Source organism: Henckelia pumila, chromosome 1 (genome assembly GCF_033568475.1).
Source record: "Henckelia pumila isolate YLH828 chromosome 1, ASM3356847v2, whole genome shotgun sequence".
Classification (NCBI taxonomy): domain Eukaryota; kingdom Viridiplantae; phylum Streptophyta; class Magnoliopsida; order Lamiales; family Gesneriaceae; genus Henckelia; species Henckelia pumila.
Genome location: NC_133120.1, coordinates 154047432 through 154119520, shown reverse-complemented (window position 1 = coordinate 154119520; position 72089 = coordinate 154047432). Strand labels below are relative to the sequence as shown.

Sequence of the window (72089 nt, the reverse complement as noted above, 5' to 3'; positions counted from 1 at the left end):
TTATTCTCAATCTCATAACCTTGGTGTTCAAAGCTCTGCTCTGAGTACTCATGAATCTCAATGATATACGAGAACAGATAATAGTATAAGGACAAATATATATCACGTAATTCATGCTTTATAAATTAAATCACTACTCATGTAATTCAATTAATTCAAGAATCAATAAAGCATTCTCGCACATATTTAAAAATAATCATTTAAATAAATCAATCACATGCGAGAGTTCAATTCATGCGGACTCGATCTACCCCGCTCACTCTAGTTCAAATCCAAGAATCTTATCGCTTTGATACCACTTAATGTGAGACCCCGTTTCTAATCTTCTAAACTCGAATAATTAATCATAATCGAACACAATAAGCCGCGGAAAACGAATCAAATTTTTTTTTTTTAAAAGAAGCCTCGCGCCCGCGCGAGGTCATCATCTCGCGCGCGCGCAGGCTACGCGAGCAGAGACTCGCGGAGATGCTCGCGCCCGCGCGAGAAGGGAGATCGTGCGCTCGCGGGCAAAATATCCCGAGCCTCTTCAAACTCCTCGCGCGCGCGAGGAAATGCCTCGCCCGCGCGCAGGCAAAATGGGCAAAGGGGTCGAGGAGCCTGCAAAAACAACCAACAAGGCAATTCTAAACATTCCAAGTTCAAACATAATACAAATCAATATTTAGAACATGCCAAATCTAGGTTCTGCCCAAAATACAATAACCAGTCGAGTTTTATAAATGAGTTCCATCGGCTCAACAAAACTAATACAATTCCAAATAGACTCGACCCTACGACACGGAGTCTCACTTCTATCAATCTCACCCCAAGCTAACCAGGACAACTCGGTCCAGCTCCTGATCCTCCTGTAGCCAAGTTACACATACAAAACAAAGACAACAGTCGGAATAATCCGGTTAGAAATATAATTTCTAAGTAAAAGAGACATGCACTCAATATCAAATAAACACTTCAATCGAAATGTGTCAACATAAATCATAACATCGAAATGATATTGAATGAATGCATGAATTTAAAAGTCGAGATTATCAAGTCAGATAATCATAAAATCGATCGGTACTCGGTTGGGATCCCGGGGTCAAGTCTTCACGACAACTCACCGACGCATCCTTTCGGGGTGGAAGTCGATCAACTCGATCCCCTAGACTTCAGAGCAACTATAAGAAGTATTCTGGCAATTGGAAAAACTCGAAATCCAAAGCCACTTCAATATAGCTCCCTAAAATGTCTAATTTCAAAACGTATCGAAAGTCGGCTCAATATGAATGCAAGTGCATCAATAACTAAATCAAATTCACGCAAGCAAATAAACAAGCGGTATGTGATTTTTGGGAACTCGAGAATAAGTCGATCTCGAGTATTCGTTCCCATTCATTTCAATGTCGACTTTTACCTTTTTCTCGAAGCTTCAATCAATCCTGTCAAACAAGAGACAACTCGATTCAAACTCTAAACAATTCGAAACTCAAAGTCGATAAATCAAACAATCTATACTGTCTTCCAACTCTTCGATTGGTAACCGATCTCCAAGTCCTCCAATTCCAATCTCTAATCAACTGTCAAAACATCGAGACACGGATTCGATATCAACTCGGAGTTCAAACTCAATCAAATTCGATATACAAATCAAACCGAACCAAAACCGATAACTCAAACTCGATTTCGACGGCATAACGGCTATAAACTGACTATCCGGAAATACAAACCATCAAACAACAATCACAATAACTCAATCATCACCACAATCCATCAAAACAACTCAAATCCAACCTCAATCAAAATCATCATTTTCGAATTTCACCTCTAAAATCATATAAAATCCAAACTTCGTTCTTTTTCCAAACCGACGTCGAATGCACGATCTATACTAGCTCAAGAACGACATACTCCAATATTATCAAATTCTGACAAATCAACAAAATCGAAGTTCAAGAGATCGTAGCAAAACTTACGTCTAAATGAAGCCCTCGTTGCGGTGATCGTGAATCTCAACTCGAAATGAAAATCTAACGGTCGGATCGAGCAAATCGGACGGATGAAAAGCTCAAAATGGCGTCTCCCATGGCTTCCTGTTCGGTACGTGAAGGGGGAGGGAAGGAGAGAGTGAGGGTGATGGATTGAAGTGACTTGAAAGTCAACTTGCCAAAGATAATATATAAAATCCCACTTTTTGCATTTCAGTCCTTTATTTCTCCAAGTTGCAAAGTGACCCCCTGTTAAATATCAAACGATCCTCAATCACTAACAATTCTGATTATCTCAATTAAACTCAATTATAATAAAATCGGGGCATTACATAAGTCAAATCAAATATACCAAAGAACTCATCAAGAAGTTTAGCATGGAAAACTGCACAGCCGCAAATACTCCTATGAGCTCATCAACTAAGCTTGATAAAGATGAATGGGGAATATCGGTTGAGGCAACCATGCATCGAGGTCTAATAGGATCGTTGCTTTATCTAACAGCTAGTAGACCTGACATTGTATTTGCAGTTTGTCTATGTGCTAGATTTCAATCTCATCCAAAGCAATCACATTATATAGTAGCCAAACGGATACTGAAATATCTCAAACAAACTTAGAATGTTGGGTCTGTTGGAGAACGCGGCGATCAGATCAATCAGAATTGATACCCGGTGCAGCGGAAGTTTAAAAATTTTATATGGAACGATTCCATAATGGGTATCAAAACTTAACGATTAAATTGTGTGTGTAAAAATTAAATAACAATTATAAATTTTTACCTCCAATCTCGAAGCGAGATTATGGACACCAACAGATTGCTCTGCTCTTGTTGTATATCTCTGGAACTGATGGATGAACTGTTCTTCAATCAGGTCCATGAACGAATATTTAATTCCTCTGATAGATTGCACTAGAAAATCTATCAGAAGTTTCTACGAAGAGATTAATGAATTTGATCCGTTAAACCAGACTGCAATTCAAAATTCACAGACTGGATTTTCAGAGCAGAGGGGAGAAGGGGGGGGGGGCCACTACTGAGAGAAAAATAGGGTTTTTTTGAAAATTGTGACCTGTTGTGTGTAATTTCTGTACTGCAATAACTTATTTATAATGTAGGCCGCTAACAGCTTAGGGCCCATTAGTCATAAGTTCAAGCCCGACAAGCAAAGCCCGCATGTTCAGAAATTAATATAAAATTCATCATGACTCCGATTGATAAACCGATTTCACCAACGTGCACAGAAACCATTTCTGCACCTTTTAAAGTCAAGATAAATTTTTCTGAATCCGAATTCAGTGATTTCCAAAAATGTCCATCCCTATGTCATTTTAGGAAATCTTACTCCTCTACTCTTAAATAAGAAGTCCAACTTCTTTGTTCATTAAATTTAACTCTTTAAATTTAACTATCTCAACGGGGATTAAAAATCCATTACTCTGTGTGACCCTCAATGGTTCAGGGATACAGCTAGTCGTGGGCTCACAACTCCTTGTGACTCGAAACAACAATTTCCGACTTGCCCATCGAATCATGGTAAGAGCGCCTAGCAACATCGCCCCATGATTCCCTAGGTATCACTGATAGTGCCTGCAAGAACCAATAGATTTTGGTTAGCGTACAATACGGTCCCTTCATCCATATATCCCGATCGAATCAACAACCATTGGTAAATCGAGAGTCGTTCGAGATTCGATAACTATGCAATACATCTTGAAGATCAAATAGTGACATCGCATGTGCTACTAAGAAACCATTTCTTAAAACACATCATGTACTCTGGCCAGAGATTCGTCACACTAATATCTCCTCAGATCGCATAGGATATCCACACTCGCAAGTATGTGGTGAATCCTTGACAACAAAGCATCGACTCCTATATGTGTTGTAACTGTACCCAATCCCGACACATGATGACCCCAATAGAGTCGGTAAACGAGTCAAAGCACAGTACTAGCATATAGAGTCTCAATGATGTTTCAAGTAGTAAGGACTAATGGTGTACAACCAAAACCGCGGACTTTATCCACTCGATAAATGATAACCACTTGGAAAGTCCGAATAGGGTAGTTCGATCATTCATCGTATGAATATCCATTTGCATGCTTCGAACATCTCTATGTTCCCTACCAATGAAACGTGGTACTCTGCATCGCAAATGCTTGTCTCAAACTCGAGCGATCCTTATCCTTATTGTCGGACGGCTCAATCGACTAGGAACAGTTTAGAATATACAGTGACTATAAGATGTGTTTCATGATAGACATCCCCATGTACTACCACATCTTACATACACTATAGTATATTCAAGGTCTTTATCAAAACAACAATAGTATATCACAATATAACAATATGAAGAAAGATAAAGTCATTGCCATTAATAAAAGTGTAAATTAAATTAAACAAAAGATTGTTTATACAAAGAGTCATCAAAGCCCTTAGCCACAAGTTGGCTCACCGGGCACCCACTCTTTCAATCTCCCACTTGCCCTAAAGCCAACTAGTCATACTACGTAGACCCATTGCTTCGCGATGTTTGTCAAATAATGGTCCTGGCAAGGGCTTAGTAAGTGGATCAGCGATATTGTCTGCAGAGGCCACTCTTTCGACAGTGATGTCTCCTCTTTCCACAATCTCCCGGATGATGTGGTATTTCCTCAGTACGTGTTTGGATCTTTGATGAGACCTTGGTTCCTTTGCCTGAGCAACGACACCCGTGTTGTCGCAGTACACCGGGACTGGACCAACAACTTCAGGAATAACGCCCAACTCTTGGACGAAATTCCTCATCCAAACGGCCTCTTTAGCAGCAGCTGATGCTGCAATGTATTCTGCCTCAGTGGTGGAATCCGCTGTGGTGTCCTGCTTGGAACTCTTCCAAGAGACAGCACCGCCATTGAGCATGAACACAAATCCAGAGGTTGACTTTGAGTCATCCACGTCACTTTGGAAGCTAGAGTCGGTATAGCCTTCCAATTTTAGTTCTCTTCCTCCATATACCATGAACATATTCTTAGTCCTTCGTAAGTACTTAAGAATGTCCTTCACGGCTTTCCAATGCATTTGACCGGGATTAGCTTGATATCTGCTCGTGACACTCAGAGCAAATGCTACATCCGATCTGGTAGATATCATCCCATACATGATACTACCTATGGCTGACGCATATGGTACATATGTCATTTTCTCTATCTCTTCATCAGTCTTGGGACACATAGACTTGGATAGAGAAACTCCATGACACATGGGTAGATGTCCTCTCTTGGACCCATCCATTGAAAACCGTTTCAATATGGTGTCGATGTAGGTTGCTTGAGTGAGTCCTATCATTCTCTTAGATCTATCTCTATAGATCTGTATCCCTAGAATATAGGATGCCTCACCCAAATCCTTCATCGAAAATCTACCTGATAACCATATCTTTGTTGACTGCAACATCCCTACGTCATTCCCAATGAGTAGGATGTCATCAACATAAAGTACTAAGAATGTCACAGCATCCTTAACTACTTTCTTGTACACGCATGGTTCCTCCGGGTTCTTGATGAAACCAAAATCCTTTATTGTTTCATCAAATTTCTGGTTCCAACTTCTTGATGCTTGTTTTAGACCATAGATTGATCTCTGAAGCTTGCATACCTTATGCTCGCTTCCCATGGATGTGTATCCCTCAGGCTGCGTCATATAGATTTCTTCCTTAATGTCTCCATTAAGAAAAGCAGTCTTCACATCCATTTGCCATATCTCATAGTCATACCAAGCAGCTATGGCAATAAGATTCTTATGGACTTGAACATTGCAACTGGTGAAAAGGTTTCATCATAGTCAACTCCTTGTCTTTGAGTATAACCTTTCGCCACCAATCGCGCCTTGTAGGTCAATACCTTACCATCAGGCCCAAGCTTTCTCTTGTAGATCCATTTACACCCTATTGGAACAATTCCATTGGGAGGATCTACTAAAGACCAAACTTGGTTTGTATGCATCGAATCTATTTCCGACTGCATAGCTTCAAGCCATAAATTTGAATCCGCATCAGAAATTGCTTCTTTGAAGTTTCTTGGATCACATCCAACGTCGGGTTCATCTTGATCCCCTTCAGTAAGAAGACCATATCGAATAGGAGGTCTAGAAGTCCTCTCGGATCTTCTAGGTATAGGCGTGTCTATCAATGGTTCCTGAGGTATAGGATCATTATTTTGTATTTCGGGTTCTTCTCGAATTTCTTCGAGTTCCATCATCTCGCCTTTCTTATCCAATAAGAACTCCTTCTCCAAGAAGGTGGCATTTCTTGAAACAAACACCTTTGTTTCAGCAGGATAATAGAAATAATATCCGATTGAATTCTTCGGATACCCTACAAAATAACATAAGGTGGATCGACTATCCAACTTATCTCCCACTTTCTGCTTCACGTAAGCAGGACATCCCCAAATCCTCAAGTACGAATACTTAGGAGCTTTGCCATTCCATAACTCGTATGGTGTTTTTTCCACTGCTTTAGTGTGGACGTTGTTCAACAACATTACCGCCGTTTCAAGCGCATAGCCTCAAAACGAAGGTGGAAGCTCAGTGAAGCTCATCATGGATCGAACCATGTCCAACAAAGTTCGATTACGACGCTCCGATACACCATTCAGCTGAGGTGTCATAGGAGGAGTCCACTGAGAGAGAATCCCATTCTCTTTCAGATAGTCCAAAAACTCGGTACTCAAGTATTCTCCACCTCGATCCGATCGAAGTGCTTTAATACTTTTACCTAGCTTGTTTTCTACTTCAGCCTTGAATTCTTTGAACTTTTCAAATGCTTCAGACTTATATTTCATTAAATATAAATACCCATACCTTGAATAATCATCAGTAAAGGTAATGAAGTAGGTGTGGCCATATTGAGTACCAATTCTAAATGGACCACAAACATCTGTATGGATCAAATCCAACAGATTTTGACTACGCTCAGGTTTCCCCTTAAAAGGAGATTTAGTCATTTTTCTTTTTAGGCAGGACTCACAAGTAGGTAGAGAGTTAATATCAGACATATCAAACATGCCCTCTCCCACTAGCTAGTTCATCCTCCTTGAGGAAATATGACCTAGCCTAGCATGCCATAGGTTTGCCGGGTTTTGACTATCGATTTTCCTTTTGTTTGTTGTTACCGGTTTATCAACATAATTTATTGGAACGTCTTTTAATTTTAAGTTATATAAATCATTTTTAAATTGTCCACTTCAAATCAAACATTCATTCTTGTAAATATTGCAAATCTCATTCACAAAATTACAAGAAAACTCATTTCTATCAAGCATAGAAATAATGTTTTAATGAAATCTTTGGCACAAATAAAAATATCTCTCTCATAATACAACTTAAAATTGGTTTGCAAAATTAAACAAATATTTCCCATAGCTATGGATTTAACTCTGGAACCATTCCCGAGACTTGAATGGGTCTCACCCATCCTTAGCCTATTACTTCTTGTCATCATTTGCAACTCATTGCAAATATGAGATCTACATCTGGTATCCAATACCCAAGAATTAGTATTAAGAAAAACATTTATTTCAATGTAAAACATACCCTTTGCAGTTCGCAACTGCTCGAGGTATTCCTTGCAGTTACGTTTCCAATGACCGGGCTTCTTGCAGTAATGGCAAACATTCTTGGATTTTTCCATGTTTGAAGCCTTTGTCTTGTACTTCTTCTCGGGTTTGATTTTCTTGGGTGGGGCAGAACGTTTCTTACCCTTTGTACTTGGCCCCTTCTTAGCAGAAGAAGAGGAGCCCACCAAGAAAGCCGGTTTATCCTTCTTTAATGTGGATTCATATGTCACAAGCATATTGACCATCTCTTCAAGGGAGGCCTCTATCTTGTTCATATTGAAATTCACCACAAATCCGTCAAACGAAGAAGGAAGAGACAGAAGTAGTAAGTCCACGTTGAGTTCATGCTCCAACACCAAATCAAGGGTTACCAACTTCTGTATGAGCCAAATCACTCGTACCCCATGATCACGGACCGAAGTCCCTTCACGCATGCGACACGTCATTAGCTCCTTTACAGTAGCGAACCTTTCAGCCCTCGATTGAGCCCCAAAAAGTTCCTTGAGTTGTACGTGAATGTCAGCAGCATTCACGGTGTCCTCAAATCGCCTCTGGAGTTCATCAGACATCGAGGCTTGCATATAGCATTTGGCCTTGATATCATGGTCCCACCATGTATCAAGTTTGGCTAACTCTTCCGGACTTATATCAGCTGGTGCTTCCTTCGGAGGAGATTTTTCTAACACGTAGAGCATCTTCTCCGAAGTCAAGACAATCTTCAACTTACGGAACCATTCCGTATAGTTTGCGCCAGTCAACTTATTTTGTTCGAGGATCGAGAAAAGTGGATTACGCGAATTCATCTTTATGAAATACTGAAAAGAAACAGACAAATATCAGTGATTGTTTAAGCAATTTACTAAGACATAAAATAGGCGAAATTTATTTTATGAATCTCACTCCCACTATTTTAACGATTTCATTACCCTCTAGTGAAAACGGGAAACTATTTTTCTTAGTGAGAACATGGAGTCCAATTGACAAACTATGGTCCCGAATAATATCAGCCAACCATAATTTTCAAAAGGTAGAGCCCAATTGCTTCCAAAGCAACCTCCACGTTTTTACCTCATGTCCAATAAGGGCCCAATAATATGACGCCGTTTATTGTGACATGTCAAGATGACCCATCAATATTAAGTTGTGATGGACGGTCGTCATGTGGATCCCCCAATAATATGAGCCGATCCCATGGGAGTTCCACCCAACTTACAACATGTGTCGATCCAATGTACAGCTTTCCGACGAACGGGCCCCCCCAATAATATGAGCCGGACCGTATCCGCGGGTAGCATCTCATACACTGATCGTTGATGGAAGGTAGGAACATTTAAACAAATTTAAATTTCCTTTATTTATCTTGATATCAATTTTAAATCATATTTAAAATGAGGGATTTTAATTTTGAAAATTTGTCTCATCATTTTTAAAATTTTGTATGCTTGCCGGATTCACACAATTTTGTTTAAAACATGCATACAACAATAATATCACATATTATATAGGATGATCGATTCCATTTCTAATCGACCTGTGGTTGCCAATCACGAGTCTTAGTCCAATCCTAGGTAATATGCAGTATGCAATGCAATCCTATTACATTTTGCTTCCAATTTACATTTTTTCTGTCTTTATTGTCTGCTGGGCCCACCTCCGTCTTCAAATCTTCATCTCCCACTAAATCTAATGTATTTACAATAAATAACAATGACAAGTAGGGGATACATTTTCAAGGGGTGGGAACGGGCCATAAACCAAGCCCACTTTTATTACATATGACAATTCATATTGGGCCATAAACCAGGCCCATTAATAAATCCAACAACAATAAAAACAAATGTAAATTCCTAACATACACCTAAAAAATTGGTCATGGCAATCGATCATCCTTATCCAATAACATTTAATTCAAAATTAATTTATTGGATAACATGCAATGGCAATTTAAATTTAAAAGGATAAAATCATATTTCATACATAAAATCTTATTTTACATACAAAATCATATTTTATCTTTTTATCAAATAAAATCATATTTTATCTATAAAATCCAATTTTATACATAAAATCATATTTTACTCAATATATCCATAAGATCATATCTTATCATCAATTGTACCAAAAATAATTAATTTCAAAATTCAATTTAACGGATAAAATATTTAAATTTTCCAAAAATTCAAATTTATCCAAAAATCAATTTTAAAATTTTCGGACTCGAACAATTCGATCCGACGCCTCGTGGACCAATCAAAAACAATTTTTGATCGGACCAAAAATAGAATTTTAACATATTAAAATTTAATTTAAAAATTAAAAATTAATTTTTCCCGCGGGCCGCCCGGGACATTCCCGGGCTGCCCGCGCCCTAATGGGGTCGGGCCGGGCAGCGACACATCGCTGCCCATGCGCAGCGCCGTGCGCTGCCCCCCCCCCCCCCCCGGGCAGCGATCCAATCGCTGCCCGGGTTTTTGCCCGAAAAATTTTTTTTTATTTTATTTTTAAAATATTTATTTTGTTTCAAAAACCGAGGCTTAAAAATTTTTGTACAATCGATTAATTTAATCGATTGATCTGAGCAACCTGGCTTTAATACCACTGTTGGAGAACGCGGCGATCAGATCAATCAGAATTGATACCCGGTGCAGCGGAAGTTTAAAAATTTTATATGGAACGATTCCATAATGGGTATCAAAACTTAACGATTAAATTGTGTGTTTAAAAATTAAATAACAATTATAAATTTTTACCTCCAATCTCGAAGCGAGATTATGGACACCAACAGATTGCTCTGCTCTTGTTGTATATCCCTGGAACTGATGGACGAACTGTTCTTCAATCAGGTCCACGAACGGATATTTAATTCCTCTGATAGATTGCACTAGAAAATCTATCAGAAGTTTCTACGAAGAGATTAACGAATTTGATCCGTTAAACCAGACTGCAATTCAAAATTCACAGACTGGATTTTCCGAGCAGAGGGGAGAAGGGGGGGGGGGCGGCCACTACTGAGAGAAAAATAGGGTTTTTCGAAAATTGTGACCTGTTGTGTGTAATTTCTGTACTGCAATAACTTATTTATAATGTAGGCCGCTAACAGCTTAGGGCCCATTAGTCATAAGTTCAAGCCCGACAAGCAAAGCCCGCATGTTCAGAAATTAATATAAAATTCATCATGACTCCGACTGATAAACCGATTTCACCAACGTGCACAGAAACCATTTCTGCACCTTTTAAAGTCAAGATAAATTTTTTTGAATCCGAATTCAGTGATTTCCAAAAATGTCCATCCCTATGTCATTTTAGGAAATCTTACTCCTCTACTCTTAAATAAGTAGTCCAACTTCTTTGTTCATTAAATTTAACTCTTTAAATTTAACTATCTCAACGGGGATTAAAAATCCATTACTCTGTGTGACCCTCAATGGTTCAGGGATACAGCTAGCCGTGGGCTCACAACTCCTTGTGACTCGGAACAACAATTTCCGACTTGCCCATCGAATCATGGTAAGAGCGCCTAGCAACATCGCCCCATGATTCCCTAGGTATCACTGATAGTGCCTGCAAGAACCAATAGATTTTGGTTAGCGTACAGTACGGTCCCTTCATCCATATATCCCGATCGAATCAACAACCATTGGTAAATCGAGAGTCGTTCGAGATTCGATAACTATGCAATACATCTTGAAGATCAAATAGTGACATCGCATGTGCTACTAAGAAACCATTTCTTAAAACACATCATGTACTCTGGCCAGAGATTCGTCACACTAATATCTCCTCAGATCGCATAGGATATCCACACTCGCAAGTATGTGATGAATCCTTGACAAAAAAGCATCGACTCATATATGTGTTGTAACTGTACTCAATCCCGACACCTGATGACCCCAATAGAGTCGGTAAACGAGTCAAAGCACAGTACTAGCATATAGAGTCTCAATGATGTTTCAAGTAGTAAGGACTAATGGTGTACAACCAAAACCGCGGACTTTATCCACTCGATAAATGATAACCACTTGGAAAGTCCGAATAGGGTAGTTCGATCATTCATCGTATGAATATCCATTTGCATGCTTCGAACATCTCTATGTTCCCTACCAATGAAACGTGGTACTCTGCATCGCAAATGCTAGTCTCAAACTCGAGCGATCCTTATCCTTATTGTCGGACGGCTCAATCGACTAGGAACATTTTAGAATATACAGTGACTATAAGATGTGTTTCATGATAGACATCCCCATGTACTACCACATCTTACATACACTATAGTATATTCAAGGTCTTTATCAAAACAACAATAGTATAATATAACAATATGAAGAAAGATAAAGTCATTGCCATTAATAAAAGTGTAAATTAAATTAAACAAAAGATTGTTTATACAAAGAGTCATCAAAGCCCTTAGCCACAAGTTGGCTCACTGGGCACCCATTCTTTCAGGGTCGTGGTATGCCAAATATAATTCTTTCAACCTAATTGGCTACTCAAATGCAGACTATGCAGGTTGCAGATTGGACAGAAAAAGCACAAGTGGATCATGTCAATTTTTAGGTGATAGACTGATCTCTTGGTGTATCAAGAAACAGACATCAATTGCTACTTCCACAACTGAAGCAGAATATCTAGCAGCAGGCAGTTGTTATGCTCAACTGCTCTGGATGCATGCGATCAAAGCAAAAAATCACCAATATTTTGCGATAACACTAGCACAATCGCGATCTCCTACAACCCTATTCTTCATTCAAGGACTAAAAACATTGATGTCAGACATCATTTTATTCGAGATCATGCACTCAAGAATAATATCCGACTAAAACATATTTCCACATATCAACAAGCGGCGGACATCTTCACCAAACCACTTCCTGAGACTAAGTTTTCTTACTTTAGAAATATCTTAGGACTTATTGAGTTGCCTTAGAAAAATCTCCGTTATAATTTTAGCACTTTGATAGATTCTTCTTCAGCCTAACTTGAGATAAACTGAATTTTTGTCCAAATCTTAGATTGTCCAGTTTATAAGCAGTTTACTATTTTCTCAAACTGAAGTAACAAAACTATTGAGTCATTTAAATTAGTTTAGCCTCAAAAGCATTTTTTAGAGCATGATTTAAGGAGGAATTTATTTATGTAATTTGTTACATCGTTGATATTTTCTTGTTAGAGTCTTTTTGAAATAGTAGAAACAATTTTTTTGCCAAAACAATTCGAAGTTTTATTCAAAAGCGCTTGAGTACAATGTCTATTTCTATCTTTAATGTTATTTTCCAGAGGTTCATCCACTCCACGAGCTCACCCCCGTCGATTTCTTTGAACGCAGCAAAGAGTGTCACCATATCCAGCTCTTTCTTGAGCAACATAAGTTGGACGCTTTAAGGCCCAAAAAATATTAAGTTATTAATTTATGGGATTAGAGATTTAAGTTTCGGTCGCAAATATTTAATTTGAGGATTTTAGGATTTTAAGATTTAAATATCCGAAGTTCTTAAATTATAAGAAGAGAATATTTGAATTGATTATTTTTGGGATTTAATATTTTAATTATGAGTTTAAATATTAAAAGGATTTAATTATAAGCAAATAATTTAAGAAGGACCGATTTGCAAATATTGAGAAGTTCAAGGACTAAAATGCGATAAGGTGCGAAATGATTTAATTTTAATTTAAGAATATTTAACTTGAGAATATGTAGAGTTTAGAATTAAATTCTACTATTTTTAAATTATTTAGGATTGAAATTAAATTAAATCGCTTGTCAGGGGTCTGATTTGCAATTATCCCAAAGTTGGAGGACCAAAGTGCAATTCTCATGCAAGTGGGAATCATACGTGGGATTTATATATTAATTGTGAATATTTCATTCAGAATGTTGGTCAAGAAGCCGAGAGAAAGGTTGGAAGAAATTGTCTTAAGAAAATTTCACATTTCAAGCTTCCATATCTTTCGATCCGTCCGGTAAAATTTTCGATTGATCGTATATTTGCAATCACATATCCGAGTGCTACGTTTTGACGTAATTTTTATGAAGTTCTACCATGTTTGAAATTTAAGATGTTGTTAGAATTAAGATTTGATTGTATAAACATGTTTTATTATATACGACGATAGCATATCTAAGACGGATCGAGAAAAGATCGGCTTTAAACATGTTTTCGATTTTTGAAAGATTTTTCATAATTCTGAATGTTTGGGGGTTGTGTTGAACGTGTATTGCTGCTGAACTGGTGATGATATAATGTTTAAATGATGGTATGAATGATGTTTGCGCTTTCGGAATTATCGACTTTGAACCGTTACGCCGTCGATTTGCATTTTACTCCGATTTCAGCTATAGACTGAACTTAGCAATACATATCAGATTGATAATGATATTGAGCATGGTTTACACTTAATTTCAATTGAGAATGGAAGTTATCGAAGTCAAATCGACGAGTTCGAGTCGTTTGAACAATCAAAGTTGAATCAAGAATTTGATCAACTATCAACTTCGACAAGCAAGCGTAGAAAGTACAGAATTTTAGATATGTCATTAGATTTGAAGCTATAAAGCTTGAATTTGTCAACACTATGATTGAAAGGTATGAATAGACATTAAATAATATGGGAAGAACAACTCGAGATCGTTTTGATTATCGAGTTTCCTAAAATCACATATTTATATGTTTAAGTGATCATATGTGATTTACTTGTTATTGTTGCTTTGAATGATTATTGAATTGTGTGTTCAAGATGTTATCAGTATTTGTATGATTTAATGCATCAAGATTATGTTGCATTCATCTGGAACCCTACCTAAAAAACATAGAGGGCAGATTGGCCTAGATTGTGAAATGACGTTTGGTGAACTATTGTTGAGTGACATGGATTTTAGATTCGCTTACAGAGCTAGATGACTCACTATAGTTGCACCAAATTCAGGGGAATTAAGATATTTGACGCCACCTCGATTGGGAGAGTCGGTGGTGAGTTAAAGATTTTATTCCCCGGGATCCCAAGAACCGAGATTTGATTGTTATCAGACTTGATAGCTTATTCCTTGAAACATGCATTGCATTTATGCATTACCCTAAAGATTTATATGGTTTAAAATATGCGTTTATAAATGCTAGCATGTTATTATATGTCATTCAAGATGTGAATGTGTTTATATGCTTGGTATGAGATTGCTAAAGATGAACAGATATGTAATAAGAATTTAAGATGCTTGGATGATTTACATGTTCTTACATGTTTGTGAAATAATATTGTTATGGCATATATATTAATTATGCTTAAATGATGTATATGCATGTCGTTCATACTGAGATTTATTCTCACAGGAGTTATCGGTTGTTGCTTTGTTTGTATGTGTGCATTGCATCAGGTTGAGCAGGAGGTTGTCAGACTTGACAGAGATAGCTCGAGAATGAAAGATTAGATGTGGTAACTCGGGTTAAAAAGTAGATTTTGCTGTCAAATACATGTTTAGAAGATGTTAGATTAGTTGAGATTTGAAACGATTCTTGCACTTCTTGTTATAGTGTACTTTGAAAACATGTATAAAATTCAGATATTTGAGCTTCATGTTTTACCTTGAATCATGTGTTTAGATCATCTTAGATTTGATTTGAGATTATTAATGTTGGTACACATCAGAAATGCATGGGACAGCTCTATTTAACATGCTAGTAACTTTGAACTTTGTTGTAGTCTTTGGTAACTTTTGTATACTTGTGCACATTATTATTAAAGGTGTTTAATAATAGAGATTAGCACTCGAGGTCCCCACAGACGCCTTCTCGGCTAAGAACATAATCGGGATTGCTGTTTTCGAGTCTTTGCTTGTACTTATCCAAACGACGAACATCTTTGGGATTAAGAACCTCTATTCCATGAGCTTGGACCTCCATGGCCTTGGATCGAAGACTTGCAACTTTTTGATCAATCACATTTTCATAAGCTCTTTTCAATGCTTCCATTATTTCTGTGATATAATACTTTTGTCTAAAAGTTTCATTCTTATAGTGTTATAACTCAGAAAACAAAGAGTCAGTTTCAGAATTTGAAAATTCACCTATATGTTAAGAGTGAAATGATTACGGCTATGTGGCCTTTATCTTATTTTATCAGTCTATATGAGATAGAGGAATATGAATCATTCAACACCAAAGTAATATGATGAAAATAAAAAAATTTCATTCAACTTAGGATAATATTTTTTTATTACATCTTGTTAAGCAACAACTGATTGAAAATCCTCTGAGTCCCATTGCGCGCCCACTGAAGAACGGGCGCCAAAGTAGGCTCCATTAACTCTTCAGCACTAAAGTACTCTAGGAAGACTCTATACTCCTTAAGAAGCATCAAATGGAGTACTTTGTCATCCCTGAAAATAAGATTGATGTCGTCCACTCCAAGTCTGCACATATACTTCTCTTGACGAGTGGCTAAGGCCTTTGCATCTTTTCCCTTCCGTGGCGAAATTGAGGAATTTTGATACATAAGAATTTCCACAATTTTATTTCATACAGACATTGTCTTTTTTCATATATAGTCTTCTATTCGTTGCTTCACTAATTCATGATACTTGTTTCGGCAAGCATCACAATAAGTAGCAGACATAGTAACTGAACCAATCACTGCACTAATATTTTTCATTGTTCTATTCGTATCTGTAGAAATGATTTACTGTTCCACTGCCAACTTATTTATTTACAGTATTAGTTTATGTTGGTGGGAAAATATCGTACCTTTTCCCGCTCTGAACAGTACTATCTCTTTACGATAAATTTGAAATTTGAATTATCTTGCCACATCGGATAAACTCACCGACTTATGCAAACATATATATATATATGTATATATATTATATATTATTTTTAAATTTCCTTATCAGTTTACCATCTTTAAACCCTAGGAACAATATCTCACAACAATTTCTTCATCTCTTGCCTCTATTCTACAGACTGGTCTATCCAAACATGACAACTTCATCATCAGTGTATGTTCTAAACGCTCTCATTGTGGACTTCGAGTCTCTGTATGGAATGCATGATGATGAAATCACAACTGTTTGTCACACATTGGAAACCACTGGTCTTCGCTCGTTTCTAGAATCACCATCTCTGAGGTTCTATCAGCAAGATATGATCTCCTTATATCACCACTGCACTACAACAGATGCTGGTATACTACAAATCTCAGTGGTAGGTCATGTCGTAACTATATATGAAGCTTAATTTGCTAAGATCTTCAGTTTACCAACAACGGGAATTACTGATTTTAACACGGTTACTGCGACTGATTTTACAAAGATGCAGACCAAGTTTTAACTCTCTGGTCAATCCATCTCTCTATCAGCATTCAAGCGAGAAGTCAAAGTGGAATTTCAACTCCTGGATGACATCGTGGCAAAAAGTATTCTAGCTAAAGGCGGATCTTTTGCTAAACTGACCATTGAAAAATTCTGAGTCATGACAGCTATCTCTAAAGACATCAAAATTAATTAGGGAAGTGTTCTGTTCAAAATATTTATCAATATGATGATTGATTCAAAACAATCTCCTGGATATGTCATTCAGATTAGCAGACTTCTGGACAGCTTGGGTGTCACACTAAAAGAATCCACTTCTCTTCATAAGTTCAGAGTCATGAACGCTGAATATTTGAACTATTTTCATCCTAAGGAATCAATTGTTTCAAATACTCCCAAGATAACCAAAGCCTAAGTCCAACAAATTTTGAAGAAATCTAGAAATCTCATTGATCACCACCCCGATGATAGCGAATCAGAAGAAGTGATCAAGCACCCACTCAAACGAGCAAGAATGATGTGAATCTTATGTATGAAAGGCAACACGATTACAATGAATCGCACCTCAATTCGATAACAAAAGAAACAACGATTTTTCCCTATCTTTGAAACAAGTAAGTTTGCAAAATCCACCTCTAGTTGAACTCGTAACTAGCAACAGATAATTGCGAAATAAACAATCGATCACAACGGGACCTTCAAAGGAACCTGTCTTTGACAACCCACAAAGATAATCAATCGACAAATGCCACAAAGTTATGAACTTTGATAAGTTTGATTTTGGGTAAAGCAAAAGCTTTGATAAAATTCTAAAGAGAATTTTTGTATTGAATAATCAATAATCTGAAAATTTTAATTGTATATCCTCAATAATGAAAGTTTTGTGGTATTTATAATATAACTACAAAATAATAAAAGATATCGCAAAATAATTTAAAATATAGCTAAAGATATCAAAGATATCTTCTAAAAATTTCCTAGTAGGAATAAAACTCTCAAAAATAGAAAAGAATATCATAAATACTCAAAAATCCAAAAACACACACTACACGCCGTACTATGTGTAAGTGCGTTAGCGCTGGAGCGCTGGAAACATAGTGCTGGAGCTCTCCGTACAGAGCTGGAGCTCCAATGGACTAGCACTGGGGCGCTGCAAAATACGAAGCTTAGGCGCTGGAGCGCCTGCTTTGAAGCGCTGGAGCGTTGTACTGTCGTGAAAATCTTTCATTTTCTTGATCTTTTTGGCATTCAATAGCATTATAACATCCTCCAAATTGATCTTCAAGTACTCCAACTTTATTGCCATGAATTCCAAACCCTTCAACTCTCGAATGTAAATCATGGAGCAAATCTTGGAACAATATGAATCTTTGAGCGCCTCCTAGATTCATATCAGACTCCCCTTGCTAAATGGAATTTTAATCTTGTTTAAGCATGTGAATGATTATAAGGTGTTTAGTTTAAGCATGAATGATTTTATGTTCCTTGATCTTATTTTGAGTGTGCAAAGTACATTGTTGCTTGTGAAAAATATTTTTAAAGTTTCTAATCTTTGCTTGGTTTTTGTAGATAAAGGGCAAGATTTGAGGACAAATTCAAGTTCAGAAATATGAAAATTGGATTTAAATCTGGCTGCCATAAATTTTGTTTTGTTGTTGTTTCGAGGTTTTGTCTAATTTGCCAACTTTTGCGGACGTATGGTAGATAGTCAATGTTCTATCCAACGGCCGTCTAGGCGGGAGTCTGTGATTAATTGCACTGCATCTACGATAGACAGTTTTGCAGGCGGTTGAAGGTATGCCGGGGCTGGCAAGGCAGGCATGAGGTGTTCAAAAGCCAACAAAATTTTAAAAACCCTAATTATTAATATGTTACACCTCTCTCTTCAAAACAAAATAGCCAATTGAATCACCCACAAGAGCCACAAACCCCACCTTGAACCGCTATTTAGAACTTCCAATCTTTATTAATTATCTTGTTAGTTGCGCTTATATCTTTATTTTTAAAGCTTATTTATGTATAAAATCATTTACTTTATGCACATATTGCATGATATATATAATTATATAATTATTATAAAAATAGTAAAAACAAAATTCAATGCCTAGGCGTCCGAGGCGGTAGATAGTTAAATCAAACTTCTTGCTGGACAATTGGAATCTCAAAGCGTGGCCCAATACGAACAGCATTTCTGTTTTTGGGAGAAAACGTGGATTAAGTATCCCCTTTAACAGCCAACTGAACACATGAGATATGAGCTCACCGTCGGGCCTCATTCATATTGTTGACTTCTAAAACTCCTTGTGTTCTATCATACACACTTATTATTTCAAGTTAAAAGAGAACGTGAAGCTGAAATCTCTTCCGTGTCCCAAGATAGTGAAGAGTTGGAGTCATGGGAAGTCTCAGGCTTGGGTACATAGGCCTCTATAAGTTTAATATGTAAACATATTTCATCATGTAAATCAGTTACTGTGTTGTTGAACTTGGGTCTGACACGGTGGGGAACTTTTGTATGATATTTGAGATGGCAATTTCATGCTTATGTTTAAAAGCTATTGTTAAGGTTCGCTATATTTTAACAATGATGTATACTATTTTAAATATCACGAGCCCGAATCATGAGTTTTGCGTCAGACTATTTTGGGTTGATTATGCAACGACTGTATTTTTGTGTAAAAAGCATTGATTTTTCTATGCCTATAACATGTGAGGGATCAAAGAAAATGGGTTCAGTTGAATGAGATGCTAATTTTGCAGGGTTTTTTGCAATGGGTTCAGTGTTGTCATCACTACGTGAAGTAAGTTGTTCCTTTCATCTAATACATTTGATTTGATCCTTCGGATTTTATAGTTTTTACTGTATTATTATTTGATATTTGATTGGCTAAACACTTTAGCACACCATGTTTTTGTGTTCGAAAACTGAACGCATAAATTTGTTGGCAGCTGTGTGACAAATGTTTCGACCCATGTGATCGTGACCCCAGTGCAGGGATCACACGCTTTAATTTGGATGGATTTGAATTTGTCAAAGAATTGGCGGAATCAGCCTTGAAATGCTACAATGAAAAAGAAGTTAGACAAACTATTTAATATTATTTGCAGCCTTGATTATTGAACACACATAATCATTTTATTTGTGTGTTTGTGGGTTTCTTACAGCGAAAGAATTTCTCTCTCGAGAAGGTTGGCAAGCTTAACATATTTGTCACTTATTATTGCTTGACCTTTTGGGCTCGGTCTGCTGAAACTGGTGAGCGCCCTCATTTTCGAGGTGTTGTTGACGTGCTGGGTGGGGTTAATGTAATTCTTTGTGAGATCAAGGTACAATTCCCTGTTTTGTTTGTCAATTTTCGTTACGGTTAAGTTCATATTATCCTTGTTCCTGGTTTATTTGAATGTTTAGTGGTATGTGTTGTGTTGATGGTGATGCCAAATGAAATTTCTTGGTTTACAATCATTAAAACTTCTTTGTTATTGTTGCATCGATAATTTAACAATTCACAGAAAGGTATTTAATTGAAATATGATGGATATGCTCTGTTGTATTGCAAGGATAGAAACGCAGAAAGTTTTTGTATACAACCCTAGCACAAGGTAGTAAGTGTTACTCAGGAAAAAGAAATAACGAACTCCCCAGTAGCCCTATTCTCTCCATATATTCTAAATAACTAACTCCCCAGTTGCCTTATTCTCTCCATATATTCTCCACCATCTCCCCCGTGTGTGTGTGTGTTAGCCTTATATCTTCTAGAACAAACAAATACAGTTTTGGCTTCTCAGCCATCACGCAACTCTTTTCTCTTGGGCCCACAACAGTTTTAGTCACATATGCTAGGCATGCAATTTCAAAACCGAGTTAAAATTAGATTAGATCCGAGACCTGTTTATTATGGAATTCGGATTTTTACTGGTTCTTTTTAACTTTCAAACTTAGAATTCGTTACTTGTTTCAGGTAGCCACGTGAATTTATCTTTGGTTCAGTTAATGTCCCTGTCAGTAACTATAAAATATAAGTTGGAGAGAGGTAATATAGAAGACAAAGCAGAGATGTGCGACATGTTGGTCTGCAAGTTCTAAATGTATGTATCAAATGGAGTGGTTTTTTTTGCGGCAGGGTGTTTTGAAGTAAATGCTTGAAAATTCTGAGTTTCGGAATAATATTGTGTGACAATAGATTATGGCTATGCCAGGAGCATAAGTGGAGTATTCGACTAGGTTTGAAATATATTCCAAAGCCATAATTTAGATTAGATTTGAACGTGCAAAAGAGGAATATGATAGCATCATCAAAGGTTCAACATTTTATAACTGTTTATGTTTTTGTTGACATACGATATTTGGAAGTTAATTTTTGTTATTTAATTTTAGGATGGCGATGAAATTACGAGTCCAGTTGATTATTCTGAAAATTATCGTCTCAAACGCACATGGTAAAATGCATTCCAAAATCATACCTTATCATGTTCTTCCTTTCTTCATTTGTCATTGCTTGAGAATTTATTGTATATTCTAGCTTTAAAATTGTCTTAGTTTGGAAGTCATTTGCTGTAAGCTTTGATGGTCCTTGGTTGGAAAGTCATCTTCTCTATTCATTAGTATATGATGTGATTAATTGGATCTGATGTTATTAAAAGTCCTGGTATTATTTGTTTACAAATTTCAATCAGGAGAAACATGATAGTGCGACCTATTTTACTTTGGTCTCGTGCCTTAGTAGTACGAGCTTAGATGTTCAATTACTGCTTCACTTTCTTCAATATGATCTTTTGTATTTTACATTAAAATTTTTTTATTTATCCATTAACATCTCTTCTTTGAATGAGGCATGTTTTAGTTTTTGGGAGTGTCTACATGCACGTGTAGTATTCTCTTACTGTGTTTGTTTGGGTGAAAAATCTACAAGGATCGACGATTACGACTATAAAGACACTGCCAATGGTTCTGTCGATGCCAATTCTGGGACATCTGTTGGTCGTGGTGGTGTAGATCTGTGCAAGGTGGATGGTACGTAATGGTGAAATTTACATTTTATGTATATTACGTGTGATGTTTATCGTCTGAATCTGTTTGAAGCGTGCTATGAATGAACATAATTCTCAAATTTTAAACCATTTAATTTTATATAGGTTGAATTTAATTAATTATTTTATTAAAAAATAGTCAGTTGTTTTTCCAGAATAAGGCAGGCATACCCGCTTAATAACTTTTTGGTGATGGAGATTTTTTTTCCATAACTCCAGCTTTTATAATCTTCTTTTTTTCAAAGTTGGAATTGAGGAAACTGTCTTGAAGAATTTACCCATTTAAAATGCTTTTTAAAATTGATTTGACAAGCACTACCACTCGTGAGTTTGAAGTTGTCCAAACTGCTCTTCCTTTTTGCTGAAGTATTGGTTTGAACCCTCTTTAAAGCGAAACCTCTCACCCTAGGTGCTGCCATCACTTTTCTGCGTTTGTAAAATCCGTTAATCAATATTGTTTGTATTCTTTCTGGTTATTGAACTTGTGTCTTACTGTGCTATTATCACAAGTCGTAATTATTATATCTTGGAGATGTTTTCTAAAGACCGTCAGCACCAAAAGCGCGACAAAAACTTCATAAGGATATCTTGTTCAAGACGAGCCTCTATTCGGTCCATTTGTTTTCGTTTTCTTTCAACTTCAAATCATTCCCGATAGCACACATCTTTATCAACATTGTTTGCGCTTAATAATCAAAATTAAGCAAAGAGAAGCACCAAAAAAGGAAAAAGGCAAAAAAATTTTGACACGCAGGGGCGCCAATTTGAGCTGCCCATGCGCCCTTGCTACTTCCCGGGCTAATGCCTAGGCGTGTAGGATGCGGCAAGAATGTGTCGCCTAGACGCTTGAAGAATTTTTTTTTTCACGAAAGGTGCACTTATTTTTTCTTATTTTTTGATGTCATTTCATTTGAATGACTTATTTTGGTGGTTTTGATAAGTTTTTAGATTAAGAGGCGTGTCGCGTACTACATGGTGAAACAATATGTCCCTTCAGATTTTAATCATTAAATAGAAGATCAAATGTTATTAGAAATATTTTGATACTCTACTTTTTCTAATAACATGTATTCTCATTGTCATTATCTTCCTTCAACCGAAGAAGAGGATTTACATAATTTCTGGTTTGATAAGCTTGTGGTTTATTTTGCTGTATTCGCAAGCTAATTGTTGTAGTTTGGGAGAAGAGTGCCAATTCTCGAGCACCAAGATCAGGATATATTCTTCTCGAGAAAATCATGTTCAACACGAGTCTAAGCTAGACATATTCAAATTTATCCACAAATGCATTGAAGTCATATTTCCTACCAGCATTCTCTTTTGCTATTAAAGGGTGGTATATGGAATTAATACCGAAATTCGCTCTCTTGAAATATAGAAGATATTAATTAATATTAGTTCTTGTGCGATACATACACATATGTTTGATGAATTTTTTATAAAAATATGTATTATTTTATTAGGATATGATACTTATAAATTAGATACATTTTTAAGGAGATATTTTTTGATATAAAACATAGAAATGTTTGATAATAATAATAAACAGTGAAATAAAAAAAAAATTACATTTTAGTAAATAAATATCCATAAAAGACAAAAAAATAGTGAAAGTCATTTCCGTAAATAATTAGTCGTCAATGAACAAAATAAAATGGTATTTTGGTAGTTAAATATATACTAAAAGGCAAATAAATAAAGAGCTTGGTCATACCAGCCTACCAACCCAATGTAGAAGTATAGATAGTATAAATAATAGTGTAGATACTGAATACGTCGTGAGTCGGTCCATACCAAAAATACAACTCTGGGGTGAGTGTAAGCCCATACCCAAAGTTCGGCCCATCTAATCTAATTTATGTAAAACCCAACCTCAGAGAAGGGCGCAATCGTGATTGTATTCCCCGTAGATCTCTTCTTATTCTCCCTCTCCCTCTCCCTCTCCCTCTCCCTCAAGCCATGGTTAAGAGATGGCGATTATTCTTGTTTTGTTTTGTTTTTGTGTATTGAATTTAAGCGAGGTAGTCGTGGAATGATTGAGTTTGGAAAAAATTGTCGATAAAGCATCCCCTATTGCAGCCAACCCTCGTTCATATTGTTGACCTCTAAGCCGCCTTGTGTTCACATCATGCACTCTTATTATTAGTTAAAGAGATATTGGAGCTGAACTCTCTCTTCCAAGTTCCAAGTTAGACGTGGGAAGTCTTAGGTTTTGGCGTTTATGGGTTAAGTTTAATTTGTGAACATTTTTTATTATGTAAATGAGTTATGTCTTGTTGAACCTGGAGTGTGAATGTTTCGTTTGTTGTTTTTTTTAATGTATTGACTTTATGCTTGGATAGCCGTGAGTCGATTGAATTTGCGCCAAATTGAATTCAGTAGGATGTGATACAAAATATAAATCGAGTTCGCAAATAAAAAATGGGATTTAAATCCGGTTGCCATATATTTCGTTTTGGGTGCTGTCTGGGGGTTGGTATAATTTTCGAACTCTTGCTGCTTGGAAAAATTGCAGGTTAAGCATCCCCTTTAGCAGCCAACTGGACATATAAGAAACTAGCTTTACCTTCATTCATCTTGATGACTTCTAAGCCTTCTTGTTTTCCAAATCATGCACGCGTATTATTTCGAGGTGAAGAGATCTGGGAGCTGAATTCTCTTTCAAGTTCCAAGTTAGTGAAGAGTTTAAGACGTGGGAAGTCTCAGGCTTTGGCGTAAATGGGCCAAGTCTAATAGTTTAATTTGTAAACTTATTTTATTTTGTAAATGAGTTACGTGTTGTTGAACTTGGAGTCTGAATTTCGTAGTCATCCTCACATTTGCGTATGTCCTTGAATCTTATAATAAGATGATAAACTGTTACGCTGTGGGAAACTTGTGTATTACACCCTATTGAGATAGCAATTTCATTCTTACGTTTGAAAGCTATTTTTATGGTATGCTATATCTTAACAGTAACGTATACTGCTTTAAAGATCATGAACCTGAATTATGAGTTCTGTGTGCGACTAGTTTGGGTTGATTATCAAGTGACTTGAATTCCAGCTAAAATTCGTTTAATTTTGTGTGCATATAAAACATTAAACGCGAGGTATCAAAGAAAATGGATTTAGTTTAATGGGATACGAATTTTGCAGGGTTTCGTCCAGTGGATGATTCACAGTTGTCGTTTTTGCGTGAAGTACGTTTTTCCTTTCTTCTACTACATTTGATTTGATACTTTGGATTTTATAGTTTTTTTACGGTATTGTCATTTGATATTTATTGGGTTAACACTCTACATGATCACACCACGTTTTCATGAACATCGAAAACTTAACATTGTTTAAATTTGTTGGCAGATGTGTGATAAATATTTTGACCCGCGTGATTGTGCCCCCGGTGCAGGGATCACACGTTTCTACATTGATGGGATAGAACATTTCAACTATATGGCGGAATTAGCATTGAAATTCTACAATGATAAAGAAGTTAGACAAATTATTTAATACTATTGGCAACCTTGATTATTTAACACACATAATGATTTTCTTTGTGTATTTTTGGGTTTGTTACAGCAAAAGGATTTCTCTCTCGAGATAGTTGGAAAGCTTAACATGTTTGTTGTGTTATATTGCTTGACATTTTGGGCACGGATTGCTGAAAGTGACGAGCGTCGTCTTTTTCGAGGTGTTGTCGATGTGCTGGGTGGGGATAAAGTATTGCTTTGCGAGATCAAGGTACCATCCTCCCCGATTTTTTTAGGTCTATTTTCGTTATTTTCTTAAATTTTTGTTCATATTATCCTCGATCGTGGTTTATTTGAGTGGTCAATGGCATGTGTTAAGTTGATGGTGATGCCAAATCAAATTTCTTGGTTTGCAATCTTCAAAATTCCTGTGTCATTGCTGCATCCACAATTTTACAAAAGGTATATGATTGGAAGTGTTGAATATATTCTTTTGAATTAAAAGAAAATAAACCCAGAGAAAATTTTATGTACCCTCCAAACACAAGCTAGTACGTATTACGTAAGAAAAAGAAATAATTGACTCCATGTTGTGAACTCAATTTATATGAACAGATAATTGAAGAAAAGAATAGAAATATGCTGAATTAAACCCAGAGAATAATCTCTGTACAAGAACATTCGTTCTTCCCTAGCTTTGGCTTGTAAAACGCACAATGGAAAATAATCTGTCTCCTAAACTCTATGCAGCCAACCCCTATTATACTACCCTTTCCCTTTCCCTTTCCCTTTCTCACGTATGGCTCCTTGCCTTCATCCATTCTAATCTTAGCCTGCAGAAACACCGCCTTAGCTTTCCATCTAAACGACTCCCCCTTCATCGCCATGGAAACAAAGTCATATGGATTAGTTGCTTTGCAGGCACTGTACCTTTGAATTATTACAATTTGACGTCGTTCCCATTTCATCCACGAAGTCTTCCTTTCAACCCATGAGTTCCAATTAAAAGTTAGCCTTTCCCTGCAAATATTATGGATTTGAGAGAGTTTGGTGCTCTACTCCTCCGATTTCAATCCAAGTACCGCCATATATTCTCGTAGCCAAGTTTGCTTTGCTTCAATATTTGGCCTGTCTGCCTTTTGCGAGCTCACCTGCGGCAATGTTTCAATCTTCCGCTTGCTTAATTTCATCATTTGCGTCATAATGCACTTCTTTGTAAGACCCTCTTCCTTGAGTGTTTTGTTCTTGATAGAGCAACTCATGATTCACCTTCACCGCATTGATGACACCTTACTGGTTTGCTTCATCTCCCAATTTTCTATTCACCAATTTCTCCATCAAACCCTTGATATCATCTCATTGGTCTGCTGCAATCCTTAATTTTCCCTGACCCTTGATCCACTGTTCCATCAACACTTGCAGATCACTAAGGCCTCCGAGAGCTTGATCAATCCTATCTAGCTTACCCCCTGCACCTGCAACATACTCTCCTGCACCCCCCAACGATCGCTCCATAGCTGCAAACTTCGCATCTGTTCTTGTGCTGGCCATCATTGTCTATTGTCTCTCGAATCGAGCAGGTTGGATCAGTGTTGTGAATTCAATTTATATGAAGAGATAATTGAAGAATATAATAGAAATATACTGAATTAAACCCAGAAATAATCTCTTGAACTTTTGTTCTTTACTAGTTTCTGCGAGTAAAAGTCACAATGGAAAATAATCCGTTTCCTAAACTCTATGCACCCAACTCTATTATATTTCCCTTGCCCCTTTCCCAAGGCACTCCTCCTAGAATTCTCTTCCTAACAACATAATTGGTTTTGCCCAATGTATTACAGCCCATGATAAATCACCCTTTAAGCCCCATGTACTTAAGATCATAACACTCCAGTAGCCCTATTCTTTCCACAAATTCTCCCCCAGCGTGTACGAGCCTTATTTCTTTGAGAATAAACAAATACAGTTTTGGGCTTCTCTCCCACAACCTGATTCCTCTCTGGCCCACAAAGTTTGCAGCCACGTGTGCTAGGCTTGCACATTTCAGAACTGAGTTCAATTAAATAAAACCCCAAGTCCGTTTGTTATGTGATTTGGATTTTTACTGGTTCTCTTTGGCTTTCATGCTTCGGATTGTTTACTTATGCTTGCCATTTGAATTATTCTTTGATTCAATTAATGCCATGCCCCAGTTAATGACAATAAAATATGAGATGGAGAGAGGTAACATAGAAGACAAACCATAGATATGTGCCATATTGTCAGCGAGTTCCGATGTATGCATCAAATGGAGTGGTTTTCTCGTGGCAGGGTAGTTTGAAGTAAATGCTTGAAGATTCTATGTGTTGTGGATAATATTATGTGATGGTAGATTGAGGCCACGTCAGGAGCATTAGCGAAGTCTTCAACCAAGTTTGAAATAAATATCAAAGCCGTTATTTTAGATTTCGAATAAGCAAAAGTGGAACAGGATTGCATCATCAAAGACTTAACATTTATCAATGTTTCATACTATGTTTGGAAGCTAATTTTTTTGATATTTATTTTAGGATGACGGTGAATTTACGATTCCAGTTGATCATTCCGAAAATTGTCGTCTCAGATGCTCATGGTAACATGCATCATGCTATCATAGTGTTCTTCCTTTATTTATTTGTCATTGGTTGTGTAATTATCATTACTTGAATATTGTCTTAGTTGGGAAGTCATTTGCTCTAAGCATTGTTATCTTATGCTGTGATGTTTTTTGTTAGTTTAGCATTTATATATTCTAGCTTTAAGTTTGTCTTGGTTGGAAATTCATCTTTATGTTCATTGGTATATCATGTGATTAATTGGATCTGATGATATTAATAGTCGTGTTGTTTGTTTGCAAATTTCAGTAAGGAGGACCTTGTTTATTCTACCTCTTTTACTTTAATGATATGCCTGGCTAGTACGAGCTTAGATGTTCAATGAATGTTTCGCTTCTCTTCAATATGATTTTTTGTAGTTTTAGAATTTTATGGTTTATCCTTTCTCTCTTTTTTGAATGAAGCATTTTCACATTTACTGGGAGTGCCTTTATGCTTGTGTAGTATTATTCTTTTATTGGGTTTGTTTGTGTGAAATGTACAAGGAGGGATGAATATGCCAAAAATGACTATGCCGGTGGTTCGATGGATGCCAGTTCTGGCTCATCTGTTGGCCTTGGTGATGTAGATCTAAGCAATGTGCAAGGTACATGATCATGTAATTTCCAATCTACGCTTATATAGTGTGCTGTATTACGGTGACAGAGACATTGTCTTCTTTCTTCTTTTGATGGAAAGTTTGGATTATTAATGGAAAATGTGTAAAAAACTATTCCAATAACTAGCAAAAAATAACCCATTTAAAATTCTTTTCAAAATTAATTTAACATGCACTACCACCCATGAGGTTGAAGTGGTCCAAACCTATCTTCCTTTGTGGCTGATGCAATGGTTCGAGTTCAAGCGAAAATCTCACCATATCTTTTCTCTAGCTACCAGAACCTCTCTTCTGTATGATCCATGAATCTAAAGCATGATTACAAAATAAGATACGATCATAACCAAGGCTTGAAAATCATTCATATGTAAGTATGAGAAGAGATGCATCATGGCGTACTTGCACACTGTAATCAAGGGGGATTTGATCAAGGTTTTTGAGGAATTTCACGAAAAAGGAATAATTAACGGAGTGACAAACGAAACCTACATTTGTTTGATCCCAAAAAAGAAAGATTCAGAGCGTATCAAGAACTTTAGACCTATTAGTTTGGTTACCAGTTTGTATAAGATTATTGCCAAGGTGCTAGCTTCGCGTCCGAAAAAGGTTATGGATACTACGATTGCAGACTCTCAAAGAGCTTTCATTAAAGGGAGACAGATACTCGACTGCTGTCTCATTGCTAATGAGATGGTAGAAGAGTTCAGATTGAAGAAAAAGTGAGGATGGACTTTTAAAGCAGATTTCGAAAAAGCATACGATAATGTGGATTTGAGATTTCTGGATTTTGTACTAATGAAAAAGGGATTTGGTGAGAGGTGGAGAAGATGGATCAAAGGCTGACTTGACAACGTCAACTATTCGATTCTTATCAATGGCAGGCCTTGTGGCAAAATAATAGGAGAAAAGGGTTTAAGACAGGGAGATTATCTATCTCCTTTTCTTTTTCACTTGGTGGCTGATGTTTTGGCTAGACTGATGGACAAGGCTAAGGCCATGAACTTTATTCAAGGCTGGGATATAGGTAGAGAAGGAGTCGAGGTTTCTCACGTACAATTCGCAAATGACTCATTATTTTTTGTGAAGGACGGAAGACAACTAAGATTTTTGAAGGACATTCTGGTTTCTTTTTGCGAAATGTCGGGTTTGAAGATCAATTTAGAAAAGAGTGCTTTGTTGAGCATTAATTGTGAGGCCGCAGAGGAAATGGAGATGGCTAGAGAGTTCGGTTGTGGGCTGGAGTCTTGGCCAATTCTTTACCTGGCAGTACCTTTAGGAGAAAATCCCATCAAGGTATCCTTTTGGGAGCCGGTGTTGTTCAAAATGTCAAAAAAGTTAGCAAGTTGGAAGAAATCTTTTCTATCGAGAGGAGGTAGACTAACCTTGATTTCGGCGGTGATGAATGCCATACCGTTGTATCAGTTGTCGCTATTCAGAATCCCTAGGGGGGTGGCGGAGTCCATGGAGAAGTTAATGAGGAATTTTTTGTGGGATGGGCCAGATGGGGACAAACACTGCCACTTGGTAGCTTGGGAGAAGGTTAGCTTTCCAAAGAGTAGCGGAGGTCTGGGGATCGGCAATATTTGTTTAAGGATTAAGGCTTTGTTGGGTAAATGGTGGTGGCGTTTCTCTGAGGAGGGGAATTCGTTGTGGAAGAGGATTGTAGTCAGCAAATACGGCATGCAAGATAATGGATGACACGTGGGACTGACAAGGCATAACACTTTTCGAAGTCTCTGGACGTTCATCTCTAGGATTTATCCGGATTTTATTCAATCAGTGAGGCTAGTGGTTAAGGGGGGAGATATAATTAGGTTTTGGGAGGATTGTTGGGAAGGACAATTCTCTTTTCAGATTCTTTTTCCTTCGCTTTTTCAGCTCTCAAGAGCTCATAATAAATCCATTTCGTATTTTCTTTCTAGTGAGGAGTCCTCTTCGTTCAATTCTCTTTCTTGGGATCTGCATCTTCATCGTGATCTTAGGGATGAGGAGCTTGGTGAGTTAATTAGTTTGCTGGAAGTTTTGGGCAGGGTTAGCATAGTGGAGGGAGGGGAGGACGTTCGGAGGTGGAAGTAGGATGATTCAGGTGTGTTTTCAGTGAAATCTTTCTTTGATTCTTTCTGCTCGGATGATTTGTTTTCAAAATTCGATCTTTTTCACACAATCTGGAAGGCTAAGATTCCCTCTAAGGTAAAGGTATTCTCATGGACAGCAGCGTTGAGTAGATTGCCGACTTGTGATGTGATTCAAAGGAGGTTTCCGAACTGCTCCTTGAGCCCTAATTGGTGTGTACTGTGCAAACAAGGAGGAGAGAGTCAAGATCATTTGTTGGTTCATTGCCCTTGCACAAGCTCCTTATGGTGGCTGCTGCTGCAGGACTTGGGTCTTTCATGGGTGACACCAAGTACCACGAGGGAGCTGTTCGCGGCAGATTTGGGACGGACAATGGGAACAAGGTGGAAAATTATTTGGAGGGTTTTAGTGCATTGCATTTGTTGGATTGTGTGGTTAGAAAGGAACAGAAGGATCTTTGAAGGAGTAGAAGATTTGATTGGAGATAGTTGGGACAAGATTAAGTTGAGAGGATCAACTTGGTTACATAATATAGATGAATTTCAATCTTTTGCGATTTCACACTTGTATAGGGATTGGAATTTAGCATTGAGCTTGATTAACCTTGATCCCTCTTTTGAGGATTAGTGGACCACTGGTCCACACCTTGTATTTTAATTTTTTTAATTATTAATAATATTTGTGTTTCGGATAAAATTTTTTTTATATCAAGTATGATTCATGAACCCGAAGAACAAGTTTCAACATGAACACTTGTTTAGTTGAAATTGGAATGTTAGAATTTTGTGGTAGTTTTCTACTTCTCTATTTATTTTTTAAAAGAAATAAAATTTGAATTTATATTATGTGAAAAGTGAGATGAAATATAATGTTTTTAAGAAACCAAAAAAATTGAAATTTTTGTTAATATTTTTTTAGACTAAATAAGGATTTTCTTAATGGCCGTTAAGAACATACCATAATCAATTTATTGGGATGTCAATAGGTCATGACTGCTAGGTGTCGAGGCCTGAGAGTGGCCCGTTAAATATTGAACGATCCATACCCAACCCGGCCCTTTAAGATTAAACCATACTCGACCTAATCTATTCAGGAATTTTATCATTATCCATGCAAACCGTCCCCGCTTATCTACAAATTATCACGCAAACCCTACGAAATAAAGTAAAACAAATTACGAATTAGTCTATCATTACAAAATGTGTTATTATTATTAAAATTTTAACTATGATTTATTATGCACGTGCATCATGTGTATTTTGTTTAGTAGTGACCAAGGATCGATTTGAGAGGACAAGTTTCAACTCGAAACCTTATTTAGCTGGAATTTGGAATATAGAGAGAACTTTTAATGATATATTTTTTCTCCTTTGTTTTCGTCTTTTGAGAAAAGGAAAGAAATTTTGAATCAATGACCATGCAAAAAAATGTGAAAATTATGGTTAATTAATTATTTTACATGTGAATTGTAATAAGTTTTTGCCAAATTGTTGAAATCTCCATTTTTAATGGTTGGAACTTGGTCTACTAGTTGTGTTAATGAAAGAGAGTGACATCGATTTTCAAAATACTACATAATATTGGTATGCGATGCTTACATGTATGCTGAATTTTAATATAAAATTTTGTACACTATAAATCACGGAATAACTATAAGTTTGATAACACATTAATAAAACCAAAATATTCAATAATGTATACTTTTCAAAAAGTTCAATAATATGGGTCCTTCGTTACATTTTAGTAATAATTCCTTAACAACCAAATTAAAATATAATGTGGTTTCCATTTAAATTTAGAAAATGTGTATTACTTATCGGGGAATCAATTATTCAGACAGACCGAAGCATTTTTTTACTTACACTTTCGATTTTGTTTTTCATAAGTTTTTAAACCTTTTTTTGGCTATTGAAGGGTAATATTGGAATTAAATACATGAGTCACTTTCTTTAAGACTTGGAAGATATTAATATTAATTGATATCATATCATATATCATTTACTCCCCTTTGTCCCTCTCATTTTGGCTTCATTTTTTTTTCATCCGTCTCAAATATATAGTTTAGTTTTCATATTTAATGTCATTTGTCCTGTCTTTTTTTTTTTTTTTTTATCAATTTACAATATAATTAACTACTTGCACAATTATTTTATTCTATTGAAATCTTAATTAAATAAGGTTAGAATGAGAAATATCTTTCTAAAATTTAGTTTCACAAACACATTTTTAATCTGTGGAAAAACACAAACTTGCCTATTGATATGAGACGGATGTAGTATAATTTTGGTTGATATTATAGGGTTGTAGTTTGATAGTTTTTGCTTGGACCTGTGGTCAGCTTTTTATAATTGCACGCTATCTATATCTATATTAGTATATATTCCATTGTTTCTAATAATTATATTTAAAAAAATATATATAAAACTCGAGTGACGGCAAACCCTGAGGGCAGAACACATAGAGGACTAGGGTGCAATCGTTCTCGTATTTCCCTTCATCTCTTCGTACTTTCCTTTCGCAAGCCGTGCTCGTCATCCAAAGGGTTAGACATGGTGATGAATGATTGCCTGGACTCATCATCCAACAGTAAGAGATGGCGATGAATGTTTTGTTTGTTGTTTTTTTATGTATTGAAGTTTAGCTTTGAATTAGATTAACTTTGATCCCTCTTTTGAGGATTAGTGGACCACTGGTCCACACTTTGTATTTTATTTATTTAACTATTTAATAATATTCGTGTTTCTGATTAAAAAAAAATATATGCTCGGCTAGCCGTGGGTTGATTGAATCTGATAGGATGAAATGAAAAATACTATTCGAGCAAATACAAAAAGGGGTTGAAATCAGGCCACTATATATTTGGGGCTTTCTTGGGGTTAGTATTATTTTCGTACTCTTGCTGACATATGGTGGATAGTTAAATTGAACTTCTTACTGGATAATTGAAATTGAGAGTGTGAACAGACCAAATACAAGGAATATATGACGAGATAAGAGAGCATTTTATTAGTGGTTTGAATAATACTTCTCTCATATATTAAAAAGTTACAAAGCTCATCATTATATATACAACTACCAGCCCTAATTCTTATGTGACAGAATATTACCTATCCTTAATTATAATCTACAGAAAGGAATAAAATATTAACTAATATTTCTGTACAAATAAGATATTTTGTTTCCTTTTCTCCTCACTCCCCCACAAGTTGGTGCAAAGATATTGATCATGCCCAACTTGCTTGTGAATTCTCCAAACTTTGGTCGAAAATGCCCTTTAGTTAAACCATCAGCAACTTGTTGCCCTGAAGGAACATAAGGCATACGTATCACCCCACTTTCTAACTTTTCCTTGATAAAGTGTCTATCAATCTCAATATGCTTTGTTCTATCGTGCTGAACTGAGTTATTTGCAATGCTAATAGCTGAGTTGTTGTCACAGAACAATTTCATAGGAGTTACCACCTCTAGCTTCAATTCTTCCAGAACCATCTTGAACCAGAGTAATTCACATACTCCATTTGCCATAGCCCTCAGTTCTGCTTCTACACTGCTTCTCGCCACAACATTTTGTTTTTACTCCTCCAGGTAACTAGGTTTCCCCACAGAAACGTACTATACCCTGAAGTTGATCTTCTATCAGTAGTTGATCCCGCCCAATCAGCATTTGTAAATCCCTCTATACTTCTCTGTTCACCCCTCACCCCTCTTGAATAGTAATCCTTTCCCAGGAGTGTTCTTTAAGTATCTTAAGATTTTGTAGACAGCTTCTAAGTGTTCCTCATACCGTGAATGCATGAATTGACTCACCATACTCACAGCGAAGGCAATATCGGGTCGTGTGTGAGAAAGATAAATTAATTTTCCCACCAATCGTTGATATCTTCCTGTATCAGTAGGAGTTCCTTCAATCACATTTCCGAGTTTCAAGTTTGGGTCCATAGGAGTATCACTAGGTCTGCAACCACTCATCCCGGTTTCTTCAAGTAAGTCGGGATATATTTTCTGTGTGAGACATATATTCCATGTCTTGATCCGGCAACTTCCATTCCCAAGAAATAACGCAAGGGACCCAAATCCTTGACCTCAAACTCTGATGCAAGACATTGCTTCAGTCTTGTTATTTCAATCTCATCGCTTCTTGTTAAAATTATGTCATCAACATACACTATTAGAACAGCCACCTTTCCATCCTTGGTATGCTTCACAAACGTAGTGTGATTTGATTGTCCCCGAGTGTAGCCATGTTTTTTTACCGATTTGGAAAACTTTTCAAACCATGCTCGTGGGGACTGTTTTAGTCCATAAAGTGACTTTTTCAGTTTGCAAATTCTTCCTTCAAATTGATCCTCAAATCCTGGAGGAGCATTCATATACACATCCTCCTCCAATTCTCCGTTGAGAAAAACATTTTTCACGTCCAACTGGTGTAGGGGCCAATCCAGATTCGCAGCTATGGAGAGTAAAATTCTTAATGTGTTTAGCTTTGCCACAGGAGCAAACATTTCTTGATAATCAATCCCATATGTTTTGGGTAAATCCCTTGTCAACAAGTCTGGCTTTATATCGCTCCAATGACCCATCAGAGTTGATTTTCACATTGAACACCCATTTGCAGCCCACTGTTTGCTTTCCTCTCGGCAAGGTCACTATTTCCCATGTGTCATTCTTTTTCAAGGCATGCATTTCCTCTAGAACAACCTCCTTCCAATGCGGAACAGATAGACCCTCCTGTATAGACTTAGGAACATCCACACTATGCAACTGAGAGATAAAGATGGAATAGGACTTAGAAATATTCTTGTAGGATACATGGTTAGATAATGGATGTTGGGTACATGTTCTAGTGCCTTTTCTAAGGGCAATGGGGAGATCTAGAGACTTGGGGAAATCAATGTTATTATGAGATGGCTCAAATTCTTTACCTTGATTTGGAGGAGTTGTGACATCAGATTCTTTTCTCGGTTCTGACTCATGGTCATGTGGGATCATGGGGTTTTTCTTGCTTTGAGGTTGTCTTCTCGCATAGACTTGACCAACAGACGCTTATTGTCACCCATTGTTTTAGTGTCACTCTCATTGGTGGATGCTAACTCTGTTGTTGTTGTTAGTGGTGTGAGACTCATGTTTATATCAACCATGACATCATCAGGACTTTTATTATGAGAGACAAAGTCAGGAAACAAGTCTTCAAGTATATTCTCCCCTGAAGAGGAGTAAAATAGGCTTGAGACTCAAAGAATGTGACGTCCAGTGAGATGAAAAACTTTTTTGTCCGTGGGTCAAAGCATTTATATCCTTTCTTTGTTGAAGAATATCCAACAAAAACACATTTCAATGCCCGAGGATCCAATTTATCTCGATCATACACATGGACAAAGGCGATACATCCAACACTCGAGGTTGTAAGTCAGACGGTAAATGTAACAAAGGGAAGCAATCTTTAAACATTAATAAAGGTAATCGAAAATTTAAAGTTCTAGAAGGTATCCGATTGATCAAATAAGTGGCAGTTAGGATAACTTCTCCCCACAAGTACTTAGGTACTCCAGTGCTGAACATTAGAGACCTAGCCACCTCTAGGAGATGTCTATTTTTTTCTCTCTGCCACCTCATTTTGTTGGGGAGTTCGAACACAAGAACTTTGATGAATTATCCCATTTTCCAAAAAAAAATGTCCTTAGAATTTGATTAATGTACTCCTTCCCATTATCGCTACGAAATACTCGAACATTTTTTTGAAATTGTGTTTGAACCATAGCATAAAAAATTTTGAAAACATGTTCAGCTTCAGATTTTTGGCTTAGCAAGTATACCATGTCATTCGTGTATGATCATCAATAAATGTGATAAACCATTTTTTTTCCAGAAATTGTTGGAATTTTAAATGGTCCCCAACATCACTATGAACAAGAGAAAAAGGCGTAGATGCTTGATATGACTGTGCTGGAAAAGTGGCACGATGATGCTTAGCAAATTGACACGCTTCACACTGAAATTCAAAGGTGTTTTTATTCTTAAATAAAGCTGGAAACACATATCTCAAATATGACAAATTTGATGTCCTACCTAATCTACGATGCCATAACATTAAATCATTGATGCTTGAGTTCGGTTCAACACTGGATTGTTGGGCTTGTCCATGCGAATCAGACCCTTCAAAGTAATAGAGCCCACCATTCTCCGTAGCATTGCCAATCATCATCCCCGAGTCTGAATCCTGAAATTCACACAGATTTTGAGAGAATTTAGCATCACATTTCAGTTCTTGAGTTAACTGGCTGATTGATAGTAAATTACAAGAAAGATTAGGGACATGGAGAACATTATGCAGAATCAATTTTTTTGAAATGGCGATAGACCCTTTTCATGCAATTGGAGATAAAGAGCCATCGGCTATTCTGATTTTTTTGTTTCCCGATGGGGTATAGGATAAGAAAAATTTAGATGAACCTGTCATATGGTCGGTTGCTCCGGAATCTACTATCCATGGATCACCAAATAACACAGATGTATATAAGGCCGTTTGTGGGAAAAAGTTACCTTGTTGTGCTAATGAACTAGAAGATGAGGCAGATGTGGGTTTTGAGAGCTGTGTGGATTGGAAAAATTTATACAATTGGTCTAATTGTTCCTTACTAAAAGAAGGTATTCGAGAGGCTGCCCCGGTTTCTTCTCCAGCTTCAGTTTGATTGGCTCTAAATTCTCGACCCTTTTGCTTTGGGAATTTTGGCTTCCAGTTAGGTGGTTTGCCATGTAATTCCCAACATGTCTCCTGTGTGGTATGGCTTGCGACAATGTTCACACTTGAGTCGTTCCCCTCTCAGCCATTGTCGAGGTTGCTGGTTACTGGTGTTTTTGGACACAAGGGCAGACACTTCAATAGTAGGCACAGGTTTGATACTTAACATTACCCTACGTCTTCCCTCTTCTCTTATTACTTTTGCAAAAACTTCGCTTAGAGATGGCAGGGGTTTCTTCCCGAGAATTCTGCCACGAACATCATCAAGCTCTCGATTAAGTCCAGCAAGAAATACATATACTCGATCATTTTCCATGCATTTTTGGTATTTTATACTGTCATTCTTGCGTTCCCAAGATTCTTCATAACACAAGTCTAATTCTTGCCATAATGCTCGCATTTCATTGTAATAATCAATCACGTTCCTTTCCCCTTGCTTGGAATTCCACAACCTGGTTTTCAGTTCAAAAATCTGTGAAGAATTCTCCAAATCAGAATATGTCTCCCTCACAGCATCCTAGATGTCCCTAGCAGTTGGGGGTAACATGTAGGTTTTCCCTATTGAAGGTTCCGTGGAGTTTATAAGCCATGCAATTACCATAGAATTCTCAGATTTCCATGAATTCCACTTGGACTCTTTCTTCTCAGGTTCCTTCATTTCTCCTGTCAAGTATCCCAGTCGTCCCTTGCCGTCAATCACCAATTTAATGGACTGGGCCCATTCCAGAAAATTTTTACCATTCAATTTGTGAATGGTAAGATGGACTGATGAGTGAGTTATCAAGCCCATTAGGGTACAAGTCTTGTGATTTCAGGCCCACAACAACACTGGAGGTTTCCGAATTCTCGTCTTTTGACCCAGACATAATCGCACTTGTTCAGGGTCTGCAAGGTGTCGAATTTATTCCACAAACTCGTCTCCTCTTCACAGGAGATGCAAGGGCGTTGCTTTTATGGCCCAGGCAGAGTTGCTGCTTTTGCAAGAGATGGACTTCGGTTTGAATTCCAATGGAATCACGATTTGAACGATGTGGAGTGGGAGGGTTTATCAACCCAGAGGTTAGTGCTCCTTTCACAAGGTCCCCCAATTGCGTTATCAAAGCCTTACGGCTCTGATACCATGTGAACAGACCAAATACAAGGAATATATGACGAGATATGAGAACATTTTATTAGTGGTTTGAATAATACTTCTCTCATATATTAAAAAGTTACAAAGCTCATCATTATATATACAACTACCAGCCCTAATTCTTATGTGACAGAATATTACTTATCCTTAATTATAATCTACAGAAAGGAATAAAATATTAACTAATATTTCTGTACAAATAAGATATTTTGTTTTCTTTTCTCCACAGAGAGTATCAACTTGGTTACATAATATAACAGACAGTAATAATCACCTGCACCCTAGGGTGCAGGATTTTTCATGTGCGACCACTAAAATCCGGTACCGGGTTTTAGTGTTTCTTTTTTTTTACACTAACATGAAAAATTCTGCACCCTAGGATGCAAGTGATCAAAATTAATATAACAAAATTTCAATATTTTGCGATTTCAGATTTGTATAGGGATTGGAGTTTGGTCCTCAGTTTGCATGATTGTTGAACTTTTCTAGAGGATGTTGTGGACCGCTGGTCCACTTTTGTATTTACCCTACATAATCTATTAATATATATGTGTTTCTGATAAAATAAAATAAAATTGCAAAGCATGGCCCGGTGCGAAGAACATCTCTCTTCTTTGTAGCGCCCTTACCCGTGACACCACTATACAATCTGACCAAAGTCTACTCTTCAGAACCAGTGTCCGTCGTCATCCCGCGCTGATGAAGTCTCGATCTGATTGTCACCCCTCCCCAAGCCGACCATCAGCTTTGAAGATTCTCAACACTAAATTGCCCAAGAACCGGCTAGAACTCGAGAGAGAGAAGTCGAGGGAAACGGGTGAAGAAAACCAATGAAATCGACTCCTATTTATAGGTTGGATCCGGATTAGTTCAGAAGATCTGAATCTATCTTATCTGACACATGTCACAATCTCATTCGGCTAGTTGGATACTTGGATAAGATTATCTGAATTATTGTCCGGTGGTTCCCTGCATGCATATCCTCAATTAACTAATTAATAATCATGATTAACAGCTCTCTAAACTCATCTTTAATTATACTTTATTCGAACAAGGATTTGGGTTATCACATTCTTTCTTGGACAAAAATGTGGATTAAGCATCCCCTTTAGCTGCCAACTGGACACATGAGAAATGAGCTTAGCCTCGTTCGTATTGTGGACTTATAAGTTTTGTGTTCTATCATGCACACTTGTGTTAAAAGAGATCTTGGAACTGAACTCACTTCCAAGCTCCATGTCAGTGAAGAGTGTGAGACATAAGAAGCTTCTGCTTTCGTGTATATGGGTTAAGTCTACAAGTTTAATTTGTGAACATATTTTATTATGTAAATGAGTTACGCGTAGTTGAACTTGGAGTCTGAGTTTGGTGGTCATCTTTACATGTGTATATGTCCTTGAATCTTAATAAGATGATAAACTGTTACACTTTGGGGAACCTGTGCATTATACCGTGTGAGATGGCAATTTCATGCTTATGTTTAAAGTTATTTTTAAGGTATGTTAACAATAATGTTAGCTACTTTAAATATCATTAACCTGAAGTCCTGAATTATGAGTTTTGTGTCTGAACTCTATCTAAGTTGGGTTGATTATCGATTGACAGCATTTTTATGTAAAAATCATTGAATTTTCTTTGCATATGAAATGTATGTAATGAAAGGAAATGGGTTCAGTTGAATGCGACTACTTTTGCAGGGTATTGTCCAATGGGTCATTCAATGTTGTGGGCACTACGTGGTGTACGTTGTTCCTTGCTTCTACTACCTGTGATTTGATCTTTTCAATTTTATAGTTTTTACTGTATTATTATTTGATTTCTAATTGGGGCTAACAATCTACATTATCACCCCTATGTTTTCGTGAACATCGAAAAGTTAACTTTGTTTAAATATCTTGGCAGCTGTGTGATACATATTTCGACCCGTGTGACAGTGAACCCGGTGCAGGGATCACGTATATCCATTTCGATGGGAGTGAAATAGTCGACTCCATGGCGTCATTAGCCTTGAAATTCTACAATGACAAAGAAGTTGGACAAATTATTTAATATTATTTGCAGCCTTCTTTAATTTATCATGCATAATTATTTTATCCATGTATTTTTGGGTTCTTTTTTTTACAGAGAAAGAATTTCTATTTGGAGGAGGTTGGCAAGCTGAACGTATTTATTGCGTATTATTGCTTGACATTTTGGGCTCAGACTGCAAAAAGTAATGAGCGTCATCTTTTTCGAGGTGTCGTTCATGTGACGGATGTGAATAATGTAGTGCTTTGTGAGATCAAGGTACCGTCTCGCCATTTTGGCTTTGGTCAATTTCGTTAGTGTTTTAATTGGGTTCGTATTATCCTCATCACTCCAGTAGTCCTATTCTCTTCATATATTCGCTTTACTTCTCACGAGTGCGTGTGAGCCTTATGTCTTCTAGAATATACGAATACAGTTTTGGGCTTCTCTCTCGCAATCCGACACTCTTCTTTCGGGCCCACAACAGTTATTTCCACATATATAGGCTTGCAAATAACTGAGTTAAGATTAAATAAAAGCCCCATTCTGTTTATTATGGGATTTGAATTTTACTGGTTCCTATTAGCTTTCGAACTAGGGATTCGTTGATTGTCTTATGCTGTCGATGTGAATTATTATTTGATTCAATTGATGTCCCAGGCAATAGTTATAAAATACTATTAATAGATGTACATGCGTTGCATGTGTATAACAATTTTAATATTTAGTTAATTATTTGTATATAATTTGTTTTGATATTTAGTTAATTATTTATATTTATATTTATTATTTGTATTGAAAATATAATTAGCTGAAAGAAACTAAAATATGTTAAATAAATCGCTATAAACAAAGCAGCTTTCATAGACTCATCTGACATCTCTATTGTGCTCCACAAATTCTAGAGATTTGCATACAGTTGTTAGATATTGCCTCGTACAATTACAATCACAATCAAATCACAATCTTCATCTCATCTACCTATCCACATTTAGTAAAAAATTCTCCCATAAAATTAATAATATTAGAACACCAAATCTAAAAAAGCACTTGACCATCACCCACAAAATTGAAGGGAAAACAGAAAGAAATAAATGATGCACCAAAATTTGCAAACAGAATACATTTTTTTTGCTATAATCAAATAATTCACTCCACATTCAATCACAGTTATCAGTGAAAATGAAATGGGGAAAAAACTGATGCACCCAAAATCTACGATCGATTCGAAAAAGAAATAGAACTCTTAGAAAATTTCGTCTTCATTCTTACACTCTCTGACTCCTTGTTTTCAGGTGTGTTCTCTTCATTTCTTGTTGCTCACTGTACTTGTTAACAATGAAAGATATTTTTTTTTGAAACATATATATTTCGAAAGCAATCAAAACCAATGGGATAGGACATTGAGAAATAACATGATGGAGAGGGGTTGAAGAAAAGGTGGGGAGAGGTTAGTGGAAAAGAAGTATGGGAAATTTTGTAGGAAGTTTTATTTAAGTGCGAAATTTGCCAAAAGTCTTCATACCCAAAGCAATAGATAAAGTATACCACAATTATGTCATGGTTACTAAAAGACATTCAGAATTTACAAGTTAGATAGATGGGTAGATAGATTGTGATGGAGAGTGTTAACATAGAAGACAGAAGCATAGATGTGTGTAGGGGTGCAAGCGAACCGAATCGAGCCGAATAATGATAAAATTTTAAGGCTCGAATTTGGCTCGATAAGAGTATATTCGAGTTCGAGCTCGATTCAAAGTTCGATAATTTCAAATATTTTGGCTCGAGCTCGGCTCGAAGTGAAGTTCGAGTTCGGCTCGAAATATTCGAACCTATTCGTGAACTATTCGGATATTATGGTTCGAAAAGCGAAAAGTTCGAAAAAAATTCGAAATGTATATATATTTATTATAATTCTATTATATTAATTAAATATTAAGGTTTGCGAACTATTCGCGAACTATCGAACAGTATAATTTCGGCTCGAGCTCGGCTCGAAAAAAAGTTGAACATGTTCGAATTCGGCTCGAGTTCGATAAGCTCGAATACGAATCAAATATTTATCGAGCGGACTCGCAAAGCTCACGAACAGGTTCAGTTCGTTTGCACCCCTAGATATGTGCCACGTTGGTTGGCAAGTTCTAAATGTATGCATGAAATGGAGTGGATTCCTTCAAGCCGGGTATATTTTGAAGTAAATGTTTATAGATTCTTTGAATTGCAGATTACTATCGTGTGATGATAGATTGAGGTCATATTAGTAGAATAAGCGGAGTCTTAAATCAAGTTTGAATAAATATCAAAGCCATTGTTTTCGGGTTGATTTGAACAAACAAAAGAGGACTATGATTGCATCATCAAAGGCTTAACATTTTATCACTGTTCATCTTTTCTTTGGCATTAGATGTTTGGAAGTTAATTTTTGTTATTTATTTTTAGGATGACAATGAAATTACGACTTCAGTTTGTCATTCCGTAAATTGTCGCCTCAAACGCGCACGGTAAGATGCTTCCTATTTTACACTGGTGACGTGCCTTAGTAGAATGTTTCACTTCTAAACTGTGGCCTTTTGAATTTTTATAATTTTATGGTTTATCCGTTAATTTTTTTTTTTTAATGAAGAAACATGTTGACAGTTTCTGAGTTTGTCTTCTACATGCACGTGTAGCATTCTCTTAATGGGTTTGTTTGGGTGAAATGTGCTAGGAATGATGACAAAGAAAATGACACTGTTGGTGGTTCGGTAGATGACAGTTCTCAGTCAGCTGCATGTCATGGTTTTGTAAATCTGGGCAAGGTGGATGGTACGTAATCATGAAATTTACATTCCATGTATATAAAGTGTGTTGTTTATCATCTAAATCATTTCGAAGCTGGCAATGAATTAACAAAATTCACAAATTTTAAACAATTATATTATATTTATTTTACAAAGGTTGAATGTAATTAATTATTTTATTAACCATATTCAAATATGACAAACATTTTCTCATAAGAGGGTAGGCTTACCAGCTTTAATTTTAATTTTATGGTGATGGTGATGGTGATGGTGATGCCTTTCATACTTCCAGCATTGTCTTCTTTCTGTTTCATGGAAAGTTGGAATTAAGTTAAGCTGTCTTAAAAACTATACTGATAACTAACGAAAATTTTCCATTCAAAATGCTCTTCATAATTAATTTAACATGCTTTACCACCCGTGAGGTTGAAGTTCCAAAGCTCTCTTCGTTTGTGGTTGAGGCAATGATTTGTACCTTGTTTAAATTAAAACCCTCTTGCCCTAGATACTGCCATAACCTTTCTCCAGCTACCAGAGATTTTATTCTGTACGATCTTGGAATCCAAAGAAATGATTACCAAAATAAGATGTGATGATGACCAATGCTTGCATATTTGTAGGTCTGTCAAGTGGTATGCGTCAACATTTATGAACTTGAATACAACATGGCTCTACGACCCTGAGAACAAGTTTCAACATTAACACTTGTTTAGTTGTATTTGGAAAGTTTGGAGAGAACTTTTGGTAGTTTATTTGGTCTCTGTTTATTTTTGACAGAGGGAAATTTTTAATCAATGTGTAGAATAATATGAAAAGTGACTTGAAATAAATTTTTTGAGAAACTGAAAAGAAAATACGGACATGTTTGTATTTTTCGAGAAAAAGAAGGATTTTCTTAATGACCCTCGAGAACATACCATAATCAATTTGGCTAGGTGATGGTAGTGGGTTAGGCCTGCTAGGATCTGAGATCCGAGAGCAGCTCGTTAATATATTGAAGGATCCTTACCCACCCCGACCTTTTAAAACTCAAGCCCATATTGGACCTGATCTATAGATGAGGTTTAATATATTCCTTGCCAACCATCCTCGCTTATGCAAGTCCCACCGTACTAAACCAACAAAACGAAAGAAAAAATTTCCGAATTATACAACAATTACAAAATGCTAACACATAGACGATTAAGGCGCAATTATGCTTGTATACCCCTTCTATCACTTCGTACATCCCTTCGCAAGCCGGGCTCATCATCCAATGGTAAGAGGTGGTAATACATGTTTGTTCTGTTCTATATTGTATTGAATTTTTGCTAGGCTTGCCGTGGATTAATTGAATGTGGGTCAAATTTAATTCGATAAGACGGATTCGGAATATAATATACAATTCAAGTTCTCAAACATTAAAATTGGATTTAAATCTGGCTGCCATGAATTTCGTTTTGTTGTTGTTTCGGGGTTTTGTATAATATGCCATGCGGACGTAAGGTAGATAGTGTTCTAACGACGTCCGTCTAGGCGGGAGGCGGCAATTAATTGTACTGCATCTACGATAGACAGTTTTGTACGCGGTTGAAGGTAAGCCGGGGCTGGCAAGGCAGGTGTGAGGTGTTCAAAAGCCAACAATATTTTAAAACCCTAATTAGTAATACGTTACACATCTCTCTTCAAAACAATATAGCCAACCGAATCACCCACAAGTGCCACAAACCCCACCTTGAACTGCCATGTAGAACTTCCAATCTTTATTAATTATCTTGTTAGTTGCGCTTATATCTTTATTTTTACTATTGGCACCTTGTATAAATTTTATTATACTGTATGAAGCTTATTTATGTATAAACATCATTTAATTTATGCACATATTGCATGATTATATATAATTATTATAAAAATAGTTAAAAAGGAATTCAATGCCTAGGCGATCGAGGCGGTAGGTAGTTAAATCAAACTTCTTGCTGGATAATTGGAATCTCAAAGCATGGCCCAATACGAACAGCATTTCTGTTCTTGGGAGAAAACGTGAATTAAGTATCCCCTTTAGCAGCCAACTGAACACGTGAGAAATGAGCTCACCGTCGGGCCTCATTCATATTGTTGACTTCTAAACCTCCTTGTGTTCTATCATACACACTTATTATTTCGAGTTAAAAGAGATTGTGAAGCTGAACTCTCTTCCGTGTCCCAAGATAGTGAAGAGTTGGAGTCATGGGAAGTCTTTGGCTTGGGTACATAGGCCAAGTCTATAAGTTTAATATGTAAATATATTTCATCATGTAAATCAGTTACTGTGTTGTTGAACTTTGGATCTGAATTTGGTGCTCATCTTCGCTTGTGCATATGTCCTTGAATCGTAAGAAGAGGATAAACTGTTGCACGGTGGGGAACTTGTGTATTATATTTGAGATGGCAATTTCATGCTTATGTTTAAAAGCTATTTTTAAGGTCCGTATTTTAACAATGATGTATACTATTTTAAATATCACGAGCCCGAATCATGAGTTTTGCGTCTGACTATTTTGGGTTGATTATCCAACGACTTTATTTTTGTGTAAAAAGCATTGATTTTTCTATGCCTATAACATGTGAGGGATCAAAGAAAATGGGTTCAGTTGAATGGGATGCTAATTTTGCAGGGTTTGTTGCAATGGGTTCAGCGTTGTCATCACTGCGTGAAGTACTTTGTTCCTTTCATCTAATACATTTGATTTGATCCTTTGGATTTTTTAGTTTTTACTGTATTATTATTCGATATTTGATTGGTTAAACACTAGCACACCATGTTTTCATGTTCGAAAACTTAACGTATAAATTTGTTGGCAGCTGTGTGACAAATGTTTCGACCCATATGATCATGACCCCAGTGCAGGGATCACACGTTTTAATGTGGATGGATTTGAATATGTCAAAGAATTGGCGGAATCAGCCTTGAAATGCTACAATGAAAAAGAAGTTAGACAAACTATTTAATATTATTTGCAGCCTTGATTATTGAACACACGTAATGATTTTGTTTGTGTATTTGTGGGTTTCTTACAGCGAAAGAATTTCTCTCTCGAGAAGGTTGGCAAGCTTAACATATTTGTCACTTATTATTGCTTGACCTTTTGGGCTCGGTCTGCTGAAACTGGTGAGCGCCCTCATTTTCGAGGTGTTGTTGACGTGCTGGGTGGGGTTAATGTAATTCTTTGTGAGATCGAGGTACCATTCCCTGTTTTGTCATTTGTCAATTTTCGTTAGTGTTTCTGTTGAGTTCATATTATCCTTGTTCCTGGTTTATTTGAATGTTTAGTGATATGTGTTGTGTTGATGGTGATGCCAAATGAAATTTCTTGGTTTACAATCATTAAAACTTCTTTGTTATTGTTGCATCGATAATTTAACAATTTACAGAAAGGTATTTAATTGAAATATGATGGATATGCTCTGTTGTATTGCAAGGATAGAAACCCAGAAAGTTTTTGCATACAACCCTAGCGCAAGGTAGCAAGTGTTGCTCAAGAAAAAGAAATAACGAACTCCCCAGTAGCCCTATTCTCTCCATATATTCTAAATAACTAACTCCCCAGTTGCCTTATTCTCTCCATATATTCTCCACCATCCCCGTGTTTGTGTGTGTGTTAGCCTTATATCTTCTAGAACAAACAAATACAGTTTTGGGCTTCTCAGCCATTACATAACTCTCTTATCTTGGGCCCACAACAGTTTTAGCCACATATGCTAGGCATGCAATTTCAAAACCGAGTTAAAATTAGATTAGATCCCGGACCTGTTTATTATGGAATTCGGATTTTTACTGGTTCTTTTTTAATTTCAAACTTGGAATTCGTTACTTGTTTCACGTAGCCACGTGAATTTATCTTTGGTTCTGTTAATGTCCCTGTCAATAACTATAAAATATAAGTTGGAGAGATGTAATATAGAAGACAAAGCAGAGATGTGCGACATGTTGGTCTGCAAGTTCTAAATGTATGTATCAAATGGAGTGGTTTTTTTTGCGGCAGGGTGTTTTGAAGTAAATGCTTGAAAATTCTGAGTTTCGGAATAATATTGTGTGACAATAGATTATGGCTATGCCAGGAGCATAAGTGGAGTGTTCGACTAGGTTTGAAATATATTCCAAAGCCATAATTTAGATTAGATTTGAACGTGCAAAAGAGGAATATGATAGCATCATCAAAGGTTCAACATTTTATCACTGTTTATGTTTTTGTTGGCATACGATGTTTGGAAGTTAATTGTGTTATTTAATTTTAGGATGGCGATGAAATTACGAGTCCAGTTGATTATTCTGAAAATTATCATCTCAAACGCACACGGTAAAATGCATTCCAAAATCATACCTTAACATGTTCTTCCTTTCTTCATTTGTCATTGCTTGAGAATTTATTGTATATTCTAGCTTTAAAATTGTCTTAGTTTGGAAGTCATTTGCTGTAAGCTTTGATGGTCCTGTTTGGAAAGTCATCTTCTCTATTCATTAGTATATGATGTGATTAATTGGATCTGATGTTATTAAAACTCCTGGTATTATTTGTTTAAATTTCAATCAGGAGGAACATGATTGTGCGACCTATTTTACTTTGGTGTTGTGCCTTAGTAGTACGAGCTTAGATGTTCAATGACTGTTCCACTTCTTCAGTATGGTCTTTTGTATTTTTACATTAGAATTTTTTTTATTTATCCATTAACATCTCTTCTTTGAATGAAGCATGTTTTAGTTTTTGGGAGTGTCTACATGCACGTGTAGTATTCTCTTATTGTGTTTGTTTGGGTGAAAATCTACAAGGATCGACGATTACGACTATAAAGACACTGTCAATGGTTCTGTCGATGCCAATTCTGGGGCATCTGTTGGTCGTGGTGGTGTAGATCCGTGCAGGGTGGATGGTACGTAATGGTGAAATTTACATTTTATGTATATCACGTGTGATGTTTATCGTCTGAACCTGTTTGAAGCGTGCTATGTACAGAATTCTCAAATTTTGAACCATTTAATTTTATAAAGATTGAATTTAATTATTTATTTTTTGAAAAAATAGTCAGTTGTTTTTCCAGAATAAGGTAGGCATACCCGCTTAATTTTGGTGATGGAGATTCTTTTTCCATAACTCCAGCTTTTATCTTCTTCTTTGTTCAAAGTTGGAATTGAGGAAACTGTCTTGTAAAAATGCTTTCAAAATTGGTTTGACAAGCACTACCACTCGCGAGTTTGAAGTTGTCCAAACTGCTCTTCCTTTTTGCTGAAGTAATGGTTTGAACCCCTGTTAAAAGCGAAACCCTCTCATCCTAGGTGCTGCCATCTCTTTTCTGCATCTGTGAATTCAAAGAAATGATTACCAAATAAGACGATAAAAACCAATGCTTGACAATCATGCATTTTTGTAAGTCAGAGAATAGAAATCCATCAAGATAGGTGAACTTTGTAACGTGCTTGTTTGGGATGGGGTTACGGGTCAGGTCTATTGACTACAAAGTCGTTCAGATTGGACAACTTATATTTGCTGTGTTCTTTGGTGTTTTCCTGCTGCTTTGTCTTTTGATTGAAGATGATACTGTACCAAATGTTAAGCGTGTTGTACAACGACCGTGACCACGGGACCCAAAGGTTCTAATGGTTGCTACATTCACACATTTACATCTCCCCAAAATGAAGTACTGAAGTTATTTATTATGCATGAATGTCCAAGTATGTTTTTAAGATTTTTTTTGTGTGCGCATATTCCATTGTATTTGTTGAGTTTTTTGACTCACTATACTTGAATGGTGCTGGTGAGGAAGATTTAGTTCATGAGCCTGAGATTGGACAAGACACGGAGTGACCGAAGAAGCGAGTGGTTGCATGTGAAGGCCGTGGAGGAACGATATGAAAATAGTTTCATGTCTTGTCAAACAATGTTTTTTTCCCAGTGTGATTTTGGAGCAAGTTTAATTTTTATTTGACACGTGAATGTTTGAATGCATGTTTGCATTTTTTTTCCAAGATTAATTATAAAATTTTATTTCTGCATATTTTATTCTTTTAGAGCGAGTTCCGATGACGTCTCGCAAGGGGGCGAATTGGATATTTTTCACAGTAGTCAAATTTCATGACGACTCCAAGGACATATTTCGACACAAACACTTGTTCAGTTGAGATTGGAAAGTTCGATGGTATTTTTTTAGTTTATCCCTTCTCGATTAATTTTTGAAAGAAATAAGTTTGAATCAGTCTCTATAAACTAAATATAAAATGGCCCTTTTTGAAATATATATATATATATAGTAATGATCACCTGCATCCTAAGGTGCAGAGTTTTTCGTGTGCGATGTTTTTTTTATACTAAAACACGGTATAGGATTTTAGTGGGCGCACACGAAAAATCCTGCACCTTAGGGTGCAAGTGATCAAAATTATATATATATATATATATTTTTAGTTGAGATTGGAAAGTTCGATGGTAATTTTTTAGTTTATCCCTTCTCGATTTATTTTTGAAAGAAATAAATTTGAATCAATGTCTCTATAAACTAAATATAAAATGGCCGTTTTTCAAATATATATACATATATATATATGTTGAAAAATATTATTATTATTGATATTATGTTGAATATTGAATGTTGAATATTGAGTTGTAAAATGTGAAAAATTAGTGTGTGATGATGTAGATGATGATGTATTTATTTTTGGACTAATCTCAAATGTGGATCTATAAATAGGTCTTCATTTGTGATGAAAAATACAATTGAGTTGAGAGAAAAATATTATAAAGTGTAGAGTTTGATATATTTTGAGTTTTGGAGTTTTTACTTTTTACCATAAATTTTTACTTTTTCACAACACGTTATCAGCACGATCGCTCGAAGGTTCTCTATATTTTCCGACGCTCCAAAATACAAGAAGAAGTCAAAAATATTCAACAAGTAAGAATTTTTATTTTACTGTTTATATATTTTTATTGTGTATATATTAATATATAATATCATGTTATGAAAAAAATAGTTTTTTTCAAAACTTGTTATAAATCCTGGGAGGATGTTAAGACGACATCCCACACTCCCGGTAAGGGATACGACAAGTATAAAAGCCTCTAAGGTTTTTAAACAATAACGTGATATATATTTATTATGTATATATATTAACGTATCAATATATAATTTCATGTTATTATATAAAAGGTTGTCTATGACTCTGACCTTATAATAACGTGATATGATATAAATTATTGTGTATTTATATACTAACCATATTCGTATAATCTCATGTTATTATATAAAAGGTTGTCTACGACACCGATCTTATAATAATGTGATATGATATACTATACCTGACTTTATACTAACTATATTGGTATAATTTTACAATATTATATAAAAGGTTGTCTACGACACCAATCTTATAATAATGTGATATGATATACATAATTATTTAATTATGATTATCATTATATGCATTGCATCATTATCAAAAATTTTATTCAACACATACTCAATTTTTTCCTTACCCCCAACGGTCACAAAACGGCTAGTTTTTTGCCTATAAATATGTTCACTCAAACTCATTTTCAATCACACCAAAATTCATTCTTTCTCTCAAAATATTTTCTCGATTTTTCGAAGATGAAGATGATGGCATTTATAAGGCTATTTTTCATAACGGCTATGATCATCATGCTCACGAGTCTTGTACTCACCAGCGATTTTCCACCGCACACATTTTATCTATTTTTAAACATACTTGTACTCGTCTTTTATCCATTATTTTGTATTGTCATATTAATGGAAATTAACTAATAAAATGCATTGTTGTTTTTCTAGTACCATCATGTCAAATTTGGCAAAACTTAAATTCGTTGCTCTCGATATCACTAGAAAAGAACAACGAATTGTTAATAAGAAATCATCAATCCCGACCCACTGGATCAACGACATTTCCTGAAGCAAATGTCGTAATGAAAAATGAAAACCAAAATCAAAGGCATAAACAAGATTTTGGTCGTGGTCGAGGAAGTGGATGTGGTCATGAACGTGGATGTAAAAATGATCGCGGTCGTGGTTACGGCCGTTGATATGAAAATAATCGAGATAGTTACTTCAATAACTAATCTCAAAAGAACGTCACGAACCACCCAAAAGGGCAGCATGAAAATATGAGTGAAAATAAAAATCATTCAAAAAGATATGAGAGTGCTTATTATAAATGTGGCACTCCAAGAAATTGGTCATGTACCCCTGAGCACTTATGTAAGCTCTTTAAAGTATCTCCCACTGTCTGCTTCACGTAAGCAGGACATCCTCAAATCCTCAAGTACGAATACTTAGGAGCTTTGTCATTCCATAACTCGTATGGAGTTTTATTCACTGCTTTGGTGTGAACATTGTTCAACAACAATATCGCCGTTTAAAGTGCATAGCTCCAAAACGAAGGTGGGAGCTCAGTGAAGCTCATCATGGATCGAACCATGTCTAACAAAGTTCGATTGCGATGCTCCAAAACACCATTCAGCTGAGGTGTCATAGGAGGAGTCCACTGAGAGAGAATCCCATTCTCTTTTAGATAGCTCAAAAACTCGGTACTTAAGTATTCTCCACCTCGATCCGATCGAAGTGCTTTAATACTTCTACCTTGTTTGTTTTCTACTTCAGCCTTGAATTCTTTGAACTTTTCAAATGATTCAGACTTATATTTCATTAAATATAAATACTCATACCTAGAATAATCATCAGTAAAGGTAATGAGGTAGGTGTGACCAAATTTAGTACCGATACTAAATGATCCGCAAACATCTGTATGGATCAAATCCAACAGATTTTGAGTACGCTCAGGCTTCCCTTTGAAAGGAGATTTAGTCATTTTTCCTTTTAGACAGCACTCACAAGTAGGTAGAGAGTTAATATCATACATATCAAACATGCCATCTCCCACTAGCTTGTTCATCCTCCTTAAGAAAATATGACCTAGCCTAGCATGCCAAAGGTTTGCCGGGTTTTGACTATCGATTTTCTTTTTGTTTGTTGTCACCGATTTATCAACATAATTAATTGGAACGTCTTTTAATTTTAAGTTATATAGATCGTTTTCAAGTTGTCCATTTCCAATCAAACATTCATTCTTGTAAATATTGCAAATCTCATTCACAAAATTACAAGAAAAACCATCTCTATCAAGCATAGAAACAGAAATAATGTTTTTAACTAAATCTGGCACAAATAAAACATCTCTCAAAAATAACTTAAAATCGTTCTGCAAAACTAAATAAACATCTCCCACAGGTTTGGCTTCAACTCTAGAACTATTTTCGAGCCTCAGCTGGGTCTCACCCATCCTAAGCTTACGACTTCTTGTCATCACCTGCAAATCATTGCAAATGTGAGATCTACATCCGGTATCCAATACCCAAGAAGTAGTATTAAGTGAAACATTTATAAAATATATCCTTTGTAGTTCGTAACTACTCGATATACATTCTTTGCAGTTGCGCTTCCAATAACCGGGTTTCTTGCAGTGATGGAAAACTTATTTAGACTTGTCCATATTTGCATGTAACATTTGGCTTTGAGATCATGGTCCTACCATTTCTCTAGTTCGGCCAACCTTTCCGAAGTTACATCAGCCGGAGCTATTTTTCGGAGGAGCCTTTTCTAACACTTAGAAAATCTTTTCTGAATTCAGGACAATCTTAACTCATGAAACCTTTTCGTATAGTTTGCGCCAGAAAGTTTGTTTTGTTCGAGAATTGAAACATGTGGATTACGAAGATTCATCATAATGATATACTGAGATGAAACAAACAATGATCGATGATTGTTTAATTAATTTACTAAGACATAAAATATGGCGAAATTTAATTTTATGAATTTCACTCCCACTATTTTAACGATTTCACTATCCTCTAGTGAAAACGAGAAACTGATTTCCTTTGTGGGAACATAGAGTCCAATTGACAAACTATAGTCCCGAATAATATCAGCCAACCATAATTTTCAAAAGGTAGAGCCTAATTGCTTCCAAAGCAACCCCCATGTTTTTTTACATCATGTCCAATAAGAGCCCAATAATATGACGCCGTTTATTGTGACATGTTAAGATAACCCATCAATATTAAGTTGTGATGGACGGTCGCCATGTGGATCCCCAATAATATGAGCCAATCCCATGGGAGTTCCACCCAACTTACAACATGTGTCGATCCAATGTACAGCTTTCCGACGAACGAGCTCCCCCAATAATATGAGCCGGACCATGCCCGCGGGTGGCATCTCATACATTGATCGTTGATGGAAGGTAGGAACATTTAAACAATATTTAAATTCCATTTTGTTAATCTTGATATCAATTTTAAATCATATTTAAAATGAGGGATTTTTAATTTTGAAAATTGTCTCATCATGTATAAGTTTGTATGCTTGCGGGATTCATACAATTTAGTCTAAACATGCATACTACAATAATATCATATATTATATTTAGGATGATCGACTCCAATACTAATCGACCCGTGGTTGCCAATCACGAGTCTAAGTCCAATCCTAGGTGATATGCAAGTATGCAATGCAATCCTATTACATTGAGCTTCCAATTTACATTTCTTCGGTCTTTATTGTCTGCTGGGCCCACCTTTGTCTTCAAATCTTTATCTTCCACTAAGTCTAATAAATTTACAATAAATTTCGATGACAAGTAGGGGATACATATTTAAGGGTGGGAACGGGCCATCAACCAGGCCCCATTTTTTATTACAAATGACAATTCAAATTGGGCCATAAATCAAGCGCATTAATAAAACCCAACAACAATAAAAACAAATGTAAATATCCTAACATACACCTACAAAATTGGTCATGACAATCGATCATCCTATTATCCAATAATTAATTCAATAATTAAATAATTGGATAACATGCAATGACATCATATTTAAAAAGATAAAATCAAATTTTATCTTATCCTTTCATAAGATCATATCTTATCATCAATTGTACCAAAATAATTAATTTTATAAAATCTAATTTAACGGATAAAATTTATAATTTTCCAAAAATTTAAATTTATCGAAAAATAAATTTTAAAAATTTCGGACTCAAACAATTTGATCCGATGCCTCGTGGACCAATTAAAAACAATTTTCGATCGGACCAAAAACTAAAATTTCAAAAATTTCAAAAAAAAAATTCCAAAAATCAAAATTTTAAAATTTCCGGACTTCCCGGGACATTCCCGGGCAGCCCCGCCTCCACTTGGGATAGGGCTGCCCACATGGAGGTGGGCAGCTCGTCGCTGCCCTGGGCAGCGACGCTCGCTGCCCGATTGCCCTTCAAATTTAATTTTAAAAATTTTTCCGTTTTGTTTCAAAAAACCGAGGCTAAAAATTTTGTACAATCGATTAATTTTAATCGTTTGATCAAAGTACGACCTGGCTCTGATACCACTGTAGGAACGCGTGTTCTCTGATCAAACGGATGTGATATCCGGAGCAGCGAAAGTTTAAAAATTTTTATTTTGCGATATGGAACGATTCCATATCGTGGGTATCAAATCCTAACGATTAAAATATTTGTGTAAGTAAAAATAAAAACACAATTAATATTTTTACCTCTTCAAGCAAAGGCTTGATTATGGACTCCAACATAATTTAATCTGTTCTTCTTGTAAATCCCGGGAACCGGTGACGTGCTCGATCAATCTCCGGAATCAGGTCCACGAAAAAAAAACTAAAACCCTCTGATTGATTGCACTAGAAATCAATCAGATGTTTATCGTAGAGAATAAACAGATTTGATCTGTCAATTCAGAAAGTGACTTTTCAGAAAAATCATAGACTGAATTTTCTCAAAAGGAGTAGAGGATTTTCGAAAAATCCCCTTGAAAATATTTGTGTGTAATTCGAAAATTGCAAAAGGAATGCTTAGAATTTTCGAACACTACACCTCTATTTATAGATAATTTCTAGACTAGATTAAGTTATAATTATGTTAGGACTCTAACTCCTTTGGGCCCATAATCCATAATTTAAGCCCAATAAGCCAAGCCTGTTATTATAAAAATTAATATAAAATTCATCATGACTCCGATTGATAAACCGATTTCACCAATGTGCCTAGAAACCATTTCTGCACCTTTTAAAGTCAAGACAATTTTTCTGAATCCGAATTTAGTGATTTCCAAAAATGCTCATGAAAGAGTGGGTGCCCGGATAGCCAACTTGTGGCTAAGGGCTTTTATGACTCTTTGTGTAAACAATCTTTGTTTAATATAATTTACATTTTATTAATGACAATGACTTTATCTTTCTTCATATTGTTATATTGTGATATACTATTGTTGTTTTGATAAAGACCTTGAATATACTATAGTGTATGTAAGATGTGGTAGTACATGGGGATGACTATCATGAAACACATCTTATAGTCACTGTATATTCTGAACAGTTCCTAGTCGATTGAGCCGTCCTAAAATAAGGATAAGGATCGCTCGAGTTTGAGACTAGCATTTGCGATGCAGAGTACCACGTTTCATTGGTAGGAAACATAGAGATGTTCGAAGCATGCAAATAAATATTCATATGATGAATGATCGAACTACCCTATTCGGACTTTCCAAGTGGTTATCACTTATCGAGTGGATAAAGTCCGCGTTTTTGGTTGTACACCATTAGTCCTTATTACTTGAAACATCATTGAGACTCTATATGCTAGTACTGTGCTTTGACTCGTTTACCGACTCTATGGGGGTCATCAGGTGTCGGGATTGGGTACAGTTATGACGCATATAGGAGTCGATGCTTTGTTGTCAAGGATTCACCACATACTTGCGAGTGTGGATATCCTATGCGATCTGAGGAGATATTAGTGTGACGAATCTCTGGCCAGAGTACATGATGTGTTTTAGGTTAATGGTTATCCTAGTAACACATGCGATGTCACTAATAGATCTCAAAGATGTTGTGCATAGTTATCGAATCTCGAACGACTCTCGATGCACCAATGGTTGTTGATTCGATCGGGATATTTGGTTGAAGGGACCGTACTGTACGCTAACCAAAATCTACTGGTTCTTGCAGGCACTATCAGTAATACCTAGGGAATCATGGGGCGATGTTGCTAGACGCTCTTACCATGATTCGTTGGGTAAGTCGGAAATTGTTGTTCCGAGTCACAAGGAGTTGTGAGCCCACGGCTAGCTGTATTCCTGAACCATTGAGGGTTACACAAGTAATGGATTACTAAAACCCCGTAGAGATAGTTAAATTTAAAGAGTTAAATTTAATGAAAGAGAAATTGGATTTCTCAACTAAAGGGAGTGGAATTTCCTAAAATGACATAGTGATAGGCATTTTTGGAAATCACTGAATTCGGATTCAAAAAAATTATCTTGACTCTAAAAGATGCAGAAATTGTTTCTGTGCACATTGGTGAAATCAGTTTATCAATCGGAGTCACGATGAATTTTATATTAATTTCTATAACAACGGGCTTGACTTGTTGGGCTTAAGTTATGGATTGTGGGCTTTAAGGAGTTAGAGTCTTGATATAATTATGACTAGAAATTATCTATAAATAGAGGTGTTGGGTTCGAAAATCAAACACTTTTTGTCTTATAATTTTCGAAATTACACTCTAAATATTCTAAGGGTTTTTCGAAATCCTTGTCCCTCCCAGAGAAAATTCAGACTTGTGATTTTTGTGAAAAATTACAATTCTGAATTAACAGATCATATCTGTTTATTCTCTACGCAAAACTTCTGATTGATTTCTAGTGCAGTCAATCAGAGGGTTTCCGTTTTCTGTTCGTGGACCTTATTCCGGTGATTGATCGTGACGCCATCGGTTCCCGGGATATACAAGAAGAGCAGATTAAATTCTGTTGGTGTCCATAATCTCGCTTCGAGATTGGAGGTAAAATATTTAATTAATTATTATTTATTTTAATTGTGTGATTTAATCGTTAAACGTTTTGATACCCATGATATGAAATTGTTTCATATCAAAGAAAAATAAAATTTTTAAACTTCCGCTGCACCGGGTATCGATTCAATTGATCTGAACACGGTTTTCCAACAGTGGTATCAGAGACAGGTTGCTCAGATCAAATGATTAAATTAATCGATTGTACAAAAATTTTTGGCCTCGGGTTTTTGAAACAAAACATATTTTTAAAAAATCAAAAATTTTATTTTTCTGACGACAAGAAAAAGGGCAGCGATTGGATCGCTGCCCAAGGGCAGCGATCGTCGCTGCCCAATGGGCAGCGGCGGGCTGCCCAGCCCGCGCCCGATCAGGGCACAGGCTGCCCGGGATTGTCCCGGGCAGCCCGGAAAAATTAAAAATTGATTTTTGAAAATTTTGAATTTTTGAAATTCTGGTGTTTGATCTGATCGAAAAATGTTTTTGATAAGATCACGAGGCATCGGATCGAATTGTTCGAGTCCAAAATTTTTTAAAATTGATTTTTGGATAAATTTGAATTTTTGGAAAATTTAAATATTTTATCCGTTAAATTGAATTTTGAAAATTGATTATTTTGGTACAATTGATGATAAGATGTGATCTTATGGATGTATAAGATAAAATATAATTTTATCTTTTAAATTATGATGCCACCACATGTTTATCCAATTATTTAAATTTTGAATTTAAAATTGGATAATGGAATGATCGATTGCCATAACCAATTTTGTAGGTGTATGTTAGGAATTTACATTTGTCTTATTGTTATTGGTGTTTATTAATGGGCTTGGTTTATAGCCCAATATGATTGTCATATGTAATAAAAGTGGGCCTGGTTTATGGCCCGTTCCCACCCCTAAAAATGTATCCCATATTTGTCATCGAAATTTATTGTAAATTTATTAGACTTAGTGGGAGACAAAGATTTGAAGAAATGGTGGGCCCAGCAGACAATGAAGATTGAAGAAATGTAAATTGGAAGCTCAATGTAATATGATTGCATTGCATACCTGCATATTACCTAGGATTGGACTTAGACTCGTGATTGGAAACCACGGGTCGAATAGATAATGGGATCGACCATCCTTAAATAATATATGATATTATTGATGTATGCATGTTTAGAACAAATTGTATGAATCCCGCAAGCATACATAAAAATGAATGATGAGACAAATTTTCAAAATTAAAAATCCCTCATTTTAAATATGATTTAAAATTTATATCAAGATTAATAAAAGGGAATTTAAATATTGTTTAAATTTTCCTACCTTCCATCAACGATCAATGTATGAGATGCTACCCGCGGATATGGTCCGACTCATATTATTGGGGGGGCCCGTTCGTCGGAAAGCTGTACATTGGATCGACAAATGTTGTAAGTTGGGTGGAACTCCCATGGAATCGGCTCATATTATTGGGGGATCCACATGGCGACCGTCCATCACAACTTAATATTGATGGGTCATCTTGACATGTCACAATAAACGGCGTCATATTATTGGGCCCTTATTGGACATGAGGTAAATACATGGGGGTTACTTTGGAAGTAATTGGGCTCTACCTTTTGAAAATTATGGTTGGCTGATATTATTCGGGACTATGATTTGTCAATTGGACTCCATGTTCTCACTAAGGAAAAAGTTTCCCGTTTTCACTAGAGGGTGGTGAAATCGTTAAAATAGTGGGAGTGTAATTCATAAAATTAAAATTCGCCATATTTTATGTCTTAGTAAATTAATTAAACAATCATCGATAATTGTCTGTTTCATCTCAGTATATCATTATGATGAATCTTCGTAATCCACATGTTTCAATTCTCGAACAAAACAAACTTACTGGCGCAAACAATACGGAATGATTCCATAAGTTAAGATTGTCCTAAGTTCGGAAAAGATTTTCTAAGTGTTAGAAAAGGCTTCTCCGAAAACAGCCTCGGCTGATGTAACTGCCGAAAGGTTGGCCGAACTAGAGAAATGGTTGGACCATGATCTCAAGGCCAAATGTTACATGCAAAATTCGACAAGTCTAAACAAGTTTGCCATTACTGCAAGAAACCCGGTCATTGGAAACGTAACTGCAAGGAATACCTCGAGCAGTTGAGAACTGCAAAGGGTATGTTTTACATTGAAATAAATGTTTTACTTAATACTACTTCTTGGGTATTGGATACCAGATATAGATCTCACATTTGCAATGAGTTGCAAATGATGACAAGAAGTAATAAGCTAAGGATGGGTGAGACCCAGATAAGGCTCGGGAATGGTTCCAGAGTCGAAGCCAAAGCTATAGGAGACATTTATTTAATTTTGCAGAACAATTTTAAGTTATTTTTGAGAGATGTTTTATATGTTCCGGATTTGGTCAAAAACATTATATCTATTTCTATGCTTGATAGAGATGGTTTTTCTTGCAATTTTGTAAATGAGATTTGCAATATTTACAAGAATGAATGTTTGATTGGAAATGGACAACTTGAAAACGATCTATATAGCTTAAAATTAAAAGACGTTCCAATTAATTATGTTGATAAACCGGTAACAACAAATAAAAGGAAAAACGATAGTCAAAACCCGGCAAATCTTTGGCATGCTAGGCTAGGTCATATTTCCTCAAGGAGGATGAACAAGCTAGTGGGAGAGGGCATGTTTGATATGTCTGATATTAACTCTCTACCTACTTGTGAATCCTGCCTGAAAGGAAAAATGACTAAATCTCCATTCAAGAGGAAACCTGAGCGTAGTCGAAATCTGTTGGATTTGATCCATACAGATGTTTGTGGTCCATTTAGAATTGGTACTCAATTTGGCCACACCTACTTCATTACCTTTACTGATAATTATTCAAGGTATGGGTATTTATATTTAATGAAATATAAGTCTGAAGCATTTGAAAAGTTCAAAGAATTCAAGGCTGAAGTAGAAAACAAACTAGGCAAAAGTATTAAGGCACTTCGATCGGATCGTGGTGGAGAATACTTAAGTGCCGAGTTTTTGGACTATCTAAAAGAGAATGAGATTCTCTCTCAGTGGACTCCTCCTATGACACCACAGCTGAATGGTGTTTTGGAGCGTCGTAATAGAACCTTGTTGGACATGGTTCGATCCATGATGAGCTTCACTGAGCTCCCACCATCGTTTTGGGGCAACGCGCTTGAAACGGTGGTTTTGTTGTTGAACAACGTTCACACTAAAGCAGTAGATAAAACACCATACGAGTTATGGAATGGCAAAGCTCCTAAGTATTCGTACTTGAGGATTTGGGGATGTCATGCTTACGTGAAGCAGACAGTGGGAGATAAGTTGGATAGTCGATCCATCTTATGTTATTTTGTGGGGTATCCGAAGAATTCAATCGGATATTATTTCTATCATCCTGCTGAAACAAAGGTGTTTGTTTCAAGGAATGCCACCTTCTTGGAGAAGGAATTCTTATTGGATAAGAAAGGCAAGATGATGGAACTCGAAGAAATTCGAGAAGAACCCGAAATACAAATTAACGATCCTACACCTCAAGAATCATCACAAGACACGCCTATTGCTAGAAGATCCGAGAGGACTTCTAGGCCTCCTGTTAGATATGGTCTTCTTCTTGAAGGGGATCAAAGTGAACCCGATATTGGATGTGATCCAAGGAACTTCAAGGAAGCAATTTCTGATGCGGATTCTAATTTATGGCTTGAAGCAATGCAGTCGAAAATAGACTCGATGCATTCAAACCAAGTTTGGTCTTTAGTAGATCCTCCTGATGGAATTGTTCCAATAGGATGTAAATGGATTTACAAAAGAAAACTTGGGCCTGATGGCAAGGTGTTGACCTATAAGGCACGATTGGTTGCAAAAGGTTATACTCAAAGACAAGGAGTTGACTATGATGAAACCTTTTCACCAGTCGCAATGTTCAAGTCCATAAGAATTCTAATTTCCATAGCAGCATGGTATGACTATGAGATATGGCAAATGGATGTGAAGACTGCATTTCTTAATGGAAACATTAAGGAAGAAATCTATATGATGCAGCCTGAAGGATTCACCTCCATGGGAAGCGAGCATAAGGTATGCAAGCTTCAGAGATCAATTTATGGTCTAAAACAAGCATCAAGAAGTTGGAATCAGAAATTTGATGAAACAATAAAGGATTTTGGTTTCATCAAGAACCCGGAGGAACCATGCGTGTACTAGAAAGTAGTTAAGGATGCGGTAACATTCTTAGTACTTTATGTTGATGACATCCTACTCATTGGGAATGACGTAGGGATGTTGCAGTCAACAAAGATATGGTTATCAGGTAGATTCTCGATGAAGGATTTGGATGAGGCATCCTATATTCTAGGGATACAAATCTATAGAGATAGATCTAAGAGAATGATAGGACTCACTCAAGCAACCTACATCGACACTATATTGAAAAGGTTTTCAATGGATAAGTCCAAGAGAGGACATCTACCTATGTGTCATGGAGTTTCTCTATCCAAGTCTATGTGTCCCAAGACTGACGAAGAGATAGAGAAAATGACACATATACCATATGCGTCAGCCATAGGTAGTATCATGTATGGGATGATATCTACTAGACCGGATGTGGCCTATGATCTGAGCGTCACGAGCAGATATCAAGCCAATCCAGGTCAAATGCATTGGAAAGCCGTGAAGGATATTCTTAAGTACTTGAGAAGAACTAAGAATATATTCATGGTTTATGGTGGAAGAGAATTGAAGTTGGAAGGCTACACCGACTCTAGCTTCCAAAGTGACGTGGATGACTCGAAATCAACCTCTGGATTTGTATTCGTGCTCAATGGAGGTGCTGTCTCTTGGAAGAGTTCCAAGCAAGACACCACAGCGGATTCCACCACTGAGGCAGAATACATTGCAACATCAGCTGCTGCTAAAGAGGCGGTTTGGATGAGGAAATTCATCCAAGAGTTGCGTGTGATTCCAGAATCTGTTGGTCCAGTCCCGATGTACTGCGACAACACTGGTGCCGTTGCTCAGGCAAAGGAACCAAGGTCTCATCAAAGATCCAAACACATACTGAGGAAATACCACATCATCCGGGAGATCGTGGAAAGAGGAGACATTACCGTCGAGAGAGTGGCCTCTGCAGACAATATCATTGATCCGCTTACGAAGCCCTTGCCAGGACCATTGTTTGACAAACATCGCGAAGCAATGGGATTACGTAATATGACTAGTTGGCTTTAGGGCAAGTGGGAGATTGAAAGAGTGGGTGCCCGGATAGCCAACTTGTGGCTAAAGGCTTTTATGACTCTTTGTGTAAACAATCTTTGTTTAATATAATTTACATTTTATTAATGGCAATGACTTTATCTTTCTTCATATTGTTATATTGTGATATACTATTGTTGTTTTGATAAAAACCTTGAATATACTATAGTGTATGTAAGATGTGGTAGTACATGGGGATGACTATCATGAAACACATCTTATAGTCACTGTATATTCTAAACAGTTCCTAGTCGATTGAGCCGTCCAAAAATAAGGATAAGGATCGCTCGAGTTTGAGACTAGCATTTGCGATGCAGAGTACCACGTTTCATTGGTAGGGAACATAGAGATGTTCGAAGCATGCAAATGGATATTCATATGATGAATGATCGAACTACCCTATTCGGACTTTCCAAGTGGTTATCACTTATCGAGTGGATAAAGTCCGCATTTTTTGTTGTACACCATTAGTCCTTATTACTTGAAACATCATTGAGACTCTATATGCTAGTACTGTGCTTTGACTCGTTTACCGACTCTATGAGGGTCATCAGGTGTCGGGATTGGGTACAGTTATGACGCATATAGGAGTCGATGCTTTGTTGTCAAGGATTCACCACATACTTGCGAGTGTGGATATCCTATGCAATCTGAGGAGATATTAGTGTGACGAATCTCTGGCCAGAGTACATGATGTGTTTTAGGTTAATGGTTATCCTAGTAACACATGCGATGTCACTAATAGATCTCCAAGATGTTGTGCATAGTTATCGAATCTCGAACGACTCTCGATGCACCAATGGTTGTTGATTCAATCGGGATATTTGGTTGAAGGGACCGTACTGTACGCTAACCAAAATCTACTGGTTCTTGCAGGCACTATCAGTAATACCTAGGGAATCATGGGGCGATGTTGCTAGACGCTCTTACCATGATTCGTTGGGTAAGTCGGAAATTGTTGTTCCGAGTCACAAGGAGTTGTGAGCCCACGGCTAGCTGTATTCCTGAACCATTGAGGGTTACACAAGTAATGGATTACTAAAACCCCGTAGAGATAGTTAAATTTAAAGAGTTAAATTTAATGAAAGAGAAATTGGATTTCTCAACTAAAGGGAGTGGAATTTCCTAAAATGACATAATGATGGGCATTTTTGGAAATCACTGAATTCAGATTCAAAAAAATTATCTTGACTCTAAAAGATGCAGAAATGGTTTCTGTGCACATTGGTGAAATCAGTTTATCAATCGGAGTCACGATGAATTTTATATTAATTTCTATAACAACGGGCTTGGCTTGTTGGGCTTAAGTTATGGATTGTGGACTTTAAGGAGTTAGAGTCTTGATACAATTATGACTAGAAATTATCTATAAATAGAGGTGTTGGGTTCGAAAATCAAACACTTTTTGTCTTATAATTTTCGAAATTACACTCTAAATATTCTAAGGGTTTTTCGAAATCCTTGTCCCTCCTGGAGAAAATTCAGACTTGTGATTTTTGTGAAAAATTATAATTCTGAATTAACAGATCATATCTGTTTATTCTCTACGCAAAACTTCTGATTGATTTTTAGTGCAGTCAATCAGAGGGTTTCTGTTTTCTGTTCGTGGACCTTATTCCGGTGATTGATCGTGACGCCATCGGTTCCCGGGATATACAAGAAAAGCAGATTAAATTCTGTTGGTGTCCATAATCTCGCTTCGAGATTGGAGGTAAAATATTTAATTAATTATTATTTATTTTACTTGTGTGATTTAATCGTTAAACGTTTTGATACCCATGATATGAAATTGTTTCATATCAAAGAAAAATAAAATTTTTAAACTTCCGCTGCATCGGGTATCGATTCAATTGATCTGAACACGGTTTTCCAACAGCTCATCCCTATGTCATTTTAGAAAATTCCACTCCCTTTAGTTAAGAAGTCCAACTTCTCTTTCGTTAAATTTAACTCTTTAAATTTAACTATCTCAACGGGGTTTAGTAATCCATTACTTGTGTGACCCTCAATGGTTCAGGGATACAGCTAGCCGTGGGCTCACAACTCCTTGTGACTCGGAACAACAATTTCCGACTTACCGATCGAATCATGGTAAGAGCATCTAGCAACATCGCCCCATGATTCTCTAGGTATCACTGATAGTGCCTGCAAGAACCAGTAGGTTTTGGTTAGCGTACAGTACGGTCCCTTCATCCATATATCCCGATCGAATCAACAACCATTGGTACATCGAGAGTCGTTCGAGATTCGATAACTATGCAATGCATCTTGAAGATCAAATAGTGACATCGCATGTGCTACTAGGAAACCAAGTAACCTAAAGCACATCATGTACTCTGGCCAGAGATTTGTCACACTAATATCTCCTCAGATCGCATAGGATATCCACACTCGCGAGCATTGGTGAATCCTTGACAACAAAGCATCGACTCCTATATGTGTCGTAACTGTACCCAATCCCGACACCTGATGACCCCAATAGAGTCGGTAAAAGAGTCAAAGTACAGTACTAGAATATAGAGTCTCCATGATGTTTCAAGTAGTAAGGACTAATGGTGTACAACCAAAACCGCGGACTTTATACACTCGATAAGTGATAACCACTTGGAAAGTCCGGATAGGGTTGTTAGATCATTCATCATATGAATATCCATTTGCATGCTTTGAACATCTCTATGTTCCATACCAATGAAACGTGGTACTCGGCATCGCAAATGCTAGTCTCAATCTCGAGCGATCCTTATCCTTATTTGCGGACGGCTCAATTGACTAGGAACTGTTTAGAATATACAGTGATTATAAGATGTGTTTCATGATAGTCATCCCCATGTACTATCACATCTTACATGCACTAGTATATTCAAGGTCTTCATCTAAACAACAATAGTATATCACAATATAACAATATGAAGAAAGATAAAGTAAATGCCATAATAAAAGTGTAAATTATATTAAACAAAGATTGTTTTACATAGAGTCATAAAAGCCCTTAGCCACAAGTTGGCTAATCGGGCACCCACTCTTTCAATCTCCCACTTGCCCTAAAGCCAACTAGTCATACTACGTAATCCCATTGCTTCGCGATGTTTGTCAAACAATGGTCCCGGCAAGGGCTTAGTAAGTGGATCAGCGATATTGTCTGCAGAGGTTACTCTCTCGACAGTGATGTCTCCTCTTTCCATGATCTCCCGTATGATGTGGTATTTCCTCAGTATGTGTTTGGATCTTTGATGAGACCTTGGTTCCTTTGCCTGAGCAACGGCACCAGTGTTGTCGCAGTACACCGGGACTGGACCAACAACTTCAGGAATTATGCCCAACTCTTGGACGAAATTCCTCATCCAAACGGCCTCTTTAGCAGCAGCTGATGCTGCAATGTATTCTGTCTCAATGGTGGAATCCGCTGTGGTGTCCTGCTTGGAACTCTTCCAAGAAACAGCACCGCCATTGAGTATGAATACAAATCCAGAGGTTGACTTCGAGTCATCCACGTCACTTTGGAAGCTAGAGTTGGTATAGCCTTCCAATTTCAATTCTCTTCCTCCATAAACCATGAATATATTCTTAGTCCTTCTCAAGTACTTAAGAATATCCTTCACGGCTTTCCAATGCATTTGATCGGGATTGGCATGATATCTGCTCGTGACACTCAGAGCAAATGCCACATCCGGTCTGGTAGATATCATCCCATACATGATACTACCTATGGCTGACGCATATGATACGTGTGTCATTTTCTCTATCTCTTCTTCAGTCTTGGGACACATAGACTTGGATAGAGAAACTCCATGACACATAGGTAGATGTCCTCTCTTGGACTCATCCATAGAAAACCTCTTTATTATGGTGTCGATGTAGGTCTCTTGAGTGAGTCCTATCATTCTCTTAGATCTATCTCTATAGATCTGTATCCCAAGAATATAGGACGCCTCACCCAAGTCCTTCATCGAGAATCTACCTGATAACCATATCTTTGTTGACTGCAATATCCCTACATCATTCTCAATGAGTAGGATGTCATCAATATAAAGTACTAAGAACGTCACAGCATCCTTAACTACTTTCTTGTACACGCATGGTTCCTCCGGGTTCTTGATGAAACCAAAGTCCTTTATTGTTTCATCAAATTTCTAGTTCCAACTTTTTGATGCTTGTTTGAGACCATAAATTGATCTCTGAAGCTTGCATACCTTATGCTCGCTTCCCATGGATGTGAATCCCTCGGACTGCATCATATAGATCTCTTCCTTAATGTTTCCATTAAGAAATGCAGTCTTCACATCCATTTGCCATATCTCATAGTCATACCAAGCTGCTATGGCAATAAGGATTCTTATGAACTTGAACATTGCGACTGGTGAAAAGGTTTCATCATAGTCAACTCCTTGTCTTTGAATATAACCTTTTGCCACCAATCGTTCCTTGTAGGTCAATACCTTACCATCAGGCCCAAGTTTTTTCTTGTAGATCCATTTGCACCCTATTGGAAAAATTCCATCGGGAGGATCAACTAAAGACCAAACTTGGTTTGTATGCATCGAATCTATTTTCGACTGCATAGCTTCAAGCCATAAATTCGAATCCGCATCAGAAATTGCTTCCTTGAAGTTTCTTGGATCACATCCAATGTCGGGTTCACTTTGATCCCCTTCAAGAAAAATACCATATCGAATAGGAGGTCTAGAAGTCCTCTCGGATCTCCTAGGTGTAGGCGTGTCCACTGAAGGTTCTTGAGGTATGAGATCGTTATTTTGTATCTCGGATTCTTCTCGAATTTCTTCGAGTTTCATCATCTTGCCTTTCTTATCTAATAAGAACTCCTTCTCCATGAAGGTGGCATTCCTCAAAACAAACACTTTTGTTTCAGTATGATGATAGAAATAATATCCGATTGAATTCTTTGGATATCCTACAAAATAACATAAGGTGGATCGGCTATCCAACTTATCTCCCACTGTCTGCTTCATGTAAGCAGGACATCCTCAAATCCTCAAGTACAAATACTTAGGAGCTTTGCCATTCCATAACTCGTATGGAGTTTTATTCACTGCTTTGGTGTGAAGATTGTTCAACAACAATACCGCCGTTTCAAGTGCATAGCCCCAAAACGAAGGTGGGAGCTCAATGAAGCTCATCATGGATCGAACCATGTCCAACAAAGTTCGATTGCGACGCTCCAAAACATCATTCAGCTGAGGTGTCATAGAAGGATTCCACTGAGAGAGAATCTCATTCTCTTTTAGATAGCTCAAAAACTCGATACTTAAGTATTCTCCACCTTGATCCGATCGAAGTGCTTTAATACTTCTACCTTGTTTGTTTTCTACTTCAGCCTTGAATTCTTTGAACTTTTCAAATGATTCAGACTTATATTTCATTAAATATAAATACTCATACCTAGAATAATCATCAGTAAAGGTAATGAAGTAGGTGTGACCAAATTTAGTACCGATACTAAATGGTCCGCAAACATCTGTATGGATCAAATCCAACAGATTTTGACTACGCTCAGGCTTCCCTTTGAAAGGAGATTTAGTCATTTTTCCTTTTAGGCAGGACTCACAAGTAGGTAGAGAGTTAATATCAGACATATCAAGCATGCCCTCTCCCACTAGCTTGTTCATCCTCCTTAAGAAAATATGACCTAGCCTAGCATGCCAAAGGTTTGCCGGGTTTTGACTATCGATTTTCCTTTTGTTTGTTGTCACCGATTTATCAACATAATTAATTGGAACGTCTTTTAATTTTAAGTTATATAGATCGTTTTCAAGTTGTCCATTTCCAATCAAACATTCATTCTTGTAAATATTGCAAATCTCATTCACAAAATTACAAGAAAAACCATCTCTATCAAGCATAGAAATAGAAATAATGTTTTTAACTAAATCTAGCACAAATAAAACATCTCTAAAAAATAACTTAAAATCGTTCTGCAAAACTAAATAAACGTCTCCCACAGCTTTGGCTTCAACTCTAGAACCATTATCGAGCCTCAGCTGGGTCTCACCCTTCCTAAGCTTACGACTTCTTGTCATCACCTGCAAATCATTGCAAATGTGAGATCAATATCCGGTATCCAATACCCAAGAAGTAGTATTAAATGAAACATTTATAAAATATATCCTTTGTAGTTCGTAACTACTCGATATACATTCTTTGTAGTTGCGCTTCCAATAACCGGGTTTCTTGCAGTGATGGCAAACTTATTTAGACTTGTCCATCTTTGCATGTAACATTTGGCCTTGAGATCATGGTCCTACCATTTCTCTAGTTCGGCCAACCTTTCCGAAGTTACATAAGCCGGGGCTGTTTTTCAGAGGAGCCTTTTCTAACACTTAGAAAATCTTTTCCGAATTCAGGACAATCTTAACTCATGGAACCTTTCCGTATAGTTTGCGCCAGAAAGTTTGTTTTGTTCGAGAATTGAAACATGTAGATTACTAAGATTCATCATAATGATATACTGAGATGAAACAAACAATGATCGATGATTGTTTAATTAATTTACTAAGACATAAAATATGGCGAAATTTAATTTTATGAATTTCACTCCCACTATTTTAACGATTTCACTACCCTCTAGTGAAAACGAGAAACTGATTTCCTTTATGGGAACATAGAGTCCAATTGACAAACTATAGTCCCGAATAATATCAGCCAACCATAATTTTCAAAAGGTAGAGCCCAATTGCTTCCAAAGCAACCCCCATGTTTTTTTACCTCATGTCCAATAAGGGCCCAATAATATGACGCCGTTTATTGTGACATGTCAAGATAACCCATCAATATTAAGTTGTGATGGACGGTCGCCATGTGGATCCCCAATAATATGAGCCAATCCCATGGGAGTTCCACCCAACTTACAACATGTGTCGATCCAATGTACAGCTTTCCGACGAACGAGCCCCCCCAATAATATGAGCCGGACCGTGCCCGCGGGTGGCAACTCATACATTGATCGTTGATGGAAGGTAGGAATATTTAAACAATATTTAAATTCTCTTTTGTTAATCTTGATATCAATTTTAAATCATATTTAAAATAAGGGATTTTTAATTTTGAAAATTGTCTCATCATGCATAAGTTTGTATGCTTGCGGGATTCATACAATTTAGTCTAAACATGCATACTACAATAATATCATATATTATATTTAGGATGATCGACTCCAATACTAATCGACCCGTGGTTGCCAATCACGAGTCTAAGTCCAATCCTAGGTGATATGCAAGTATGCAATGCAATCCAATTATATTGAGCTTCCAATTTACATTTTTTCGGTCTTTATTGTCTGCTGGGCCCACCTTTGTCTTCAAATCTTTATCTCCCACTAAGTCTAATAAATTTACAATAAATTTCGATAACAATTAGGGGATACATATTTAAGGGTGGGAACGGGCCATCAACCAGGCCCACTTTTTATTACAAATGACAATTCAAATTGGGCCATAAACCAAGCCCATTAATAAAACCCAACAACAATAAAAACAAATGTAAATATCCTAACATACACCTACAAAATTGATCATGGCAATCGATCATCCTATTATCCAATAATTAATTCAATAATTAAATAATTGGATAACATGCAATGACATCATATTTAAAAAGATAAAATCAAATTTTATCTTATCCTTTCATAAGATCATATCTTATCATCAATTGTACCAAAATAATTAATTTTATAAAATATAATTTAACGGATAAAATTTATTATTTTCCAAAAATTCAAATTTATCGAAAAATCAATTTTAAAAATTTCGGACTCAAACAATTTGATCCGATGCCTCGTGGACCAATTAAAAACAATTTTCGATCGGACCAAAAACTAAAATTTCAAAAATTTCAAAAAAAAAATTCCAAAAATCAAAATTTTAAAATTTCCGGACTGCCCGGGACATTCCCGGGCAGCCCCGCCTCCACGTGGGACAGGGCTGCCCACGTGGAGGTGGGCAGCTCGTCGCTGCCTTGGGCAGCGACGCTCGCTGCCCGATTGCCCTTCAAATTTAATTTTAAAAATTTTTCCGTTTTGTTTCAAAAAACCGAGACTAAAAATTTTATACAATCGATTAATTTTAATCGTTTGATCAAAGTACGACCTGGCTCTGATACCACTGTAGGAACGCGTGTTCTCAGATCAAACGGATGTGATACCCGGAGCAGCGGAAGTTTAAAAATTTTTATTTTGCGATATGGAACGATTCCATATCGTGGGTATCAAATCCTAACGATTAAAATATTTGTGTAAGTAAAAATAAAAACACAATTAATATTTTTACCTCTTCAAGCAAAGGCTTGATTATGGACTCCAACAGAATTTAATCTGCTCTTCTTGTAAATCCCGGGAACCGATGACGTGCTCAATCAATCTCCGGAATCAGGTCCACGAACAAAAAACTGAAACCCTCTGATTGATTGCACTAGAAATCAATCAGATGTTTATCGTAGAGAATAAACAGATTTGATCTGTCAATTCAGAAAGTGACTTTTCAGAAAAATCACAGACTGAATTTTCTCAAAAGGAGTAGAGGATTTTCGAAAAATCCCCTTGAAAATATTTGTGTGTAATTCAAAAATTGCAAAAGGAATGCTTAGAATTTTCGAACACTACACCTCTATTTATAGATAATTTCTAGACTAGATTAAGTTATAATTATGTTAGGACTCTAGCTCCTTAGGGCCCATAATCCATAACTTAAGTCCAACAAGCCAAGCCTGTTATTATAGAAATTAATATAAAATTCATCATGACTCCGATTGATAAACCGATTTCACCAATGTGCCTAGAAACCATTTATGCACCTTTTAAAGTCAAGATAATTTTTCTGAATCCGAATTCAGTGATTTCCAAAAATGCCCATCCCTATGTCATTTTAGAAAATTCCACTCCCTTTAGTTAAGAAGTCCAACTTCTCTTTCGTTAAATTTAACTATCTCAACGGGGTTTAGTAATCCATTACTTGTGTGACCCTCAATGGTTCAGGGATACAACTAGCCGTGGGCACACAACTCCTTGTGACTCGGAACAACAATTTCCGACTTACCCATCGAATCATGGTAAGAGCGTCTAGCAACATCGCCCCATGATTCCCTAGGTATCACTGATAGTGTCTGCAAGAACCAGTAGATTTTGGTTAGCGTACAGTACGGTCCCTTCATCCCTATATCCCGATCGAATCAACAACCATTGGTACATCGAGAGTCGTTCGAGATTCGATAACTATGCAATGCATCTTGAAGATCAAATAGTGACATCGCATGTGCTACTAGGAAACCAAGTAACCTAAAGCACATCATGTACTCTGGCCAAAGATTTGTCACACTAATATCTTCTCAGATCGCATAGGATATCCACACTCGCGAGCATTGGTGAATCCTTGACAACAAAGCATCGACTCCTATATGTGTCGTAACTGTACCCAATCCCGACACCTGATGACCCCAATAGAGTCGGTAAAAGAGTCAAAGTACAGTACTAGCATATAGAGTCTCCATGATGTTTCAAGTAGTAAGGACTAATGGTGTACAACCAAAACCGCGGACTTTATCCACTCGATAAGTGATAACCATTTGGAAAGTCCGGATAGGGTAGTTCGATCATTCATCATATGAATATCCATTTGCATGCTTTGAA

The 72089-nt window shown here is 36.6% G+C and overlaps 2 protein-coding genes across 13 annotated transcripts; both read left to right on the top strand.

Annotated features, from left to right (window-relative positions):
* The first annotated feature begins 19557 nt into the window (after positions 1-19557).
* On the top strand, positions 19558-21882 carry LOC140874258 (uncharacterized). The gene is made up of 6 exons (XM_073277533.1): positions 19558-19664; positions 19813-19941; positions 20029-20190; positions 21239-21300; positions 21384-21437; positions 21774-21882. Exons 1-6 carry the CDS (start codon positions 19635-19637, stop codon positions 21880-21882), a joined length of 546 nt encoding a protein of 181 aa, XP_073133634.1. The 5' UTR covers positions 19558-19634.
* A 1870-nt stretch (positions 21883-23752) lies between these two features.
* Positions 23753-49302, top strand: LOC140876428 (uncharacterized). 12 transcript variants are annotated; one of them, XM_073280379.1, is made up of 17 exons: positions 23754-24116; positions 25029-25072; positions 25233-25361; positions 25449-25610; positions 27889-27950; positions 28458-28558; positions 40212-40255; positions 40417-40545; positions 40639-40800; positions 42961-43022; positions 43229-43326; positions 45935-45975; positions 46122-46250; positions 46338-46499; positions 47556-47617; positions 48088-48188; positions 49086-49302. In XM_073280379.1, the coding sequence occupies exons 1-17, from the start codon at positions 24113-24115 to the stop codon at positions 49118-49120; spliced, it is 1527 nt and encodes a 508-aa protein (XP_073136480.1). In that variant the 5' UTR covers positions 23754-24112; the 3' UTR covers positions 49121-49302. The 12 variants fall into 12 exon arrangements, 10 of the variants coding, with proteins under 10 accessions (XP_073136488.1, XP_073136480.1, XP_073136479.1 ...); XM_073280378.1 differs by having other exon boundaries at positions 23756-24116; positions 49080-49302; XM_073280385.1 differs by having other exon boundaries at positions 23757-24086; positions 25279-25361; positions 49080-49302.
* The last annotated feature ends 22787 nt before the right edge of the window (positions 49303-72089 follow it).

What these genes read in the sequence shown, in the direction of transcription:
- LOC140876428 (XM_073280378.1), top strand. An exon ending in AATTCTACAATGATAAAGAA is followed by an intron (nt 25,362 to 25,448) that starts GTTAGACAAATT and finishes GGTTTGTTACAG; the next exon opens with CAAAAGGATTTCTCTCTCGA. An exon ending in TAGTGCTTTGTGAGATCAAG is followed by an intron (nt 40,801 to 42,960) that starts GTACCGTCTCGC and finishes ATTTATTTTTAG; the next exon opens with GATGACAATGAAATTACGAC.
- LOC140874258 (XM_073277533.1), top strand. Translation starts at nt 19,635, where the DNA reads ATGGGTTCAGTGTTGTCATCACTACGTGAA. An exon ending in TGTTGTCATCACTACGTGAA is followed by an intron (nt 19,665 to 19,812) that starts GTAAGTTGTTCC and finishes ATTTGTTGGCAG; the next exon opens with CTGTGTGACAAATGTTTCGA. An exon ending in AATGCTACAATGAAAAAGAA is followed by an intron (nt 19,942 to 20,028) that starts GTTAGACAAACT and finishes GGTTTCTTACAG; the next exon opens with CGAAAGAATTTCTCTCTCGA.